Genomic DNA, 71688 nt, shown 5'->3' with positions numbered 1-71688 from the left:
AAAGTCCCAGCAGCTTAGCTTCCCAGCATGACAAGCTTTTTGATTTTCTTCCTTGAGATCTTTTCCAGGTTAGTCTGCGTATATCCTCCCTCTTTGTTCTGAAGAAAGTGATAAGGCAACTTTTTTTGGTTTCTCTTACTGCCTAGGTTTAGTTGCAAAGAGCTCTGCAGCAGTGTAGGAAGGAGGTGAAGTACTGACCACCTTCCAGGGGATTGTCAGGAGGGCTGCTCTATAGGAGCTGCTCTTGGCTTTTTACATGTATATTTGTGGATCTAAGATGAAACACTTTGCTGCAAATTCAGCTGTTGCTTCCCATTTTGCTGAAGCCAGGATTTCTGTAAGCAGAGTGTTGTTCTTTGCCTAACCCTTGAAAAAGCGCTTCTCAAAAGAGAAAAGGGAAAGAAAGTCAATATGAAAGTATGAACATCCAAAACTTGTATGTGTGAAATCATCTATAGGACTAACCAGAGCCTGGATCCTGTACTCACAGGCATGTACAGCTTAGTGTGCAGGCACAGCTCCCTCGCAGGGTTACTCACGTGCCATCTGCCTGTTCTCACATGGAAAACGTTCGCCGGATCCTCTCGCTCACTGACATCAGAAGGCAGCCTGCGATAGCCCACAAGCTCACCGTGACCATTTGTTTCCACCCTGCGGTGTTGCTCTCTGTTCGCCGGCACTGGCATCCTCACCAGAGCATCTGACTCCTGGTTGTAGGCTTGTCTGGAAGGAAAACATTGGCAAAGGCAGCATAAACCGCAAACCCTTCTCTGTAGCCAGCCGCAAAATGCTTTCTCTATCGTTGCTGGTTTGTCTTAATTTTGTGATTTATCAGGCCTGCTGGAGATTTTTAAGTTGTCACCACCAACCAGATCACATCCAGCAGTAAAGGTAACGTTTATTAACTTTGATGATGTGTGTGGAACAGACCCAAGTTGCTTTTCAAATTACGCACAGCTGTTTTAGCAATGGATAATTCCTCTGGTTTGTACAGTACCTTGTAGTGACACCAGTGCTTTGGAGCAGCTTGCTGGGGCAGAATTGTGCCACCCCATATTGGTGATATTTTTATTTACACCTATGTGTAGGAATCCTTTCCTGTGTTTGGGAAGAAATGCTGAATGGAAGATGCGTATGATTGTATAGGATGTACCCAGGGCAGGATGAAAAGAAAACGGGACAGCTTTCATGTAGCTGTGCCTTGTCTCTCTCACCACCATGCCAGGATATAAGGAAGAAATTTTTTACATTGAGGGTGGTGAGGCACTGGAACAGGTTGCCCAGAGAAGTTGTGGATGGAGATGTTCAAGGCCAGGTTAGATGAGGCTTTGGGCAACCTGGTGTAGTGGAGGGTGTCCCTGCCCATGGCAGGGGGGTTGGAACTAGATGATCTTTAAGGTCCCTTCCAACCCAAACCATTCTATGATTCTATGATTCTATGATTCTATGATTCTATGATTCTATGATTCTATGATTCTATGATTCTATGATTCTATGACTCTATGATTCTATGTTTGTGGTGTGGATGTAGGGTTCAGTTATTTCTCAAGTGAATTTCTCAATACTTACCTGAGCCGTAAAGAGCTGAGAGATTTACACGATAAGCTCTACGTAACATTTTTCTGGGTTTTGTGAATGGTCATTTCCACATCACATTTGACCTGTTTTGGGTTGGATTGCTTCTCAGTAATCAGCTGCCTCAATTATTATGTCTTTTAATTTGCTTGGCATTCGTTCAAAAGAAGCACATCCCCTTTTCCTTATTGTACAAATGTATTGTACTTTTCCTTAAGTACAAATGTCCCGCTTACCTTCAGGAGACACCACAATACATTCAGAGTGTATGCATAGGAAATACAAACCCTAAAAGACAAAAGAAAAATTTCACTTGATAAACAAGTGATAAGAGGGATTTTATGAATCTTGTTGCCATCTGTGTATCATACTCAGTCTCATTCTGCTGTTCCTGTGACTTCTCTTATGTCTACTGAACTTGCCACTTCATTGGAGAAGTGAAGGAAGTCTTAATGCTGAGACCAGTTTAGAGCACCCTCACCCTGCCGTGTCATGGGGAGAGAAGGGTTGGTGGGTACAGCTCATCACATGAGCTCTTTGTCCTATGTCCTCTGCAGTGCTTTTCCTGCATGGCCAAGTGTTATAACCAACAGGTGTTTGACTGACACTCTGTCACGAAGCTGTTGACCTGTGTGTCAGTCTGGACCTAGGTAAAACAGAGGTAAAACCTCCATGTTCTGCATAAAGATGATGGAGAAGGTAGCTCTGAACTGCCTGGGAGGTGCTTGCAGACAAAAAGAGGCATCTCAGCCACCAGAACAATGTGAAAAACCTCAAGATATCATCTACAAACCAGGCCATGAACTTCACTGAGCAGTGTTACCCAGGCTGCATGTAGACTTCAAACAAATAAAGCAGAAGAGATCATTCTGCCCCATTCTGTCACCCAAGGCCAGGGCATTCTTGCTCTTCCATCAGGAGATGACACATTCTCCAGAAGCAGAAGAGACTCTTTATGGAGAAACTGTATCTTTCGTGGCATCATTTTTTAATTTGCATCTCGTCAGTAATGCCTGCTGAATACCTGAGTATAGAAAAAGAAAAAGCCCTGCATCTTATCCCCACTGATTACCAACTAGAAAACCACAAAAAGCAATTACAAGAAGTGTCATTTTTTTTTTCATGACAAATACGTGTGAGTTTACCAAAGTATTGCTGCATTGAAATCATCTCCTAGCACAGGCAAGGCACCTACAATGATGAAAAATTCAGGCAGTTTTCATCCAGGGTTGCCAGACCATGAACAGTTAAAAGAAAGCATTTATTGTGACATCAAAAAGAGGTGCCTATAGGAGGTGGTTGGAACATCTTCTGTGATACCTAAAGGAGTTCAAAGGTGGCAATAAAAACCTTTCTGTACTTAGCACGTTATAATTATCAGCAAACATGACAGTAGCAGGACTGTCTCCATAATTACTACTGCCCTGACCACGAGCTGAAGATGAGATAGTGCATGAACTCATAAAAAAAGTTGATCCTAAGGAGTTTACCATGTACGTAGGAAGGAATTATAGCAAAGGTAGCAAAAGAATGGTACATATGGGAGTAGAAATGGTGAAAGAAGGAGATGGAAGGAAGGAAGAAGTCTTGCAGCCTTGTGTGTTGCAAGATTATAGCTCCTCATGGGCATAGTGACATGGTCCCAGGTGAGGTGTTAAAAGAGCAGAGTCTAAGCTGGAAGCTTCAGGGTTACAGATTCAGTTGGGTTTAGAGGACAAGAGAAATAAAAGTGTTTTCCTTTCCAAAACACAGAAAATGTTCAGATTTTTTTTTTAGTTCTTCAGTGGAAATATTTTGGTCCCCAGCAAAAATGTTTTGTTTCCAAATGCTGTTATCGTGTTTCAAAGGAATTTAGGTAGAGATGGTACTTTTCCAGTCAGTTGATTTTCGGGAGCTTCCAAGATGCACCATGACCTCTTTATGTGGTGCAGAAAGGTGTTGGCTCCATCCCCAGTGTCCCTGGCAATAGTGTTCATGGAAGACATTAGCCTGAGGATAAACCTTGTTGACAGAAAGAATGAGGGTATAAGGGAACCTTATCTATACTTTCCATGAGGCATTATGATAGGTTGACTGAATCAAAACATTTCAGACTTTGCACCTCGGTTTCCTAGAGCAAAAGCCCAAATTTCCTTCAGAAATTATTATTTCTTTTTCAGTTGAAAAAGTGGTTCTGTATCAAATATGTTTGACAGAATTTTCTATGGCAACAGAAACCACCAGCTTACCACCTGCTGCTCATGGAGGGTTTTATCATTTAAAAAGACAGGAAAATGACCTTTGAAAAGGTCGTTCCAGGTGCTGGAGCTAGCATGGGAGAAGATGTGGGCATGCCTGCAGAAGTGGATCACTGAGTGGAGGAGGTAGGGTAGACCTCAGACTCATCGTGACAGCAATCTGGGGCAGGAAAAACCCTGTGTAGACAGACAGCCTGAAAAGAAGGTGCTGGTTACAGTGAGGTGGGTAGTAGATAGATAGGTATAAGATAGGTTTAAGCTAGAGGTTCATCTGTGTTTAGGTCTAGCACATTGTATGGAAGTGCTCTTCAGTCTTCTTGAAGCTTTGACTCTGTCCTTGGCTTTGTTAGCCTCATACACAGGCATGACAATTCATGCTTACACGCCTCACCAGAACAGCTAAGACAAGAGCATCCTTGTTCCTTGCTTCTTGTAAGAAAGAGAGAGACACCTCCAAAAAACGTGCTTGGGACAAACTGAGCTAATTATCTCCTGTTAGGTGTTATAAAAGGCATAAAACCTTTCTGCTTGTTGCTTCTTTAGGGAAGAAGGCCATGTAGCCCCAGAAACAGAGTGGACTCACTTGGACTCTGCAATAATGCAAGTGTGCCTTTTCCTCAAACTCCCATCTTATGGGCAACATGGAGCCATTGTTTACTTTCAAGGTGGAAGGTGAGGTCTCAAGAGATCCAGGTCAACATAGTGAACCCAAATGTTCATCTTACGTAGCCCAAAACAAGCCCCAGTCCAAACTAAAGCAACAATGCCTGGTCGCGTCCCCGCAGTGATGTTTCTTTTCCTTGCTGGCACATCTTTGGTGTTAAGCAAAGGATTGGGACCTGCACGTGCTTCTGAGGGCAAGCGTGTCCTGTTCTTTATTGCGTGTCTGGAGTTAGTGGCTATGCTAATAAAATAACAGCGCTGAGCACTGTGCTGCTGTCAGCAAGACCGTTGAAGTGTCAGCACAGTGTCACGTCTGGTTGTGGCCCGTTTGAGCAGGGCTCTGGCCAGCACACTTTGAGTGATAGTGTATGATATGGACTGTCCCCCGCAGGCAGGATGGATGAGGATCTTTCAAGGAAGGGAGATATACCTAAGGGTTGGACATGCTTTTGCTCATGGGACCAGAGAAGATATCTTGGGCCACTTGGTGTCGGACATGTGTGTCCATGCATTTTGAGCAGCCTGGTCTAGGGGAAGGTATCTCTGCCCGTGGCAGGGGATCTGGGACTCGATGATCTTTAAGGTCCCTTCCAACCCAAACCATTCTATGACTCTATGATCCCAACAGTATTGGCTTCACTTCAGAAGATCAAAATGCCTAGTTTGGATTTAGTAGCATCTTCATGACCTAGAATCACTTATAGCATATGTGCTGGTCACAGGACAGAAAGGAGATATTCCCTTGTCCTCACGAAGGGATGTAGCCAAAAAAGAGTAATGAGCCTAACAAATTGTCCTTGCACGCTGCATATAGCAAGTTTTGGACCTCAGCAGAGAAGGTGAGAAGAAATGGCTCTCCCTGGTCACCAGCATAGACCTGCTCCTCACTGCTATGTCTGGGCCAAGTGTTCTGGACTAAATCACAGCCCTACAAAGTAATCTACGACAAGATAGACTCCTCTGGACTCCTCTGTTTCTTACCTTGATAACTAAGATGCATTTGAAAGATCCAGTAACAGTACAGCAGACAGCTTAAAACCCAAACAATAGCTCTAAGCCAAACACGGATTCTTCTTCTGTTGTCACATCTGGATATTTTACTGCAGAGCAGCCACCCCCTACCAGGCCAGGAAGTGCAATTCCTCCCTCGCATGTCATTGCACCACGTGTTTTCTGGAAAAGCAAATAAACTTGTTCCATCCCAACAAGCAGAAGAGCTGTTGCACCGCTACCAATGCACGCGTTTGCTGAGAGCGTGGATGTAACGGAGCTCATCTGGAGGATGCAGGGATCAAAGGTGGAAGAGGATGTGTTCTCAAAGCAGACTGGCTGTAGGGCTTTGGCTGACTCATTGTTTTGTGAAGTTATTCTGGTGTTTTCTGGGAGAAGAACCCCTCTAACAAATATACTCATAAATTTGGACTGACAATGAGGTTTTCTTGGGTTTGATAAGTGTTTATTTTGTCCCTGTCTGTCCTCAGTGATGCAGTAACTCAACACTTTGGACCCACTTCTGTCCTTGGGACCAAACGTGCAGCAGCAGTAGCCTCACTGTGAGCTAAATGTCTCTGTCTGAGAGGCCGAATTTAACCTGTAACCTAAATAAACTGCTCAGGTATGTGGCCTTAATTTTATTTTTTAATTAAAAAAAAAAAAAAAAGAAAGATAAATACTAGTGGCAGCAGGATTATCTGCAAACACACATGTGTAAGGCTGGAGTAACTTTCCTAAAGCACGCAGCCTTTGCCTCGGCACAGTGAAGTACTAATTCAACTCGGTCTTTTAATGACCGAGTAATTACCGATGTAATTAATTTAATTACCGATGATTTTGTAAGTAGCAGATAACAATGTACGGGGATACTCAGGGACACCACAGCCTGCAACAGATGGTGGTCACATCAAGGAAGAGGCCAAACTTTGGGGTCATCTAGCACCATAAATCCCCAGGAACCTTGCTCCGGACTTTCGCAAGGCATTGGGAGTAGAAAGTTAACTTCTATTTTGTTTCAAAATTAAACTCGAGTATGTTTGATTTGTCACTTGGATTCAAGGCTTTTCTTCTGAGGAGGTTTTTCGATGTGGTCGTTTGAATTTGCTGTGAAGTTTCTATGTGCCGGTGATCCTGATCCTCTTGTGATGTAAATCAGCAGAACGGGTCGGGAATAGCTGCGGTGGGGGAAGAATAGGTTGCCCAGAGAGGTGGTGGATGCTCCATCCCTGGAGACGTTCAAGGCCAGGTTGGACGAGGCCCTGAGCAACCTGATCTAGTTGGAGATATCCCTGTTCCTTGCAGGGGGTTGGGCTAGATGACCTTTGAAGGTCCCTTCCAGCCCTAACCATTCTATGATTCTATGATCTGTTGGAGCGAAAGAGGAGGCGTTGTGGGCCTGATGTGTTGGGAACAGAAAGAGCAGCTGAGGCTTATGGAGATTTGTTCTGGCTTGTGAACGGGATTTAGACAAGGTCGTACCCTACTTATCCACGGAAACCAGAGCGACAAATGCTGATGTGGGAGTCACTGTTCTTTGTCTTGAAGGACTGTGCCCATGTTGAGAGCCGAATTTACCCAGGTTTTCCCCTCCCACCCTTGCAGTAACACTTGCTATTTATGTTTTGATTCATAACATTGGTGAAATAGTAAAGAACATGCATCCCCCAGCTTCCATTTTCAGCTGCTCTCCCCTCCTCCCCCTCGTACAAGGGGAGGATGTTTTTCAAGGCAACTACAGACATGGTTGTTAAAACATTCGAGCAAATTAGAGAATGTCTCTTGAAAACAGCTCTGTTTCTTCCTGTCCCCCCCTCATCAAAGCAAGGTGGTTCTTTGTATTGTATTTTCTGGAGAAATTGGAAAGCATGGTGCTTTTACCAAATCTCATCATTAGAAAATTCAGTTATACAGCTTATGTCGTTTTTTCCAGTTCCTAGTTATTAGCATTGTCCTTCTTCCTTGTTTATAGATTAGATTCAAATCCCATAGAAAATTAAAGTTTTCAGTGAGTTTTAGTTCAGAGTCTGTTGCACTTAGGCAAAGCTGTAGAGCATCATTGTGCCCTCAGCTTATTTATCTCTCTGCACTACATGTGCTAGTTCATTTGGGTTTCGATGCAGACCAACACCCATGAGCTGATCTGGTGGGTGAGACACCAGGGCTGGGAGCCAGCTCCTCTCATCTCAGAAACCTAAATGCCAGACAGACATCTCCACCTGAACTAGCTGTCTGGTCTGTGCTTGTTGGCTGTGGGGACAAAGAGGCATTTGAGGTCACCAGGCATTTGACCCATTTTAGTCAGCTACATGGAGATAATGGAAATTGAAAACCCAGCAGGTCTCTTTCTGTCATTTATGAAGGGAGCCTGGGGTGAATAGTCCATACGTGGATGTATATGGATTAGGTCGTAGAGAGAATTCTGAAGTTGGGTGTCAGGAATCCCAGCCCTATATTGGTTGGTTTGGGCAAAGAAGGGAGAGAGGGGACCTCCAGGGTGTCAGGGTCAAGAGAAAGACCCATATCTCTGTGGGAGAAGTGGCCACAGACTGACTCCTGGGGACTGTGGGTCCTTTTGGGCAGAGGACCTCAGTAGTAGAAGCATCACCAGCTACAGCCCCATCTGCTCATGAACCGCTCTTGCTAGTCACACAGAAGGAAGCTGTGGTGGTGGATGAGAAGTGAGCAGAGGGCAGTGGCGTGAGTTTTGGACCGTGGTAATGACGTGACCCGCTGATTTCAATGCTTTCACGGAATGCCAAATGTGCTTGCTGAAGTCCTAGTAGCCACCAATTTACCTTTTCATGTTACAGCCCCTGCTTTCACAGCCCCTCTGAACAATCCGTCTCTGCAGTTCTACATTACAGGTTGCCCAGAGAAGTTGTGGATGCCCCATCCCTGGAGATGTTCAAGGCCAGGTTGGATGAGGCTTTGGGCAACCTGGTGTAGTGGAGGATTTCCCTGCCCATGGCAGGGGGGTTGGAACTGGATGATCTTCGAGGTCCCTTCCAACCCAAACCATTCTATGATTCTATGATTCTATGATTCTATGATTCTATGATTCTATGATTCTATGATTCTATGATTCTACATTAGACAACAGCTATGGTATCACCTCAGAAAAAGGGACTTTCTTCCTTTTGAGAGTGGTGAGGATGGGGTGGTAACTGATTATAACATTTGTCATCTCTAGAGCAAAGCACCAACTTGATTTCTTTGGTCAATCCTTTCTTTTCTGATCGTAGTAAAAGGGACCTGTTGCGTCTTTGCAAATGCTGCCACAGCTGTAACTCATTGCATCAAACAGGGGTGACACAGCTTTTGAGCTAAGAAGTTTAACAAGGCCTAGTGCGAGGTCCTGCACATGGGTTGGGGCAATCCCAAGCACAAGTACAGGCTGGGCGGAGAATGGATTGAGAGCAGCCTGGAGGAGAAGGACTTGGGAGTCCTGGTGGATGAGAAGCTCAACATGAGCCGGCGCCGTGCGCTGGCAGCCCAGAAAGCCAACCGTGTCCTGGGCTGTATCAAAAGCAGCTTGGCCAGCAAGTCAAGGGAGGGGATTCTGCCCCTCTACTCTGCTCTCGTGAGACCCCACCTGGAGTGGGGTTCAGCTCCTGGGATCCTCAGTGCAGGAAAGACATGAACCTGTTGGAGCGGGTCCAGAGGAGGACCACGAAGATGATCCGAGGGCTGGAGCACCTCTGCTATGAAGACAGGCTGAGAGAGTTGGGATTTTTCTGCCTGGAGAGGAGAAGGCTGTGAGGAGACCTTCTAGCAGCCTTTCTCTACCTAAAGGGGCTACAGGAAAGTTGGAGAGGGACTTTTTACAAGAGCAGGTAGCAATAGGACAAGGGGAAATGGCTTTAAACTGAAAGAGGAGAGATTTCGATTAGAGGGGAGATTTCAATTAGGAAGAAATTTTTTACATTGAGGGTGGTGAAACACTGAAACAGGTTTCCCAGAGAAGCTGTGGCTGCCCCATCCCTGGAAGTGTTCAAGGCCAGGTTGGATGAGGCTTTGAGCAACCTGATCTAGTGGAAGGCATCCCTGCCCGAGGCAGGGGGTTTGGAACTAGATGATCTTTAAGGTCTCTTTCAGCCCAACCATTCTATGATTCTAATCCCAGTTTAGGATTTTGTGATTATCTGCACTATCGCACCTGGATATCTGAGTGTGTACCTGAGCTTTTCTCTGGCCAGTGGTGTGTGCAGGTGGCACAGGCACCTTCTTTGCACCCTGTGTTGCTTAGCTGAGTTGGGACAGTGATGCTGAGGTGAACCTTTCACGATTCCTGGGGATCATGAGCCACAGTAATACCAAGATAGGTAGTGTAGGATGGACTGAATGTTTGTTTCATTTGTGTGAGGCTCTGTGCTACCTCCTGAGCTCAGGGGACAGCATGAGCCAGGGCTAGTTAGCAGGGAAAACAGTGTGAGTTTTGCGTAGAAGGGAGGCAGATGTCGTCTGCATGATCACAATTTAGCTCTTCACAGTGTGAAGATGAACCCATGAAGATTCATGGAGGTGATATGGAAAAAAAAAAACAACAAACCACAAACAAAATCAAGCAATGAACCCAAAACAAAACAAAAAAAAACCCTGATTCTTTGGGCTAAAATGAATTTTGATTGTGTTTTGTATTACATTCTTCCTCTCACTGTGTCCTCTATATCCATCTAGTTGGGGAGATAACTAAGGGCAGAAGCACAGAAAGAAGCTGGTGGACAAATGACCTCTAAGAGAGTTGGTGTGAGCTCAATGGTAAGTGGGGTTGAAAGATGTGAAGAGATGGAGATGGATGGTCTCTCAGGAACCCACCTGAGGCTCTGATGCTGAGAGTAGGACAGCAAGCTCTAAGTGAGAAGAGGGCTTTCAGCCTAGCTGGAGTCAGAGCTTTCTGATTTAAATAGAAGTGGAGTTTTAAGTTGAGCTCTGGTCTGACTGAGGAAGAGGGAATGATATGTCAGAGTTTATTTAAGAAGGTGGCTGGAGAAGGCAGCTGAGGGCCGAGGGATAATTATTTTAAAAACATTCCTTTTGAGTTTGTGTGGCCCAAATGTTGCAGAACTGGAGTGATACAGGAAATGAAATTAACCAGAGCTTGGCTCATGCTGTCGATGTGTCTGAAATGAAGATATCTGGCAGTCAGACATATTTTTGCAGTTCTTATCTGCTGAGCCTGATATTAAATGTCCAGTGCTGCAGGAGAGTGGGGAGAAAACACTAATTGTCCTTAAATAATAGTGCAAGCTCTGGAGAAACTTTAGACAATCCTAGATCAAAATTAATTTCTTAAAATACGTCTCCAAAGTCCTCTGTGTCAAGTAGAGGTGAGGTGAGGATGTCCAATATGGACTACAGTTACAATCTGAGGCTCCTCTGTGACAAATTTGGCCACTTTTTTGAGAAGTATATGGTAACAACAAGCACATGAGAAGCTTCATTCCTGACAGATGGCTAGACACCTACGTCAAGGATGATGTAGACATAGTCTGCCAGGAGGCAGAGGGATGAGCCAAACGCTCTTTTCCAGCCCAACATTTCTGTGATTCTGGGTCCAAATATCTTTAGCAAATTTCCAGATTAAATGAAGCCATTAAATAGCTCTGCTGCAGAACAATGTTGACTGCAGGCATGAAACTGTGCCTGCAGAAGGAAGGATGTTAATATGTCCCATTATGGTCCTGCCCAACTCCTTGGGACTTTTTCTTTAAGGGAAATAAAATAAAAAATAGATGCAAGTGCTGGCACTGGCAGGAGGTTCAGTGCAGTAACGACTATCCTAATACAAGATGGTGAAGTATTTGAGGCAAACTCCACCTGTGTAATTTAAAAATAAAAAGCACCAAAAAACAACAAACCAAAAAGCAACAAACCAGAAAAAAATACAGCAAGAAGTCTGTGAACCAGTGCCAAAATCTTACAGAAATACGGGAACTTCTGGGCTAATGAACAAGAGGCCAAAGAAAAGGAGATATTGAGCTACATCTCGATTCAAGACATTTTAAATTCCCTCATTGAATTGAAAAGCTCTTTGACAGCATTTTATGAGCAGTGTTTGAAAAAAACAGGCGCTGTGGCTTCAAGTTTGGCCTGTATTTGTTAAAAAGCAACTAAAACCTGAAAAGATGAGTTAGTCTTAAATTTATAAATAAGTACAATAGGGATAATTATTTTTAAAACATTCCTTTTGAGTTTGTGTGGCCCAAATGTTGCAGAACTGGAGTGATACAGGAAATTAAATTAATCAGTAGCTCCCTAGGTAAATAAGAAAGCAAAACTGAAAAGTTGCTTCTAATAATCTGGATCCAAAAAAGAAAAGATTTACAAAGGAGAGCAACTGAACAATTGTGCGTCAAAGGGTTGTCAGCCACTGGAATAGGCTGCCCAGGGAGGTGGTTGAGTCCCCATCCCTGGATGTGTTTAAGAATAGGGTGGATGAATTACTTAGGGATATGGTTTAATGGGGATTAGGGACGGCTGGACTGGATGATCTCTAAGGTCTTTTCCAACCTAGAAATTCTACGATTCTATGATTTTGCTGGGGCAGGTGAGGGTGCAAGTTTGCTTTGTTTCAGGACCACACATGACAAATGTTCATTAAAGGTGAGGAAAAAAAAAAGGTTATGACGTAGCTTCAGGGACAGGACCTGGAGGAGCTTATTCCCTGTAGAGATTTGGTGGTTCTGCCCTGCTTCTCTTTCCAGTTTGCAGAAATAACGAGGGGTTTAATTTTCAAAATTTTGCCTCTCCAGAGGGAGGTAAGTTCACATTGTCTACTGGAAAACAAAAGGCATATCTGAAAGATTCTTCTTTTAATGTGGGACTTTGACTCCTTCTATACGAGCAAATCAAGAAATGTCAAGGAGTGTCCCCAGGCACTAGACCCACTTTCCATTTCTAATGGGACTTTCAGATGGCCCTGGACAGGCAGGACGTGTGGGGATCCCACCCAGCTGTATTTCACTGTTGTTTCAAGCTGTTGTAACTTAGATGTGAATGCATCTGCTCCCAGAACAAACCTGTCAATCTGGGTCCTTTTCACTGGACATCAGAACGTCAGTGGTAGAACTTACCTGATTTTGGCCATCTTTGGGGTACACGTAATCACAGTGGGGAAATAGCAACTCCAGGATGGGATTGACTTAACCTATTTTAGATGTCTTCTTCCAGATGGGGTGATGCACCCCTATGAGTACTTATATCACTTTATTGGATATGATGGGATCTGGGGTGATAGCCCATATGTGCGCTGCAGTTGTCTGCCTATATTCATGTGAATCCACCCTTAATCTCTTCACCGACAGTGAGGCTGTGATTCCCCAGTCTCTTTATCCCAACTAAAATGCAGTTGCTGCAGACCATCCCCTTGTCATCATTCCTGATTCGTGCAGGTCCCTGCATCCGTGCAGGCCCCCACATCCGTGCCGTGTCGGTCAGATCAGGGAATGGATGCAGCTGTAAGCTCGCTTGTCAAGTAAAGAAAAGAAGAAGGGTTGCTTTTAGAGAAATCTCTTCCCTGATCTCCTACCATACACTGACACCAAACTCCTCGAAGAGATTGAGAACCTGCACTGTGAGATGGGGTAGAAAGCTGAACCGTGGCTTTGGACATAGCCTGTGTTTAGAACAGGTTAAAGCAATTGTTATTTGGAGAACTAAGGATAGCAAAGCATGATTCCCCTCTTTTTAAGACCCAGCTATACATAGATCTGCTAGAATGGTTGTAGATCCCATCCTAGAGTCTGTGGGTGCATGCAATGCCCAGTGGCATTCTCAGCAGCAATTTTCTGCGATTTCCCCAGCGGGACAAACACCAACCCTTTCACTGCTGTGGATCTGTTCACCTGCCTTAACTCCACTGTAGCTACCTCACGTATAAGATCTGAAAATAGACCTGAGGCTCCAGTCTTGCCTTGTGCACAACAAATGCAACAGGAAGAAACCACGTGAACTCAGCAAAGTCCAAACAGCTGTGTTTGTAGGCTATAAATAAGAGACGAGGTCCTGTTACTGATACACGCGACTTGCTCTGAACGCAGCATCACAAGGTGGCCCAGAGACTTTTAAAGAGAAATGCCCATTCCTGTGCCCGCCATGGGCCCCAGAGAAGTCTGCAAGACTCACTTCCACATGACAGAAGAAACACTTTGCCTGGCTCCACTGTGTCTGCAAGCAGTGGGGAAGGGTTTGCATGGAGAGCATCACCTATGTTGCAATCAAGTTGTTCTGTGAGGTTTTGGGAGGCTTTTTAGCTGTATGGAGCCTGGTATTGTACCAATCCCATCAGATACTGCTGGTCCTGCCTTTCCTTGCCCTCTCCCTCCACTGCCTTTGCGAGATGCTGCAGATGGGGTGACAGACTACGGAGGGAAAATAAAACAGCTATGCAAATTCCCTTCCTTTTCCTCCTCCTCCTCCTTTGATCCACACCCTTGTAAGACAAAAATGTGAGAAATGTTGGGTGGCACCCCGGGGGTTTCTGAACTTCCTCCTTTATGAAGAGGCTGGTTTGATCTCCATTGAAATAACAGGTGATACGGGCACTCAAAATGAGAGTAATTCAAGACTTATTTAGATCCCTGTTCCCTACTGTATGGTCTGTGGGATACGAGTTGTCAGGGGCAGAGACAGGGACCCCAGCCATCGCTGTTGGCATTCAGTGTCGCTCTTGAAATCTGCAGGAAGACCCTGAGGTATGTTCACTTAGGCTCATGCGCAGGTCTCCACCAGCTACATAAACAGATATTTGCAGGGTCAGGACCTGCCTTTTTGGCTGGGAGATGGCTTGCAGGAGGTGAAGGAAAGTTCATACCCTTCAGCTATAACTCCTGGTTCCTTTCCCTCTTGGTGACGCTGATCCTCAGATGTTGAACTCATTTTGCATGCACAGTTTTGCCTCAAAAAGGGGAGAGAGCTGGAAATATTCCCTCTGACCTCTAGAAGACGAGAGTTTGATGACATTAGGAAAGCAGCATCTCAAATACCTCCCCTCCCCTCTCAGCTGGCCCTCGTTCAGTAAATTGCCATCTTTACTGCATCATGCATGCGTCCATTTTCGTTCGGCAAAACACAAAAGCATAAATCCCACTAAATCCAGCTGTCCTCAATGCAGTTCTTCCGCTGACTAGGAGCAGGAGCTCATTTCTTCCTCTTTCCTTAACCACAATTGATTAAGGATATTAAGGAGTTTATTACTTCCTAATGTCATCCGGGAATGATTTCCATATGTTGCGTTATTCTCCGGAGTGGGCAGAGCTCCCACGTGCCTGCAAAGCAGGGTGCAGTGTTGCTGAACCCCAATTACACCGCGTTCGGGGCTTTGTTGGAAGAGATGTTGCAGGTGGCCCTTTATCAAAAGATGCATTTCATCTTTAGTTTTCAGGTACCTTCTAGGATCCTTTCCACTGGGAAATTAAGCAGACACTCTCCATATCCATTGCAGCTGCTTCTCGTGTTAAACTAAACTGCTGCTATTACAGTGAGCCGTTGCTGGAGCTGAGTCGTGTCGTTCCTTAATTGTTTATGGCTGTGGATTCGAGCCAAGTGAGCAGTCCTGTAGTGGCAAACGCTGGAGATATGACCTGGAAAACAGATGTTTGGGCCAAAGCCAAGGTGGTTTCAGGAAAGAGAGTGAGAGAGAAGCAGGAAACCAGTTATCTGTCTGATTTATTGGACAGGGTGAAGAAATTCACCCCAGGGCGGAGCGCTCACACAAGGCTGGTACAACAGTAAACTCTGATTTTAGCTGGCTTTTAGCAAGCTTTTGCAAGGCTTATATGGGCAGCTGTTGGTTTGCTAGTGCTAACACTGGATTTGCCAAACCTACATGCTTTGCAGCTGGGTAGAAAATTCTCTCGTTTGCTGGAGTCTGCAGAACGGCTCATTCAATAAACTAGTTTATTTGAAGTTCCAGCGTAAGTCTTTTAGATCTGATTGGAGTTTTTTGAAAGTTAATGGCTTGGGAAATGGGAACAGAAGTAGATCTCTACAGTGAAGGTGCTCCATGTGAACAGATCATCCTTAGGCATCCTCCTTTTCTCTCTCAAAGGAGAAAAATGGGTTCGCTGCATGCTAATGGAAGGATCTAAACCAGGTTCAGTTCATGATCTGAGGGTGCCAGTTCCTCTCTGTTCCTCTCTCAGGAGCTCAGGTAACTACCTCACATGGGGACGCTGATGCTATAGACATCAAGAATTACATGAGATCTGTCCCACTCAGATTTTCACAGAATCACAGGCTAGTTGAGGTTGGAAGGGATCTCTGAAGGTCATCTTGCCCAACTCTTCTGCTGAAGCAGGGCAACATGGAGCCGGTTGCCCAGGATCATGTCCAGACAGTTTTTGAATATTTCTGGTGGTGGAGACTCCACAACCTCTCTGGGAAGCCTGTTCATGAAATGCTTGATTGCAGAGAGCCAAAATGGAATATCGCACTGAGGGGGAGGGCGGGGGGGGTCCAGCTTAGTTTTTCTTCATCTTAAATGCCATTGTTTAGGGAGCGGATCCACAGATCTGAACAGGTATCTTGCAGCACATCAAACCAGAGGTTTTTGGAGCAGTAATATTAGTATTTAGCAGGACAAGATGCTTTCACAATTTTGACTATGTTGTAACTACATTGATTTCATTGAAATGTGATGAATGTCAGGCTCAAACTTTTAGCCCTAATTTTGTTTCTTTAGACCTTGAGCCAATAGTATTAATACATTTTAATGCTCAGGAGTCATCAAAAAACCTTTGGCTTCCTTTAGTGACACTCGTGTTCTTAGATGCTCAACATGTTGACTAGTAATTCTGGCTAGCACCCGGAGTTTTTCAAAGTGAGTTTTGAAAGTCTCGGTGAGGGAGTGCCTACAGCTCTCCCTGCACATCCTCCTCCTCCTGTCCATGGAACAATAGGCTCTTAAAGCCAAGGGTATGGGAACTAGAGATTGAGGAGACATAATCTCTTGCCCAGCAGTCACCAGAAGTATTAGTGGAATATGGTAGAGGAAGAGAGAATGCATCTCCTTTCACATAAAAGGGCCCAATGAGATGTTTTGGCTGTTGGCCTTAGCATTTGGGTTGTGTTAGCTTTCCATATAGATGCTGCATTGCACAGGCAGAACATGCAACTGCTTGGGTTTCCCTTCTGCTGGCAGAAACTCTTTGATTTGTTTTTTTCTTTTGTCTTTAGACTAAGTAGGCTTCTTATTTTTTTTAAACAAAGCAAATGTCTAAACAAACAAAGGGAGGAAATATATATACATATACTTAGAATCATAGAATCATAGAATCATAGAATCATAGAATGGTTAGGGTTGGAAGGGACCTCAAAGATCATCTAGTTTCAATCCTCCTGCCATGGGCAGGGAAACCCTCTACTACACCAGGTTGCCCAAAGCCTCATCCAACCTGGCCTTGAACACTTCCAGGGATGGGGCAGCCATAACTTCTCTGGGCAACCTGTTCCACTGCCTCACCACCCTATGGGTGAAGAATTTCTTCCTTAGATCTATTCTAAATCTCCCCTCTTTCAGTTTAAATCCATTGCCCCTTGTCCTGTCACTACATGCTCTTGTAAAAAGTCCCTCTCCAGCTTTCCTGTAGGCCCTCTTTAAGTACTGGAAGGCTGCAATAAGATCATCCCGGAGCCTTCTCTTCTCCAGGCTGAACAGCCCCAACTCTGTCAGCCTGTCTTCATAGCAGAGGCGCTCCAGCCCTCGGATCATCTTCATAGCCCTCCTTTGAACCCGTTGCAGCAGCTCCATGTCCTTCTTGTGCTGGGGACTCCAGAGCTGAACACAGTATTCCAGGTGGGGTCTCACGAGAGCAGAGCAGAGGGGCAGAATCACCTCCCTCAACCTGCTGGCCATGCTTCTTTTGATGCAGCCCAGGATACAGTTGGCGTTCTGGGCTGCCAGCGCACGGTGCTGGCTCATGTTGAGCTTCTTATCCACCAGCACTCTTTCTTCCCATTAAAGAGATATTTCCTACTGTTGTGGTTTGAAGTGGGGGGGGAGGTCCGGGTGGCAGAAGCTGCCCATCAGACCGCACTCCCGTCCCCCTCGGGGCTTGAGCCAATCGGCGCCTCTGCGAATCGCCCTATTTACGTCGGACAAAGGAACCGGAAAGGTGTGCCGGTGCCCAGGAGCAAGGAGATGGGAGGGGGGCACGGCCCCCGCTCCCGGCTCCCGGCCGGGCCGGCGGCCTGGGCGGGCCGGGCCGGGCCCGCTCCGTCGAGGATGGCGGCGGCGGAGCCGCTTGGGGAACTCGGGCAGAGCCCCGCTGCCGGGGTGCCCACCGGGCCGAGTTCACCCAGACAGGACTGAAATCTAAGGGAAACGGCCACGCACAGATAAGAGGTCAGTGAAGATGGGACGGAACAACGTGTGCCGCGGCTGAGTCCCCCTTGCCAGCAGCCCCTTTGCTAACAAGTCCTCGGTGGAGCAAGCAGAGACCCACTCGCAACCAGTGGATGACCCACGTCGGGAAGAGATGCCTGAGCCGGAGACTATTGTGAATCATGGGCACAGGTAGAGACACATTTACGCATTTTACGCATTTTACGCATTCAGAGTCTGTACGGAGACGCATTTAAGGTCGGCATCACGCCCCACGCCGGAGCACATTTAAAGTTTGTTGATGACCCACGCCAGAGCGAGTGGCTGCAGCTCCTTAAAAGCCCAGGACTGGTAAAGCCGCACTTGGGGCAAATCCGATGGGGTAAGGATTTGCCCCCCAGCAGGCAGGATTCACGCTTTCGCCGTGAGTAGGGGATCCACTGGAGCAAGGGACAATGGTGTAAGGACTCCTTTTCCTTTAAGAGAAGCGGCAGTAACAACTTGGAATGAACTGACCTGCACTCCCCCATTCCCTGCCCCCTGCGCCGCTGGGGGGAGGAGGTAGAGCCGGGAAGAAGAGGCAAAGGGGGCGGAGTGGTGGTGTTTTTAAGACCTGGCCTTGTTTTCTCGTTATTCTCTTAAGTAACCGTTTTTGTGTGCTTTTCTCTTTCTAGGTAGCTGTTAATAAATAGTTTTGCATTAAGAAAAAGCCTCTTTTGCCCGGGACCGTGGTTGGTGGGTGCTCCTCTGTTCCTGTCTCGATCCTCAGCTCTTTTATTACATTTTTCTCTCCTCTCCATTTTACTGGACTGGGAGAGCTGCGTGGGTTTGGTTGCCGGACTCAGCCTAACCCACGACACCTACCTAGTTTGATCAGATTTCTCTGTTTCTGTCAGTCCAGACAGATATTTTAGCCTTTTTGTGCTGCAGACCACTCATAAACCATTCACTGTACTATTGTGCAGTGACATAAATGTCCCTCCTCACAGAAGGGCTTGAATATCTAAATGCAAGTGGCTTTCCAGAGCAAGTTCATCAGGCACTTGGCTATCGTCTGTCTGAAACACCCTTGAGAGAGATGCTGCTTTCACCCAGAGGAGAACAGGACTGTCCTCATCTCCTGCATCCAGCCCCAGGTTGTGCTTTGTCTTTCCCACTAGCTTCTGCAAAAATGCAAAAGTGCTGATGTTTTCCCAGTTGAGGGCAATGCCACATGCAGAGATCCTTGGATAGTCTTCAGAGGAGATCCGATAGCTGCTGGTGGCCCATGATCTGTGCATTCCTAGGGATACACAGTAGACATTGATCGCAGGATGTTTTTCTCTCTTTCTGTCCTATCCTGTCTGCCCCAGAAACCTGATGGTTTTCTTCTCCTTTAAGCACAGTATCCAAGCGAGTTTATGAGTCCTTGCTGCTTTCCTGAAAACTCAGCCCTGTTGTTAACTAACCTACACAGGAGCCCAAACAAGAAGGAGAGTCTTCCCGTGCTGTCCATTGCATGGATTTGCCTTATGTAGAGTAACAAGCTTAGGGGAACCTCCTGGGAAATCTCTGCTGCTGATACCTCTGTCAGAGAATAGCTGCAGTTTGCTGCATGGACCATCTGTTTGCAAAAGTATCAGGAAGTGTTGCAGTGTGAGTGCTCCGTACTTGTGAATATTCGGGCCAGGATAGTTGGTGTTTCAGTCCCAGCACTAACTGTAGCTGTTTGTCTTCGTTTTCTAAAACAGGAAGAAGTCAAAGATCTCACCATATCCAGCACACGAGCAAAACAACAAACTGCTGTGACCTGGCCATGCGCTAACGGAAAGTTGTTCTGAGTTTTACAGTCGCCCTAGACGTTCGCAGAAGGGGCTGATGGAAACTCATCGCTCCACACTGCTGGGTAAGAGAGAAGGCGCTCAAGCAAGGGGCTGCGTCTTGGTTTCTCAAGTTTTCCTCTCTCCTTGATGGTCTCGTCTCCTGTCTCCTTGAACAGAGAGTCCAAGTTTTAAAGTCAGCCCACCCAGACGAGCAGTTATCTTCATTCTTTCAGCTGAGAAAATCCTTTCCATGTTGTCCACACCTGTGATGAAAAGAGAAGCCCGTCTTGCCTGAGACTGAACTTGTCTGCCAGGAAAATACCATTTACAGGTAAGAAAATGCCATTCCCAGCAAAGAATCTGGATCTTCTTCTGCATGAGGCAAGAGAAGCTGCCCTTGGGATAGAGCATTTTATATGTAAAAAGGAGAAGAGACTTGGTCTGCATCCCACACCACAAGTCATTCAACTTTTTACTGTGGTAGTTGAACAATTTATTGTTTTCAATAGATTGACAGGTAACAGCTGGTGGTAGGACTCATGTCTTTTAACTTTGGAGCTCCAAGACATAGACATCTACAACCGAGTTCGTAGTGCATCTTGCACCCCACTGACTACAAGGGGAGCCAGGAATGACAAGCTTAGAAGTTGACACAAAAGTTGGGTGGTAAATCCCAGTCCTTGTGCCCAGATGGCACAGTGACAGGCACCAGCTACAGCAGTTAATAATTTCTGGCTTCACTAAATCTCTCTGGAAGGTCTGAAAGAGCCTACAGAGAAGACCAACCCAAAGGCTTTGTTGTGTTTCCTGGCATCTTGCTTTTATATGTTTCTGTTTTTAGCTGCGTAAAATTATCCCAAGATCCTTTTTTTTTATTTTTTTGCTCCACTCTCTGCACAGCGTGGTTTGTACGAGCTGAATATTCTCTTAATAGCTTCATGTATGAATATGGGTCAGCACCCATGCAACTGAATGCCGGAGATCATTTCCATGCTGTATATAAATAGCACGCAGTTATTTCACAGTTTCATGTTCAGCTTGCCGGTTTCCAACAGCCTTGTATTCCCAAAACCCTTTCTATACTCGTAGCATTTGGGTTCGTGGACGCATGACTCAATATAAATTACAGTTATCCCAGCCAAGAAAGTCCTGATTTGGCTTCTGTGTATTGTCGTTCTCGCTCCCGACGGCTGGCGTTGAGTCACCAGGACTCGGAGCTGCTGTTGCGGGTCTTTCCAGCCCGGAGATGAGTTCAGCTCCGTGGTTAATCCGACAGCTGAGTGAAGTTACGCTACGCACTCGGTCGGTCCGTCGTCTTGCCAGACAGTGGAGGAAGTCAGAGAGTCTCCAGTGGGATGGATAACTAACGGCCGGCGTACCCCTGTCCGGCGGAGATAAGAGGCTGGTTAAAACCGAGGGAGTTTTTAGACTCTTCCCAAATATCGCCTGTCTTTTGTTTGGCACAGGACTTGTCATGTCTCCCTTTCTGCGTATTGGCTTGTCCAACTACGACAGTGGCCCTTACCTGCCGTCTCAGGGGGAGGTAATTAACCCTTACTGTGCCGTGATGGTTAAAGAAGCCGTGGAGTCAGGTAAGTGGGGAGGTGTTCGATATGCATGTGAGCTTTTGTGAGACGTGTGTGCCTGACTGTGTCATAGAATCATAGAATCATCTGCTTGGAAGAGACCCTCAAGATCATCGAGTCCAACCATTCACCCTGCACTGTCAGGGTCCCTAAACCATGTTCCTCAACACCAAATCCACACGGTTTTTAAACACCTCCAGGGATGGGGACTCCACCACCGCCCTGGGCAGCCTGTTCCAATATTTCACAACCCTCTCTGTAAAGAAATTTTTCCTGATGTTTGACCTAAATTTCCCCTGGCGTAACTTGAGGTCATTACTGATGAGGAGGAAGCGCATTAGCAAATCTTTATGAGGGTTTGTGAAGGGTCTTTCGTGTCTCAGCACAGTGCAAGTTTGGGTTTGGCATGGCTTGCAAGACAATCGGATTTTAAGATGATGCCTAACAAGTCCGTGTCTTTGATTTGAGGTTATTATCAACTGAATCACGGGTCCCAGCAGGTGACAGAGCAGATGAGCTGAGCTGTATTTAGTTTCACTTTTATATGAGCAGTTGTTTGTTTGTCAGTGGAACTCCAGACAGATGAAATCTGAGTGTCCTAGAAATATCCTAGGAGAGCTGTCTTTGTTTATCACATTTCTTTGAGGAGCTGAGAGGTCCAGTAACTTCTATCATTTAAAAAAAAAATAGCTCTCAAGCAGCCTCAGTCTTTGCAGAGTTAATTTCTCAGCATAATTACTATACTATGTGAAATGTTTGAAAGTGAAACCTCCTGCTAAGCTGTTTTCTGTGTCTGGATACATGGATTGTTGCACACTTTTTGTGATTAAACAACACTGATGAGTCCCTCACTGGGAAAACGTTTCTTATATGTCTTTCGCATGAAAATAGTCCCAGTGAGAGGATGAAAAGTTCTTCAGTTTTGCTTTTCAAGAATCGTAAAGATCAAGACCTTCAGTGCTAGGGAATTCCTTATATTGGCTGTTATTTGCCTTAAATCTTTGATAAGTTCCTGACTTAACTGCTGTGATTCTTTTAAAAATGAAAGCAACTAAAAAATCCCTTTTTATACCTTGACAAATCCCATTATTCTACCCTCTAGAGGATGTTAAAGTAGTTTTTAAAAAAAGATATTTTAGAATTTTAAAACAATCATTATTTCATTTTTTGTTTGTCTGTTTGGTTTTAAAAAAAGAGTCAGCATTTATCACATTAAACTTTGTCTTGGCTTAAATTATACTTCAAATTATTCTGGAAGATGTGGTGACTGGTAAATTCAAAAGGAAAGAAAATACTGCATTACAAGATACCCCTAAAATCTCACTTTTTACTGAAAATATGCCCTATTTCAGCTCTGTGCAGGCTTGGCTATTTGGTTTTATGAGGCCTTTGAAAGCCATAACTCAAATTGAAGTCTGTTGTCAGTTGAAAAGTGAATAAAATCAATTTGGTCAGCACAGACCTATATTTATTTGTCTTACACAGAGCTGAAAGCCTTTTTTGGCATCTAGCAAACAAAAATGTACTAGCTAAGGGATATAATTTTTGTGCTCATTGGAGTCAATAATAATAATAATGATGATGATGCTAAAAATAGTAATACCTCTACCAAGAAGAAATAAAACGGTGTGTTTAGGGAAACTTTTCTCCATTAGCGAGGACTAGATATAAGAAAAATTATGTCCTTCTATTAGAAGATATCTGTTTGCTGGAGTGTAATTGCAGTCATGGAATCATAGAATCATAGAATGGTTAGGGCTGGAAGGGACCTTCAAAGGCCATCTAGTCCAACCCCCCTGCAACAAACACGGATATCTCCAACTAGATCAGGTTGCTCAGGGCCTCATCCAACCGGGCCTTGAACGTCTCCAGGGATGGAGCATCCACCACCTCTCCGGGCAACCTGTTCCAGTGTTCTACAACTCTCATGGTAAAAAATTTTTTCCTAATATCCAACCTGAATCTACCTCCCTCTATTTTAAAACCATTACCCCTTGTCCTATCACAACAGGCATCTATTAGTCATCTAACCATTGCTCGGATGATGGTGGAGCAGCCAGAGGGGCTCCTCATCATGTCAGTGATAGCAGGCACTTCATCTCAGACTCCCTTCTTGGAGTAGGTTGAATCACCCTTGGGAGATGTCAATCTGCTGCTGGTGGAGGGTTTCTAGATGTGTAGATGGCTAACCTTACCTCAAGGTGACTAAGACAAGATGAGGCCATGGTGGGATACATCTCCCCTATAATTCCAGTCTTCTGCAAGGATATTGATAGCTGAGCAAGTCAGCTACCTTTGCATTATGGCCCAGAGGAACAAATAGAATTTCTGTGGTGGGATTCATCTCATCGTGAGCAAGATTTCCATAATGGTTCTGATGAATCACACCCTAGAAAAGCCCAGTGCTCTCTGCTGACTCTGGAGGCAGTTTAGACAGTCTACTCAGAAGCACACATCTGATGTTCAGTGAGGTGAGCCTGACTCTAAATGCCAGAAATGCTCTCAACATGAACGTCCCGAGGAGCTGTCACGCTCAAACAGGCTTAGGAAGGCAAAAGGCAATGAAGGTCTCAGGACAAACATTAGCGGAGTATATTAGAAATAGCTGCATCTCTGCTTTGTGATTTTTCTGATCGTAGTTTGCTCTCTGGCTCCCTGGTTTCACAAACCACTTGCTACTCAATGGTAACAAGATTAAAAAGAAAAAATTGATACCCTGATATGCAAATTTTGGCTAAAGTGGTGTGTCCAAGAAGCAGGAGTCAATCAGCAGCAAAGCTGGTAAGAGGTGAGAACAATCCTGACTCCCAGCCTTGTGCTCTGACACATGGCCATGAAGATTTCTCCAGGGCAAATGATTGCTCTATAACAGTGAGTGCAGAATGCAGGGCAGGATGTGTCTAAACCCAGAGCTGAATCCAGGATAGAGCCAGTCCCAAATCCCTGTAAGATCTGTGCTGGAACCGTTTTGGTAGATGACTCTGCTCCAACTTTTGCAATGTCCTGTTAGGGATCAGATATATACCACGTGTAGCATTAGCAAAGCATGAGAAGGTGGTTTGTTGGTTTTTTTGGAGGGGAGGTGGGTTCTTTTTTTTGCAAATGGAGCATTGATAGATGATAGATATATTTAGTTTCCCCAAAAAGGGAGCTCGAGTCTGCCTTTGGGTTCATGCCAAAGGCTGTGCCTTGTCGACCAGTCATGATGAATTAGTCTTTGAGACAGAGGACCCCAAGAGTCTGGGAGTAATACACATCCTCTGTGGACACAAGAATGTCACAACAAGGGCACTCTAAGAAATTTCAGAAGCTCAGAAAAGATACTGGGCAGCCTTTATTTTCCCCACTTTTTCATTTTGTAACAGGAATCTAACGATATTTTATGATATAGTCTTTAAAAAAACCACGAGACAAATTTCTCCATGTAGTTTGAAGTGTTACAGCAATTTGTTACTAAAGACAAACCATTTCAGAGATCATAGTTGCCTCTGAGGTATAAAAAAATCTGCCCTTTAAAAATGGCTTCTGCCTTCATGAGCCACCCGGCCCGGTGCCATTTCACCACCTGTCTTGGTGACATTTGCTTTGTGAAAGATCCTGCTCCGTGTTTGAACTCGGCAAACCTTCAGGAAAAGTGCTCCCAGCTCCAGTGGAAGCTGCTGCCTGGGAAAGACAGATGCTATTTCGTTTTTCAGGAACCCAGGGTTAGATTAATCCCTGGCAGAATTCCACAGACGTCAGCGGCGATGCGCCGGAGGTGACCGTCTGATCCCATATATTGACCAGTTCATTCACATTCCAGGATTTGTTTATTTAAGCCGTATGTTTCGGAGCGCAATGCCAACCAAAGCACTTGTTTAGCACGTGCTGTGTTTCACACCCGTGGAGTTTCACTGATGTGGCAAAGAAATAACGGTCCTTACTGAGATTTCTGTTCTCCGTGATGCTGGGAATCATAGAATCGTAGGATTCACGGGTGCTGGGAAGTTTATGTCTCATTTTTATGTCTCATTTTGTCAGCTTTTATTGAAAGAGTGCATTGAGTATATATTTGCAAGCTTGATAGGAATGAATTAAGCCTGCAGACAAAGAACTTGGTATATGATTGCCTAAATCTGCATATATGAAAAGTCAACCCCATTTAACTGATAAAGGCAGATTCACCGTAGTTTGAGATCATAGAATCATAGAATCATAGAATGGTTAGGGCTGGAAGGAACCTTCAAAGGTCATCTAGTCCAACCCCCCTGCAAGGAACAGGGATATCTCCAACTAGATCAGGTTGCTCAGGGCCTCGTCCAACCTGGCCTTGAACATCTCCAGGGATGGAGCATCCACCACCTCTCTGGGCAACCTGTTCCAGTGTTCTACAACTCTCTAAACTTTGGGGAAACTAAATTTGAACCTAAGATTTAGCTGAAAACCGCTCGTCATATGGGGCAAGACAAGGGTGATAAGTGATTTTAAGCTGTGGGGATGGTCTCCCCTCACTTTTGCAACGCAGACCAGTGCTGATGGTCAGAGCGGACTGCGTCTCGACTCAAGTTTATGTGATGGAACCAAGAGCAAAATGGCTTTGTGAGAGCCAGGTGTTGGGTTGTGGAATGAAATTTCAGCAAGTCGATATTGGTTGCAGGATCCCACCTGCCTCTCCTCAGTTAGCCACCTTCTCAACCTAAATTTATCCAATGAGTATAGTCTACATCAGTGGCTCTGGCAGTTGTTTCCACTTTTGTAGAAAACCAGTTTACAGGGTGGTGAAGGGAGATTTTTGTTTTTATCTCACAGCCCTGATATTTATTCTCTCCCCAATAAACATTCTCTCATTTCCTGAGATGAATATTACACAATCAGGAATCACTGGTTCCTTTTTTTCTCCTTCTCCTTTGCCTCCAATAATTTTGGAGGCTTAAGTAGCTAAAACTTACCTTTAAAATCAACTTGTTTACTGATTTTAATCCATCCTGAATGTGTGGTGCAAACCTCAGAAATCCTGGGGTTCCTGCTTGTGTAAATCAAAGCTGAGCAAAGGACAGAAACCTGAATTAGTCTTCCCATCTAGGGAAAAATTTTCTCCAGCACATGTGACGTTCCAGGCTATCAGCTGCATGTGGTTTTCCACCTGGGTGGGATGAGGGAAAGGCTGGAATTATTGGAAACAGGAGCAGAATCTTGAGGAGACTGGAGTCACAGGTCTGCTGCTCACTCGACTGCTTTTTATTCTCTTATTCCACCAACTTCAGCATTTGATGGGTTGAAAATTTGCAGAGCATAACTGTGAAATAGAATTTACCTTGAGTGAGCATCCAAGCCTTTTACAGGGCTATATGAAATAAAATAGGCTGAAATAAAGCTGGCTGAGACTCTTTTCAGAGAGAGCTAAGAGATAACTCTGCCAGCTAGTGCTATGTCTCAGAGATACCCTTCACCATTCCTTCTTATGATGGAAGAGGAATTAATGTGTGCAGAAATGGTGCAGGAAGAGTTTCCTAGGTTGAAAATTATATGTTCATGTGTTAACATCCCTGAGTTAGCTGAGATGTATCAACTGACTGGACATGTGCTCCAGCTGAACCTAATGCACACAAGTGCATCCAGCTTTCGGGGGAGATTGAAGCAAACCTGTTTGATTTTCCGCTGCCATGAGGCATATCCTAGAATCATAGAATGGTTTGGGTTGGAAAAGACCTTAAATATCATCTAGTTCCAACCTCCTGCCGTGGGCAGGGACACCCTCCACTGGACCAGGTTGCTCTAAGCCCTGTCTAACCTGGCCTTGAACACTTCCAGGGATGGGGCATTGATGATACATGTAGCTGGTTATCTGTGATGGGATTCAGCTGATCAAGTGTTCAAGGCCAGGTTGGATGAGGCTTTGGGCAACCTGGTGTAGTGGAGGGTTTCCCTGCCCATGGCAGGGGGGTTGGAACTAGATGATCTTTGAGGTCCCTTCCAACCCTAACCATTCTGTGATTCTGTGATTAGAAGTGAGTATCTGTGGTGTCAGAGTCTATATTTGAGTTCTGATCTAAATAGAGTTTAGAGGTGGAAATTATCTTTTCTAAGGTACGTATCTGTATTGGATCAAATGAACACACCCTGACTCCCTTGATTTATATCGATTATATTCTTTTCACTGACTCTGAATGGAGCCAATATTCAGACAGCTCAGATATGGGCGTGCACATTTTAGACACTTAAAATAAGTGAGATGAATCCCATCCCAGGTTTCACTTCACACAGTAACCTCCTAAGACACTCTAACATGATCCATTACACACCCTGCATGGAGAGAGACCCTGAACTGGGTAAATAGAATCATAGAATCATGGAATGGTTTGGGTTGGAAGGGACCTCAAAGATCATCTAGTTCCAACCCCTCTGCCATGGGCAGGGAAACCCTCCACTACACCAGGTTGCTCTGTCTCAGGGACTGTAGAGTGGTGGCCTTAGTGCAGATGAGCATCAAGTCCAGTCAATCCAAACCACTTCTTGTTGACAGAAAATGGTCAAGTGTACGTGCAGAAGAAGCCCACCATGTACCCACCCTGGAACAGCACTTTCGATGCCCACATCAACAACGGCAGGGTCATGCATATCGTCGTCAAGGACAAAAGTGCTGAAATGGTTTCAGAGACCACGGTAGAACTCAAGGTGCTGGCGGAGAGGTGCAAAAAGAGCAATGGGAAGACAGAGATATGGGTGAGCATTGTTACCTTCTCTTGCAGGATGTGATGGGGAGCTGCTGTGGGGTAGTGGAACGCCCTGTGTCCATGCCAGGCTGTGACTGTAACGAGCAGGACAGCAGGGTCTGTCTGCCATCCAGAGAATAATGTTTTGAATCTAGATGGGTATGACTTGAAGGAAAGACTTCCATGCATATCAGGAAAAAAAACGAAGAGCATGGCACATTTATGCTACCTTCTGCTGTTATATTGAAACATATAGCAAGGATTAGCAAGGATTAGCAAGGATCTGTTAGCAAGGATTCTAGTTCATGTGAGCCATGCCTACATATTAATCTTCACTTAGGAAACTCATTGGGGACAAATGGTAATATGAGTGGCTAAATGTGAATTATTTTATGTGCTCTGGGGAAACAGCTTCGGAAATTTAATCTAATATCAAGTACCTGATTCACGGCTGCCTGACTTGAGAGTTATGCCAGAGGAACTCCTTTAAAATCACTGGAGTTATAGTGGAGTAAATTTGAAGTAACAGTCTTCATAAGGATGCTAACTGTAAGGTTGTGTTCCCTGGTACTCCAAGCAAGAAAGTACTTGATAATGGTCTTTAACATATAGTATTCTGTAGCCATGTCATGAATAACAGTAAAGTGGAAAGACGTTTGGAGAGAAGCTGATTTCCTGGATTATTTTGTTTTGTTTTGTTTTGTTTCTCATGCCAGTTGCTAAGTTTCTCAGGATAAGCTTCTTGGGTGAAGCAGAGAGTAGAAAAGTCAAAAAGGCCTTGGTCACTTAACAGACCTAAGAGCAAGATTTGGTAGAGATTTGCACATTTAACACATAACTGAGAAGGAATCAAAAAACAAAAGGCTCTGCTCAGCATCACTCCAACCCTAAGATTCAAAGCCATGGGAGTCAGTAGCCTGGTGAGGAGGAGAGGGGGCAGGTAGGCTGGGGTGCTGCTTGCTTGCAGCAAGACTAACAGACCAGAGGTCAAGTGGATTTGGGTGACCTGGTCTTATAGTGTCTCAGCCTGGTAGCAGCTCCTGAGATCTTCTCTCCACTCACTCCCAAATACAAGTCACGACCTAGGGAAGGTAGTCCCAGATATCCCATACCACAAGGGTCATGAGGGGAGAGAATAATGTTTTTCTCACTTTTCTGTGCAAGGGCACTGTTTCACCTGGAAGGTAGAGAGGTAAACTCGTTCAGACTGCTGGAAGTGGGTGGAGAGGGCACTGTTGTGGTTCCCAGGCTGAAGAAATCCTTGAATGTAGGTCTTCTTATTCCTAGGCAAGTGGATCCAGATTTACAAAGGCATCTGTGGACAGAGGTTCAGATAGGTGGGAATTTCCACGTCCAGTGGGAAAAAATGCCTGAGAAACCTTGTGGCATCACTCACATTAACTGTAATGGAAGTTAGACTTGCAGAACTAAATTTCTAAAAGATTTCAGATTCTTTTAAGTACCTGAATGAAGCTGGCTGATTGTTTTAGAGATGCTTCCACTTCCCCTTGTAAAATCGGCTGGGAATGACGAGTTGTTTCTACAGATAATACTGGTCCTGAGCTGGTGTCTGAAAATCTGCGTACAGCTTCTGTGGTTTAGTCACATTTCTCTCTTCTATCATGCCACTCTGAGAGTTTGATAAGAGGTGATCTAGTCTCCTCTCCCTACAGTTGCTCCCGCTCCGCCTTGTTGCCCCACATGGGTATGAGCAACCCAAAAATTAGCCTTCATTGGCATTCACCAGTTCCCACTGGGACAAGGAGACAGCTTGAGTCATCTGAAATGATTGTTGCTTCTTTGAATGAGTGTTTAATGATTACATTGGTCTTTTTTTCTTGTTTTTCACTTTTCTCAACCAGCTAGAACTGAAACCTCAAGGGCGAATGCTGATGAATGCAAGATACTTCCTGGAAATAAGTGGCAAGTGATTTTGTTTGTTAATTGATAGATGATATTTCTGGTTATGTGGGGCAGACATGGTGTCTTCACTGAAAGCAGTGCCTAAGTTATTACTGATTTATTCTTAGGAACTATCATAACAGTTTGAAATGAACACTCCAGAAAAGCAGGTTTTATTGTATGGTGAGGATGAAGATTGACTGTTCCTCTGTGATTTGCATGGCAGATTTTTGGCTGTTTTACCACTAAAGTGATAGATTTTCTCAATACACCAAGCAAGACAGAATAGACACATAAGGAGCCAGCTCCCTCTGAAATCATTGTACCTGTATGTATGCATGTAAGAAGTGTCGTGGTTTGCATTATGGTGAAGATGTAAAGGTTGGGATACAATTTACGGTTGACAACACCTAAGTATACTTGTTAGCTGGGCTTTTAAGATCAAGAGCAATCTAAGCAAAACAGGAAAAGAACCTAAAGAGTGATTCATCTCATTAAATGCAAATTTCTGCTGCAAGATGAACTGAGTCATTGACCGGGCTCCATTGCCTGCTCCAGCTAGACCTCCAAGGATGTGGCAGCAGCTTAGTCACCCTGGACAGGAGACACACCATCATTTACGTGTCTTCACTGGGAACTGAATCCCACCTGCACAGTTCAATGTCTATGTGAAATGCATTTGGCTTTGTTGAAGAAAATGAGTTGCAATCCAAATGCTCAGTCTTATTCTGCTGTCTTTGATGCCAAAATTCTCACACCCTCAGACGTGGGGTGAAATTGCAAGGTGTAGATGTCTAGAAGGACCTTCCATTTATAGAAACACAAAAGTACTGAAAACAGCTAATAGCATGTCCATACTGATATCTTCTTCACCCATTCCTACCTTTAACATCAAATAGATGATTGTTGCCTCCTTGTATGTTATATCAGAGTCCAAAGCATCCATAATGCAAGCTGTGTTTGCATTACAAATTAGATCACAGAGGGGACCAGTTTCCACAGAATACCTGTGTAACTTGCTGAGTAATGCATGAGTAAAACAAAACAGAGATCGAGAGCGAGGTAGCGTGTGCGTACCCAGATTTGTAGACACAAGCACATATATAAGTGCACATGTGTACATGCATGTGTAGCCTGAATTGTTTTGTCTGCTGTTCTAAAAAGTTTAAATGTGAAGTGTGAATAATGGCACGGACACAGCAAACAGCAGAGCAATTGTTGGCATGGAAAATTAACAGGAAAAAGAATATCCTAGGAACATACACACGTACTTACTCACACACACGTACATGCACACGTAAAGGATTCAGTTAAACACCCACATATATACATATATATATATTTATGATGTGTGTTTGTGTGCATACATAGATAATTTTTAATTTTTATGTAATTTCGTCTTTTTTAGGGCATGGTTCTTCAGTGCTGTACAAATTTATTTTTTTTTTTAACTGCAAATTATCTCACCTTGGAAAATTTCTGGTCTACATTTCAAAAGCAGCATGGTGAATATTCAAGGGAGCACAGAGTCCCACATTTAAAGTCATTTTCGTGTCCCTGTAGGAATGATAGATAAAAAAACCATCCAAACAAGCCTTGTGTGAGTTTCAGAAAACCATATTTCTTAAAAATATTAATTCCCATGAGTGAATCATCAGCTTCAGTCACTTAGTACTTTGGCAGCTGCATTTCCTCAAGGTGCCTGATCAGGACAGGCTACCCTAATAAATCTTCTATTTCCTTTTCCCCCAGATGCCAAGGATCTGGCTGACTGTGAGACTGAAGGCTTTTTCTCCTTGCACCAGCGCAGGGGAGCCATCAAACAGGCCAAAATCCATAACGTCAAGTGTCACGAGTTCACGGCCACTTTCTTCCCACAACCCACCTTCTGCTCTGTCTGTCATGAGTTTGTATGGTAAATGGACACAGATCTATGCATTTTTTCCTTTTAACACTAGGGATTTTCTCCAGTGAATATCTGTGCTCCTGCTGTCAGTAAAGGCAGCAGGACTGGCCCCTTGGCATCTTACATGCAGAGTTATTGCTTCACTCCAAGGATGTGGTTCACAGTTGTAATTCCAACTGTGAAAATTCCCTTCATTTTTTTTTAGTTTATTTTTTATAAATATTTTTGTCTTTGGCCAAATGCTCAGACATTTCTCATCAGCCCAGTTCGCTCTTTGGATATTGTGAAATTCAGAATGGGGATATGTGCTGAAAAGGCTGTGAAAACCACAGAGAATCACTCCACAGTTAGACTGAATGAAGGTATTTAGATAAGAGAAGCTCTGTAAAAACTGATAAAAAGCAAAGCTGGTTTATTCTGTTTCTTTCATAACTATTGCTCTCCTTTCTTCTCTGGAAGCTTTCAGAAATTTCAGAATTAACCATTTCTCTGTTTATTTCAGGGGTCTGAATAAACAAGGCTATCAATGCAGACGTAAGGAACTTTATTTATTTGCTTTTTGGTTACTATCATTTTTCACTTGATCTTTTCTTAAGGCATTTTTTATTAACATACTTGTTCTTTCAGAATGTAATGCTGCCATTCATAAGAAGTGCATTGATAAAGTAATAGCCAAATGTACAGGATCAGCAATCAACAGCAGAGAAACAATGGTATGTATTATTATTAAGCTGCTTTTTAAAAACTTGGGCGTCATTCAAATCTCTCCTGCATCGCTGTAAAACAACTTCTGATGAAGCAAAAAGTGCTGCTGAACTAAAAGCTGTGTGATCTGATCTGTGCCCTTTGTATTTTACGTTCCCAGTGGTTTCATTACCTCCTACTTGTGATTTACTCAAATGCAGCCGCTGAATAAGCAGCTGCTGAATCAGGACTGACGTTTCTCTAATGTATGAAGTATAGCTCAGAGGCAAGTCATGGACGTGAGGTGGAGATTTACTAGAGGAAATTCTTCACTATCCAATGTCAGGCAGGACATCACACTGAATTTTCAGAGCAGTACTTCAACATCCCACTCTGTGTTGTCTGAGATCTGCAAACAGTCAGTGGAAGATCTAGCATCTTCACTAGTAGTTACTTTTATTTTTCTCGTATCAGTTTATAATAAACCTTCTTTTTTGGTGGGCAAAAGTGGAACTTTAACTCTTGATAGGACTATTCCCTTTTTCTTAATCGTGTCCCACAGCTTTGGTTTGCTTCCAGTCCCACCCTGGCTCCTGTTCTCCTTTTACAGTCTTTAGAGATGAGATTCATCTCACCAGTTTTCTGACATCTGCAGGGTAGATGTATCCAACTTTGTAATCACCTTTGGCTCCCTATATATTAAAAGAAGGAAAAATAAATTCTTCTGAATGACAACAAAAGTTAACATCCATTTCAGACTGGGATGAATAATTTTTAGAAGTACCCCTGGTTTTCCATTGAGCATTAAGGGAGGCTGGGTGTGTAGCTGAGATGCAAGCAGCTATCTGGTCAGATAAATCAAGCCCAGGGATTAAATTACTCAATTCCCACTGAATTACACTGATATTATGTATCAATATTTGGCTTCATGTATCTGAATTATAGTTATAGATAGTTTTTTCTTGGTGGTCACACCCAAGGGTGAAAGGGCAGTAGACATTCCATCTTCCCTGGTACAAGCCTGAGGGCTGTTGGGTTTCCATGGAGAGCTGAGGCAGAGAGGGATTGGAATTTGGAATTGCCAAAATTACTTTTGTCTTGCAGTTCCATAAAGAGCGGTTCAAGATCGACATGCCTCACCGCTTCAAAGTCTACAACTACAAGAGCCCGACTTTCTGTGAGCACTGCGGCACGCTCCTCTGGGGCCTGGCACGGCAAGGGTTGAAGTGTGATGGTGAGCTCATGGCATATGTGGCACGAGCGGGATGTTGTCTTGAGAGAGTTGCAACCTAAAGAGACAAATCTCATCACGTTTCTCTACGAGACCTGTATGAGATGGCATCTGGCGTGGTGAAGGAGTTGGTAAAGGGGACCATTCTTCAAAGGGAATCATTCTTCAAAGAGGAGGACCACTGTCAACGTAGAGAAAGATATATGGTCCTCCTCCAGACTGAAGAGTCACATCAAGAAAGGCAAAGAATGTCTCAGTGCCCACCTTTGATCTTCCAGAATCACTCCTAGTATCAACTTTCATGCTCTATTTCCACTATCAGGCAGACTCAAGACATTTCACCATCTTCATAATCCTTTACCAATAGGGGGATCCTGTTCTGTGATTATGGTTTATCTATGAGCTGATAGACTGTCGAGTTTTGGTAGCCTGTAGCTGCAAAGCCTGATGGATGTGGAAATACAATCTTTTGCCCAGAAGAAGATATAAAAAAGATAGAGAACGAAAAAATGACCTTAGTGCCATCTCATGAGACATAAATGGTACCCAGGCTTTGAGCTGTTTACGTGGCTGATCTCTGCCCTTGGCCAACAGCAGCCCATGTTTCTGCCCAGCCCAATGTCAAACCCTTTACGTCCTGGCTATCCCCTGTTATCCTGACACCTCTTGTTCTTTCTTTCAGCATGTGGCATGAATGTCCATCACAAGTGTCAGACAAAAGTAGCAAACCTTTGTGGAGTTAACCAGAAACTAATGGCCGAAGCTCTGGCAATGATAGAGAGCACTCAGCAGGTAAATACTTTTAAGCTGTGAGTGACCTGGGGAAAGATGGAGTGTTCATTGTTTGTTTCAGTTTGAGAGATAAGGGCATTGAGTGGAGCACTGTGGGTAACAAGTTCAAAGCAAAGAGTAGGAAATGAGTCCTTCCTGGAATAGGTAGTTAAACTCCTCGCAGCAATTTCTGGAGACCAAAAGTTTTCATGGGTTCCAGTGACAATCTCCAGTGTCGATGGAAAAGAAATCCATTCAGGATTAATAGAATAATTAATTCTGTTAGTAGAAATGTATTGCCTTTGAATCAAGAAATCTCTGAAGATAGGCAGAATATTCTGAAGAGATGACTTTTCGTGTCTGCACTCTTCTTGTATCTTTACCTGCTATCTACTTGACCTCCATTGCAGACAGGACAGGACCTGGATGGACTCTTGCCCTGATTCAGTACGGTTGTAGTTACGTTACATTCATAACGAAAGTTGTGTAACAGGGTCCAAGGCAGAGTGAGAGGAGCTTGGTTTGGTCCTTTTGCTGTCACTACCTTGCTCCATGGTTGTCACTTAGCAATCTTTCCTGTGACTCTCTGATCTGTTTGGAATGAAACTCCCAGAGCAGGGACTCTCATGAAGAGACATGGGCCCTGGGTAGAGGATCTAGATACTACTGTCACATAAACAGTGTATAAACACGGAAAATTGAATTAAAAACAAGGAAAAATAGCTTGTCACAAGCCCAAACCCATAAGACATTTTAGAGATATTAGTTTAGAATCAGGATTGTTAGGACACCTTCAGCTCTTGAGTAACCTTAGAGAGGGACAAAATCCATAGGTACCCAGTCCTCAATATTTAGGTTCCTCAAGTATCCCAAGGCAACATTATAATCCACATAGCAGATGTTTTTCCATCTATACCTTCCTGAGGGGCTGTCTACCAGGTTTAGCTCTGTATATTTCTCACCTTTATGTGATAGATAGTTCTGCCATACCTCCAAAGAGGAGTTTTTTTCTGCTCTTACTTCTCTATTTCCTACCTACTGTCTCTACAGCTCTTTGCACTGTGTATGTTGAGTCAACATTGAGAGGTAGAATCATAGAATCATAGAATGGTTAGGGCTGGAAGGGACCTTCAAAGGTCATCTAGTCCAACCCCCCTGCAAGGAACAGGGATATCTCCAACTAGATCAGGTTGCTCAGGGCCTTGTCCAACCTGGCCTTGAACGTCTCCAGGGATGGAGCATCCACCACCTCTCTGGGCAACCTGTTCCAGTGTTCTACCACTCTCATAGTAAAAAATTTTTTCCTAATATCCAACCTGAACCTACCTCCCTCTATTTTAAAACCATTACCCCTTGTCCTATCATAACTGGCCCTCCTGAACAGCCTCTCCCCATCTTTCCTGTAGGCCCCCTTGAGGTACTGGAAGACCGCTATAAGGTCACCCCGGAGCCTCCTCTTCTCCAGGCTGAACAGCCCCAACTCTTTCAGCCTGTCCTCATAGGAAAGGTGCTCCAGCCCTCTTATCATCTTCGTGGCCCTCCTCTGGACCCTCTCCAACTGGTCCATGTCCTTCTTATGTTGGGGGCTCCAGAACTGGACGCAGTACTCCAAGTGAGGTCTCACAAGGGCAGAGTAGAGGGGGAGAATCACCTCCCTCGACCTGCTGGCCACACTCCTCTTGATGCAGCCCAGGACGCGGTTGGCCTTCTGGGCCGCAAGAGCACATTGCCGGCTCATATTGAGCTTCTCGTCCACCAGTACTCCCAAGTCCTTCTCCTCAGGGCTGCTCTCGATCCAATCACCACCCAGTCTGTATTTATGCCTGGGATTGCCACGACCCAGATGTAGGACCTTGCATTTGGCCTGGTTAAACTTCATGAGGTTGGTACGGGCCCACCTCTCCAGCCTGTCAAGGTCCCTCTGGATGGCATCCCTCCCTTCCAGCGTGTCAACGGCACCACACAGCTTGGTGTCATCGGCGAACTTGCTGAGGGTGCACTCCATGCCACTGTCCACGTCACCGACAAAGATGTTGAAGAGGGTCGGGCCCAACACGGACCCCTGAGGGACGCCACTCGTGACCGGTCTCCACTTGGACATTGAGCCGTTGACCACTACTCTCTGAGTGCGGCCATTGAGCCAATTCCTTATCCACCGAGTGGTCCATCCATCAAACCCATGACTCTCTAATGAGAATGTCGTGCGGGACAGTGTCAAAAGCTTTGCACAAGTCCAGGTAGATGACATCCATTGGTCGACCCTTGTCCACCGATGCTGTCACCCCATTGACCCTTGTCCACCGATGCTGTCACCCCAGAGGTAGAGGGCAAACACTAGATAATTCCCCCAAAATAGAACCATAGGCTCATAGATGGCATAGACTGGAAGGGACCTCAGAGATCATCTAATCCAACCTCCCTGTCATGGGCAGGAACGCCTCTCAACTAGACCAGGCTACTCAAGGCTCCGTCCAACCTGGCCTTGAACACCTCCAGGAAGGGGGCATCCACAACCTCTCTGGGCAATTTATTCCAAAGTCTCACCACGCTCGTACTGAAGAATTTCTTCCTAAGATTTAATCTAAATCTGTTCTCCTTCAACTTAAACCCATTTCCCCTTGTCCTATCGGTGGACACTCTTGTAAAAAGTCCCTCCCCAGCCTTCCTGTAAGTTCCCTTCAGGTATTGGAAGGCAGCTATTAGGTCCCCCCAAAGTCTTCTCTTTCCAAGGCTGAACAATCTCAGCTCCCGCAATCTGTCCTCGTAGCAGAGGTGCTTCAGCCCCTGGATCATCTTTGTGGCCCTCCTCTGAACACGCTCCAACAAATCTGTGTCTCTCTTATGGTGGGGACACCAGAACTGGACACAGTATTCGAGGTGGGGTCTCACAAGAGCAGAGTAAAGGGGCAAAATCACCTCTCTTGACCTGCTGACCACGCTTCTCTTGATACATCCCAGGATGTGGTTGGCCTTCTGGACCTCATGAGCGCACTGCCGGCTCATGTTGAGCTTCTCATCTATAAACACCCCCAAATCCTTCTCTTCAGGGCTACTCTCAACCCACTGTGTGCCCAGTTTGTATTTGTGCCTAGAATACTCTTCTGATCTCCCAAAATTTAGGCTTTGAGGACTTTTTGAGACATAGCTGGAGTCCTAGTGTTTAGTAGCCCTCAGAGGATTTATCTTTCATGTTTTTGTCTCACAGAATCATAGAATCATTTAGGTTGGAAAAGACCCTTAAGATCATCAAGTCCAACCATTGACTTAACACTGTCAAGTCCACCCCTAAAACATGTTCCGAAGCGCCGCATCTAGACATCTTTTAAATACTCCCAGGGATGGTGACTCAACTACTTCCCTGGGCAGCCTGTTCCAATGCTTGACAACCTTTTCAGTAAAGAAATTTTTCCTAATATCCAATGTAAACCTCCCCTGGCACAACATGAGACCATTTCCTCTCGTCCTATCACTTGTTAATTGGGAGAAGAGACCGACCCCCACCTCGCTACAACCTCCTTTCAGGGAGTTGCAGAGAGCGATAAGGTCTCCCCTCAGCCTCCTTTTCTCCAGGCTAAACAAACACAGTTCCCTTAGCTGCTCCTCATAAGACTTGTGCTCTAGACCCTTCACCAGCTTCGTTGCTGTTTTTTGGATGTACTCTAGCACCTCAATGTCTTTCTTGTGTTGAGGGGCTCAAAACTGACCTAGCATTCGAGGTGGGGTCTCACCAGTGCCAAGTACAGGGGGACAATCACTTCCCTAATCCTGCTGACCACACGATTTCTGATATAAGCCAGGATGCTCTTGGCCACCTGAGCACACTGCTGGCTCATATTCAGCTGGCCAATACACCCAGATCCTTTTCTGCTGGGTAGCTTTTCAGCCACTCTTCCCCATGCCTATAGCATTGCATGGATTTGTTATGATTCAAAGGTGTCTCATAACCCTTGAATCCAGACGAATTCTTACCTTCTGCAACATCCTGGTACAAGGAGTTCTTCAGAGTGACATCCAGACACTGTACAGGGGTGAGGCTGCAACATGTTCCAACCTCTAGTATTTTTCCAGATTTCTCTTCAAAGAAGACTGTTTGGAAGGAGTTAGTTAATTAAAATGCCCTTTGTGTGGACAGCCAAGGACTCAGACCCCTGTGCAAAATAGAAGATCTCTATATTGACAGTACAAACACCTATCAACACCCACACACATCTCACAGAATGTTGTGGGTTCCTCCAGGTTAACCAAACCCCTAAACGTTAGGTACAGCGATGTTCTTCTCATAAGCAAAGACCTTTTCTAGATCTTGGCTTGTGTGGCAGTCACTCTCAAGAAGCAGCCATGTGCATAAGCTCAGAACATTTGGCTCAAAAGTCATTTGTTGTTTTCTGTAATACAGGCTCGCTGTCAGCGTGACACTGAACAGATCTCCAGGGATGGACCTCTTGAAATTGGCTTCCCAGTTCCTGTGAAGGAGGTAACACCACTTCAGGCATTGCCAGCGTCTACGACAGGAAAAAAAGGTAGTTTCCCCTAGGAATATGGAACAGCAGGCTTTGACAATTTTTTGGTTTGTACATGGTTAGGTGGAGGTGACAAGGATGAGGAATTTATTAGCCAGTGAATCTTTCATGTGTCTTTCCAGCCTAGAGCAAGACATACCCTTGTACATCCCAGGATATCAACAAATTTTCCCAGCCACATCACTCTGGCATGGCAGGATACCCTGGTTCCAACCTGGTTCTTTCTTCTCTATAAACCTGCAACTCCCCCATGCCATCTCAACCTCCGGTGACATGAGACCCCAACCACCACTCATTGAGCTAACCCCTAGACTCGCTTTCTGACCCGGTACTTCAGTGCACCTGGTACCTACACTGGCAATAATGTGATTATTCCCTTCCTGGGACTCACAGACTGTAATATCTGGGAGATTTAAAGAGAAATCAAGCTCTGAACAGGAGGTTGGGAGTCCTGCTGATCACCATGGCCAACTCTTCTGATTTCAAATGTTTTGCATAGGAGTTGACATCCAGTACCTTCGAAAATCATTGACAGATCCCCACTTCATTCGATCAGGATGTGATCTAGGTGGCATAGCCCTCTGTGCTACAGGAGCAGACATTTAGGAGGGTGAATGAGAAATTGGGGAAGAATGTTGATTAACAGACCTTGAACAAAACTACTGAGGGCTCAGGGGCTTGAAAGGAAAATAACACTCTCCTGGGCAGATCCATTGTTTGTCTGCTTTGTGTTTGGGTCAGAGGACTCTGAATATTAGGAGCAAAAATGCCACTATCTGTCATTAGACTTGTGTGGCCCATGTAAAAGGTCATTTCTAGACCCTACCAGCTTCATGGTGCCCCTCTAAGAACTGTACTGTCACTGCAGCAGACCTATGATGGCACTGACAATGTTCTTCTGCCTCCCACAAACTTTAAAATGCATCTAGCAGAAAGGGGAAGGAAAAACGAAGAGTACAAGTCAATCAATACTTAAACCTAGCAAGGACTGGGACAGCGGGTCCTCACCTCCATCCCTAACCAAGGGTCAAGCTGCAAGTTCAGGCCCCACCATCATCTACTTTCTCAATGGAAGTTAATACTGCCCCATGTGGAGATAATATCCTGGAAACTGAACCTGGAGCAAAATGTCAGACAGCACTGGCTAAAGCATGGCAGAGCGACGTTACACCAGCGCTCCAGGTTTGATACTGTGCAGCATCAGGCTATCAAGTCTCAGAGGTTGGTTTCAGTACCATCTGAGCTAAGACGACAGTGTCCTTTGGCCCCAAAGGGGAAAAAATCCAGTGTCCCCATCTGTGATTATTTTTTTTTCTTTCCTGCAAATAGAACTGATTGTGCTGATGTGAATCAGTAAAGCCCCAAATGGTTTCACATCTGGTTTACGTGTGGGTCTGTATGTCTGCTGAGTAGTGTTCTTGCAGTTCAGCAACTTAGGACAGTACAGCAAATGTGCATTTGAGTCCAAGGGATAAATCCAGTAAGGGACAGGATTTCTTAGATCATGTACACCCAAGTGAATGGAGTACTGAAGAAATTCTGAGTAGTTTTACTCCAGGACAGCTGGAGTACCTGATCACAGCTTCACATTCAGAGTAGGGACCCAATGTGAAAATGCTGTCCCATCTGTTTCACATGCTAGATTTGCCAAGAGGCTGGAAAAGGCCTTGAAAAAATGAGACCACATCATAACAGCGACCAGCAAGAAGGAACAAAGAACACGCACGGTCAGAAATGAAGGGTTTGGTCATGTTTTGCTGCCATGAAACAGAAAGACAGATGAAGGAGTTTGTAAAGTGAAAGTAATGCCACTGAAGAAAGTGGAGTTACACTGGAGTAAAGCGTCTTCTGGAAAGAAAGCAATGTGGGAGCAGAGCCACTTAGTAGATTTGGCCACCACGTTTCTGTTTATTTGAAATACCCTTTAAAAACTCTAAACGTAACACCTGTAAGTTTTCTGGGGATTTCCTGCTCATTTCCAGGGGTTTATTTGAATGCTTTGATGTGTGTTGCAGAGCCACAAGGCATCTCCTGGGAGACTCCGGTGGAGGGCACAATGAAGGGGGAGTCTCTAATAGAGTCAGACTTGGAAGGAGAACAGCCCCAGGAGCAGCAGGAGCACCAAGTGCAGCTAAAACTAACCATCGAAGATTTTGTCCTGCACAAGATGCTGGGGAAGGGCAGTTTTGGCAAGGTAAGCATCGGGGGACTGAGACACCACCGCACAGATCTGTGTATGGCTTATTATGGCACTAAATAGCCTGTGGTTTGAAGGCCACGTAGGAGAGAACATCTCCAAGCCTTCAAAGAACCCTTGCTCTGCCATGGCTGAGTCTTGAACCTGGTCTTCTCCTTGCTTAAGACAAAGATCCTCCTTGCCCTTGCCATGGCTGAGTCTTGAACCTGGTCTTCTCCTTGCTTAAGACAAAGATCCTCCTTGCCCTTCCCTCTGCCCCATTAGTTGCTGTCTCATGAGTGCCCATAACAGGAGAGGAAAACAGCTGAGTAATGCTGCAACTTCTCCTTCCCTGCAGGTTGATAGGAGCCTGGGCATCCATAGAGAGCTGGTGGGAAAGATCTCTGTGCTGTCTCCCTTCATGCAGTTACTCCTGCCAGCTTAGCTGAGCAAGCTTGGAGGGAGGCAGAAGCACTAGCTGAAAAGTTGAGCGTGGATCACCTCTCCTCTCCAGAGCAGCAGGTCCCCAGCTGGGAATGCTAACTGCTCTTTCCCAGCTCCGGTCTGTGCTGGAGCGTAAAGCAAATTTTGCAAGAGCCAAGAATTTGTGCTTCTGAAACAAGAGCCACCTGTTTTCAGTGGATTCATTAATCTTGATGAATTGTGGATTGTTCCTCCTTCTTGCAGATGTCCCCTGGAAGGGGACTCGTGTTATTCAGTGCCAGCACGGAGCTGCGTGAAGCAATTTCAGAGGAGCTCACCATTGTGTTTTCACAGCCAGTGAGGAGAATGAGTATCATTATGTATCACATTGCTCAGATCCCACATCTTTCCAACGTGGAAACTGTGCCTTAAAGAAGGGCTGCTTTTTGCCTAAGTGAGCTGGAGCAATTGCCGCAGCCAATTCTTAAACTGGTGAAATATTTGCTGTGTTGCCTTTCCATGCTTGAAAATACTTGGCATGCCCACACTTTGCCTGGAAGGAGAGCTGAGACATCTGAGTTAGCGCTAAGCCAAAATACTCCAAACTCCACAGCCCAGACTAAGCTGGACTCAAGAGCATAGATATATCATAGAATCGTTTACTTTGGAAGGAAGGGACCTTTGGAGGTCATGTAATCCAACCTGCTACTCAAAACAGGTCTAATCAGATGAGGTTGCTCAGGGGCTTGTCTAGTAAAGTCTTGAACACCTCCATGGAAGCAGATTCCATACCTTGCTTCAGCCCCCTGTGCTAACGTGGACTCTCCAAGCTTGCAAACATCTGCATCTCTCTGCAGTGCAACCATGTGGGTGGGGAGAGGATGGGCTATTTCATGCCCTTCTGCAACAAACATCACCCACAAGTTTCCTGTGTAGGTGTTGCTCCTGGTGCCTTTATTTCTTCGGAGTGAGATTCACTCCCCCATAGAAGAGATAGGGCGTGCAGGTCTCAGTGCCTGAGGGGTCTCTCCAGCTCTGCATGGACCAGGGAGGTTGAGGGCCAGACCCATGAGGAAGCCCCCTCTGCATGAGGTCTAGCATTGCCTCCCTGCACCTCGCAAGTCACAGCACAAGTCACAAATATACCGCGGTCCCCAGTTTCCCCAGGAGAGCAGTGCCCTGCACAAAAATGGGAGTAAAAAGGGTGCCTGCAGCATCAGCACTGTTAGCATTTCTGGTCATTGACTGCAGAGACAGAGGCAGGCTCTAGGCTCTACTCTCTGTCTAGTGCTACAAAGTGAAATGCAGCAGTAGCCAAAAGGGTAAATAAAACTTTTGTCAGGGCTAAAATGTGTCTGAGCTTACCCAGTAAATAGTGTCTAGTAGAGAACTTCAAAGACCTCTTTGATGAATCTTACATATTTATTCAGTCTATGGGAAACAGTGTTGACAGCCTGTTAGCATGAAGATCAGGGCTGGCACTGCCTTCCAGTGGAGACTTCTTTGCTCAACGGTCTCTGGAAAACCCTTCTCTGCTGCTCCGTGTCTCGATTTTCCTGCCCGTAAAAAAATGATAGAGGTCCTTACTCCTCTGGGATGTGTTTTGCTCCTGTCAGAGAAGAAGTCCTGCAGAACCATGGGGGACCCAGCCTGTCTGCTCAGGCCTCCTGCTAACTGAGAGGAAGGGGAGAAAGTCACATCTGATGTAGCTCAGCCTAACTACTGGTAGCCATCGGTTTGCACCTGCTGAGGATCTGGTGCAGGACATTTGCATTTCACATGTTGACAAAGCAATGTTCTATGTTTTGTTATTTAAAGTCAGAAAACAGGAAATGTATCTCATGGAATTTGCATAAAGATGGTTTCTGTTACCAGAAGTGTTTGGTGCTCTGACATGTCCTGTCCGTATGGGCATGCAGCCCCTGCTCTTGTCATCACCAAGACCTTTTCATCCTTCCCCAGGGTTCAGCTTCATAAGACTATTCTGGGTGTGGGGAACAAACTCAAAGTCTACAAAGTCTTAAGGGCAGAACTTGACCTTAAACATCAATTTTTTTAAGATCTACCCTAGTGAATTCTCCAGAGCTCAGCTTCCATCCTCACATGTCTGTGTTGCCAGCTCTGAGAGAAGAGCATTGCTCTTTCTGAGCAGCTGTTTCCACCCTAGGTGTTTCTTGCCGAGCTGAAGAGCACAGACCAGTATTTTGCAGTGAAAGCCCTGAAGAAGGATGTGGTGCTGATGGATGATGATGTTGAATGTACAATGGTGGAGAAGAGAGTCCTCTCCTTAGCTTGGGAGCACCCATTCCTGACTCATGTCTTCTGTACGTTCCAGACCAAGGTAAGACAAAGATCTGTCACCTTCCTGCATAGTCTGAGGATGCTTCTTTGCTGCTATAAGGATACTTGGTGAAGTGTTTAAGTCTGCTAGATGTTAGGGAATAGCTTGGACACGAGATGATGTTAAGGAAAGGGATCTTCAGGTTAACAAAATGGCTCCAGAAATTTCATCTACATTCCCAATGTTAACCTGGGGATGTGTTTGAGAATTATGCCATCTAAGACTGATTGAGGTGGCTATGTGGAGACACACTACTAAAATCTGTGGCCTGGTACCCTGGGCTGAGGATATACAAAGGCTACATCCAGAGCCAGGGTGCAGATGTGCCCACACTGGTGTTATCTGAACCTCTTGGACCATGAAGTGATACCTTCATGCTGCAGTGACTAGCCTGGGTCAGAGCTGACACAAGAAATTCTGATTATGAAGAATAAACATGTCATTCACTTTAGGAATCTTCTTTTCTCCCAGTTAGTGTTGAATTGCATCAGTCTTTTCCTAATTCATGCAGGACCACTGGTGGTGAAGGCTGCAGTTCAGAGGGGCATCACAAAGCATCTTCACCTGAAATACTGTTTAGGTCTCAAAACTAAAACTGAAGTGACATTTAAGTAATATATACGTCTTCATGGCCCTACATGGCAACAAACCACCATCCGATTCGCTTTCCAGAGCCTTTTGCACAGCCACAACCGATCATCTTAACACTGAAGCACACACAAGGCATAGAAAAAAATGATGGAAGGAAATTTGAGAGACTGTCTTGTCTGCCAAACCGACCCAAACCGCTCCTGAGCGACGTCCGCTATCCCAATGCTCAAATTCAGAGCAACATCACTCTCTCAAGGCTGCTTTTCCAGGGCTTTGTTAGGATGCTCCCAGTCCCTGCTCAGTCCCAGGATTTCATGGTATAAAATACCGTCATCGGGTGGATGAACTACTTAGGGACATGGTTTAATGGGGGATTAGGAACGGTTGGACTGGATGATCTCTAAGGTCTTTTCCAACCTAGAAATCTATGAAATCTATGAAAATACTACCTGGTATGAGGTTCGGACCTGCTCAGCAAGAGGCTTGCTGCTTTTGCAGGGTCAGGAGAAACAAATATAACCTCTGTGGGATGCAGCACCTGTTTAAAGACAGATTAAATTTATAACAGGGAATCTGGGAACTGCCGTAGGCGACGTGACACCAAGCCCAGGCATTCCTGTTTAACCCTTTGGGACTGTCAGTGAAGACAGCATGTCCTAGGAATGGATCCTTGCCTAGAGAGGAAAGCAATTAATTCCCTTTTTTAGGGGCTAGATTTCAGAGGAAAATATAAATGACCCAACTCCAAAAGCAAGGAAAATCAAGACTTAATTAAAAAGACAAAATATCGACAACAGTCACAGCTCTACAAGGGAGCTTATACATCAGGGAGAGCTGCTTGTGCCCAAGGGGATGTTGACTGGTGCCAGTGACTGACTTGCATGCAGCAGCAGAACCTTCTTGTCTGTGGTCCAACCCTAGTCTGGAAGCTGGAGGTCAGGTTTGGGATGGATGCGGCAGTGGCAGCCCATGGCTCTGGTTTCAGGCAGTGTCCATTTCCCTTAGGAGATCACGACAAGAAGATGATAGATGAGATGGAGTCATGCCAGGAGCCACATGGGATTTACTGGCCATTTAGGGTGGGATTGTTCTTCCAGCTGTGACTGAGGCAAGGAAAACCTGCAGAGTGGAAAAGCAATGAGTGCCTGAAAAGAACGTGGGTACCACACTCAAAAGTCCAAGCGATCCTTTCCTACACTGTCTTATGGGCAGCATCACAGTATTGCCCTCCTGATGCAAAGAAAGCATCTCCATCCATCCCATCCCAAGTCAACATCAACACTTTAAAGTTATTTGATCTCTCTGGTTTGCCCTGCAGTGCACAGATACAGAAGCTGGAATGTGGCTGCACAGGCCAAATCCACCCTGGGCTGCGACTGATTTCTAGCTTGGGTTTTTCTCCTCTGGCCTTTGCAAGCCAAGCAGCGATCACTCAACATGTGAAAGTCATTCAGAGCAGGACAGCAATGACAAGCAATGACAAGTCTTTCACAGCTCAAAGGACAGTGTGGTCCAGTCGTAATATCTTTTAGAACAATCATTTTAGAAGCCAAGGCACTGCTGTGTAGTCCTTTTCTGGACTTTCATATTGAAAATCAGAATTTTCAAATGAAAAAATTGATTTTTTTTTTTTTTTTTCAAGACATCACTGGACAGATAAGTAGTTTCAAACAGAAATGCATGTGCTGCGTCCAGTTCTGGAGTCCCCAACATAAGAAGGACATGGACCAGTTGGAGAGGGTCCAGAGGAGGGCCACGAAGATGATAAGAGGGCTGGAGCACCTTTCCTATGAGGACAGGCTGAAAGAGTTGGGGCTGTTCAGCCTGGAGAAGAGGAGGCTCCGGGGTGACCTTATAGTGGTCTTCCAGTACCTCAAGGGGGCCTACAGGAAAGATGGGGAGAGGCTGTTCAGGAGGGCCAGTTATGATAGGACAAGGGGTAATGGTTTTAAAATAGAGGGAGGTAGGTTCAGGTTGGATATTAGGAAAAAATTTTTTACTATGAGAGTGGTAGAACACTGGAACAGGTTGCCCAGAGAGGTGGTGGATGCTCCATCCCTGGAGACGTTCAAGGCCAGGTTGGACAAGGCCCTGAGCAACCTGATCTAGTTGGAGATATCCCTGTTCCTTGCAGGGGGGTTGGACTAGATGACCTTTGAAGGTCCCTTCCAGCCCTAACCATTCTATGATTCTATGATTCTATGTCAATGCCTGCCTGAATCTGTAATGCTTTGGCTTGCAAAGTTTCTGAGCTGCTTCTGCAGCTTCTGAGTGCCTCTGCAAAGGACAGTAAAACCAGGAATATTTCTACACTACACTGAAACAAGGACGTCAGTAGTCCCCATGTCTCCAGAGGGGGGGGAAAAAAAAGTCATATAGTCTGTTGACAGTTCTCTGAGCTCTGGGATGAGTTTCTTCCTGGCCACAACCCAGGTAATCAGTGAATGCTGAAATACATAAAGCTTGACAGCCCTTCAGACAGGTTTGTGTAGGCACCAGGCACCTTTTTATTCCGGCGGAGGCTGAACGATCAGTGCTTTCGAAACTCGGAATACTTGTCGTGTTTTGCTACACGGGAATAAATTCAAATGCATTGGAGTTTTTTTTTCCCAATCTGTTTTTGAACTTGACTGTTTTATTTTACTGCAGAAATCTTTGTATCCAGATATTCAGCTGACATAATTATATGGTGTGAATTTTAGCAGCAAGCTCGGGGAGCTGTTCTGTTTTATTAAAGGGACACTGTTATGTTAAAGAGGAGGAAAAACATGTTTATAGTTCTGTGAAATCCCAAAATTAGTAATGCCAAAACAGTGACTAACATTCCAGTGCTTACGTTTTATTCTTCTTTTTGCATTTCACTGATCTTCTGTGATAAAAATAGGCTTTCCTTTTTTGAAAGTCGCTTTTGTTTCTGTTTCTTTACTTCAGTGGCCAAGTTTTTATTCACACCTTTTACCTAAATGCAAATTAAGTCTTCAGGCATTTTGGCTTGGAGCACGAAACAGGAACAGAATAGCAACTATCTCAACCCAAAAGGGAAGAAATTTTTATTGCAGTGTAAAAGCAAGTGTTACAGAAACATTCCTTTTCAGCTTTTCGGATGTATTATATCTTTTCAAAGTCCCAGTGGTGAGCCGTTTTCCCTTGCTCCGGGTTTTTAATGTGCTTAATACTGACTCTAAAATCTCTTACATTGGCAAGAAGGAGAAAAGGATTGTAAATAAGGAGTGTGATCCCAATTTAAAAATTCTTAGGCTTTGGAGTGTTTTCCATGAGTATTTTGAGGAGATTCCTAATTAAAACATCTCCTTGGAGGAAATTGCAATTCCTGCAAAATTTTCCAAGCCAATTTCAGTTTTCTTCTATCTTTATCTTGCCATTAGAGGTACAGGGCTGAATTATTTGACCTGAATCAGAGCGTGTGGGTTGGTACATGTGTGTTTCACACCTGTTCAATGTTCAGCTCCGTTGCCTGGCTGTGTTACAGACCCTGTGAGCAGCCCCGGATCAGGCCCACATGAACTTCTCAGGCAATGCAGGATCTTCTCCGACCACAGCACAGCTGCAGGATGCTGATGCATTGCAGGAGAAGTCATCCTGCAGGGGCTTGAGGTTCAGCACTGCTGAAGAACAACAAAATATTGAACAGACTAAAATAAAAGTGCCAGAAAAATCTTGGTCACAAGATGAGTTGTCCTATGAGGTCAGACCAGGGGCAATGGCTTTAAACTCAAAGAGGATAGATTTGGATTAGATATAAGGAGAAATTCTTTACATTGAGGATGGTGAGGCACTGGAACAGGTTGCCCAGAGAAGTTGTGGCTGCCCCATCCCTGGAATTGTTCAAGGCCAGGTTGGATGAGGCTTTGGGCAACCTGGTGTAGTGGAAGGTGTCCCTGCCCATGGCAGGGGAGTTGGAACTAGATGATCTTTGAGGTCCCTTCCAACCCAAACCATTCTGTGATTCTATGATTCTATGATCTTTGTAGCCAACATCTTGTCTTTGGCGTTGACCAGGACGGAAAGCTAAGGAAGGGAGTACAGAGCAATGCAGAGTTTTTTCCTTTGTACAAACCATCTCATGCCTTGGTGTTCAGCCATTTGGGAGACACCATCTTGAAGCTACAAGATTTCTATGTCTCCATCCTCCTAGTATTTTAGGAGGGAAAAGTCAGATTGGAAACATCTGATTCAAGGCTAGTTGGCCAATTTTGAACCAGTTGATGGGAAAGTTGGGGAAGAATTGGGAAGTTTAGGAAGGCTTTGAGGATTTTGCCTCTTGCAATCAGGAGGCTGGAAAACTGGCAAGGTCCCATTCAGTCCTGGCCCAAATTTTAACATAGCTCAGTAGAAATGGCAGCATGTTGGCACAGCTTTGGGATTTCAGCAAGCTTCTACCAGAGAAGGTGTGAGCAGCTGTAATTGTAACATCAAAAATATGAAGTATTTACAAGACACTTCTAGGTGGTGTCAGCCTGTGTGGTGTGAACAGGTGGAGCGTACTGGCAAGGAAAAGAGGGGGCCAGCTCATAAGCATTGTTTTTTTAAGTGATAGACGACTGGGCTTTGGGCAACCTGGTGTAGTGGAGGGTTTCCCTGCCCATGGCAGGGGGGTTGGAACTAGATGATCTTTGAGGTCCCTTGCAACCCAAACCATTCTATGATTCTAGATTGACATATTAAATACACGTATTCTAATTGACATCCTGATGTCCAGCTCTGAGGAAAATTGGCCTAAAATTATTTCAGCTTTGCCTGGGATTTCTAAAAGTCTGCGATGTATCTGCTAAGTTCTTTGTTCTGAAAAAAAAAAAAAAAAGATGACTTCTTAAAATAATAACATGCCTTTTTCCCCCCATTTTTCAACAGATAAAATATTTATGTTTCATAAATTTGACTACTTTTTGTTTAGTTTTTGGTCTGGTGGTTTTTTGATCTCCAAATTTTCACGGAAATTTTTATCCAGCCTTGAGAAAATTAGTCTTTTTCCAAGGTCCCACCCAATACTGATAGGGAAAGCCACTTTCACTTGTACAACAGGGCTGATAGTAACCCAGCTTACCACTGTGAGTGATGTACTCTGCCTGCTGTGAGCTGTGAAGAAAGGTCCTGGGATCCCAGAACTCAGGTGAAAGGAGCTGTTGACAGTCATGTCTGCACCTTTGTGTATACATATGTATTTTTATATATGTGTATAAATATATTCATATGTTTTGTACCAAGTAGATGGGCACACAAAGCTAAGCATCTCAAATGAGCAGTTTAACGTGCCGTCAAAAATGCTGACAGTGCAAAGATTAGAACAAAAAAATAAATCATGAGATCGGGGACCAGACTGAATTATTTGACAGCTGTAAGAAATGCTGCCATCTCCAGAAAATAGACTGATATTACACAAGAGAGAGAGAAAAAAAAAAAAAAGTATTTAGACCAGAGAGCAAAATTAAACCTGGGGTTTAAGAATTTGGCTTTGCTAGTCCCCAGATGGTGCAAATAGCAACGTTAATATCTCCTATGGTCACCTACTAGCAAGGAGTGACCATGAGTTAGCTGTTCCTCATGGGAGCAGAAATAGTGAGGGGCGTGTGCATTGCTTTCTTTCCCACTGGATGGGATGCTGTGATGGGACTGCAACACTTGGTGGGTGATGTGGTGGAGAAGGGCTGAAAGGCCTTTGGCTCCCATCTATCCCATGAAATAAAATAGATCCAAAGCATGAATGAGCACCCAGACTGAGCTAGGCTCAGCTGCAGGAACATGAGAGACAAGAATCAGCTGCAAGAATTGCATGGTGTCAAACCTTTTTCTTGGCCAGAGATGACCTGACTCAATGGGCATGCAGTGGGGTTAGGTCAATTAATATACGTTGAGGAGCCTTCTCCACATGGAGCCATTTGCTAGGGTAACTGCCTGAAATAGGGGTAAAGCCACACTGTCCTGCGGCATTAATTATTCCGACATTCATCCTCCTGGAAGCCCTGGGAAGAAGAATTTTTGCTTTTCAGTAAATGGTGTTAAATTGTGTATTTGTATGTATGCAAGTGCTTTCAAATGCAAAGAAAACAAAATCTGAAAACCTCTGCAGAAAAGTGCTCTGGAGGGCTTCCAGCTGGTTTGAGGATTTTAAGAGCCTGTTATAAGATGTACCTTCAAAAGATCAATTTAAATGCTGCCTGCTTTATACTCATTGTTTATAAAGTTGAAAGCATCTCTGATCGTGACTATTCATTCTCACAGCAGTTGCATGCAGAGCAGAAGCAGGTTGGTTTAACCCCATCCCTGCCATGTTCTGGAGAGGCAGAGTGAGCAGGTGGCTGTGCAGAGAGGAGCTCAGCTCAGCACAGGCACTGAGGGACTGGTGGGGCAAGAAGTTGAGTTCTTGGATTAATCAAGTCTTTCAGCACCTGGCAGGATGAGTCCACTAGGGAACTACATTGTTTTGTGTGCAGGAGACACACCTGTATGTGTCTAACCGTGTGTTGTATAACATCAAGTTGCACAGTTCTGTCTGCTGTGGGAGCATCATCTTGTCATCCTGCAGAGGGGTTTGCCATGTTCCCTCTATTAAAATGGAGAAGGCCCCTGGAAGATGACCTAGAACTAAGGGATGGCTGACATGGATGTCCTCAGGACAACTAGTGCCAACTATCCTGGGGCAGCGTCCATCGCTGAGTGCAGGAAATGCCTTTACAGTCCTCCTTGAGCTCTGTGGTTGTAAAAGATGGCCCCAAACTCTGCCATAAGACCAGGTTCATTCTGTTCTGTTGTGCGAGTCTGGAACCGTGACCCAACGTTTGGCTTGAACGTTTGCTGCCTAAGGATGCTCTCACGGGTGGTCAGCAAGTCGTTTGTTATCTGTCTGCAAGGCAGGCAGGGTGAAGGTGAGGGGCTCTTCCCAGCCTCCTTCAGAGCTGTGTAGGTCTCAGCACTGAGGAACAGCATTCCTGTTTGTTTGCTTAGCATCCCCGAGCTAGGACCATCGCAGAGGATAATGGCATGATGAAGTCATGCCATCTCAGCTGCCACATCTTGAGAAATACCCACTTAACCCCCTCTCGCCTGCTCCGGGTGCTGACGGATTTCAGAGCCTGGCAGTAACAGACAGGAGCCATTAAGTAAGTCTCCCAGGACAAGAGGAAGTGTAGATCATAGCCTGTCTGCAAACACGTCCTCTGTGCTGCTCTAACCCTTTAACCTCCAGCACACTGTTGAATTTTTGGTGGTTTTGAGCATGGGTTTCAGCGCTTCCCATTTTTAACATGTTGTACAGCTCTGTAGATCTCAAGCTTAGGAAGCTGTCTCAAATAATTTGTTGCAACTTACAGTACTTGGTTATATCTTGCTACTCATAATGACGTACTTAGGGCTGATCTCAAGCAACTTTTCTCCATGGACCATTCCAGACAACTGACCTTTGTAAGAAGCAAGGGGAACTTCCAAGTCTCAGAGCAGAAAAGTCAGAGTGATGCCATCTTTCTTTTCAATAGTGTTTACGTACCACTCTATAGCCCCTGTGTGATAAGGTGCAGCCAACCTCTACAAACTTTCCAGGGAAACCCAGGGGTTTTCTCCTTCTCAGTCCACTGAAGCTGAATCTGGCCCATTTGAGAACCCATGAAGTTTCTTCTGTCCCCGTGTGACACATTTGGCTGCTGGTCTGTTGTTGGCTAAATCTCATCATCTCCTGTTCAAGTGTGTTCCTGAAGGGGGTCCTGAGCTAACCTTGCTTCCAAGATAAATGCATTTCTATACTAAATCATAGAATCATAGAATGGTTAGGGTTGGAAGAGACCTCAAAGATCATCTAGTTCCAACCCCCCTGCCATGGGCAGGGAAATCCTCCACTACACCAGGTTGCCCAAAGCCTCATCCAGCCTGGCCTTGAACACCTCTAGGGATGGGGCATCCACAACTTCTCTGGGCAACCTGTTCCAGTACCTCACCACCCTCAATGTAAAAAATTTCTTTCTTATATCTAACCTAAATCTCTCCTCTTTCAGTTTAAATCCGTTGCCCCTTGTCCTATCACTACACACCCTTGTAAAAAGTCCCTCTCCAGCTTTCCTGTAGCCCCTTTAGGTACTGGAAAGCTGCTATAAGATCACCCCAGAGCCTTCTCTTCTCCAGGCTGAACAGCCCCGACTCTCTCAGCCTGTCTTGATAGCAGAGGTGCTCCAGCCCTCGGATCATCTTCATGGCCCTCCTCTGGACTCGTTCCAGTAGCTCCATGTCCTTCTTGTGTTGGGGACTCCAGAGCTGAACACAATATTCCAGGTGGGGTCTCACGAGAGCTGAGTAGAGGGTCAGAATCCCCTCCCTCGACCTGCTGGCCACACTGCTCTGGATGCAGCCCAGGACACGGTTGGCTTTCTGGGCTGCCAGCGCACGGTGCCAGCTCATGTTGAGCTTCTCATCCACCAGCACTCCCAAGTCCTTTTCCTCAGGGCTGCTCTCAATCCATCGCCCATCGCCATTTGGCCTTCTCACTTGCTTAAACTGACTTCTGTGCACAGACCTCTGCAGATGCAAGACCTTCAAACTGAAAACCTGCACCCATTTGGTTGATTGGCAAAAGATGTATTCGTTCCCTGGGAAGCCAGATCTGGCCCTGTGCTTGGTGGGGTTTCCAGCCAGACATCCATTTAAATGAGAGTACTGTAATTAAAAGGATCTGGCTAAAGAAATTGCACAAATTAGAGCAGACAGCTGTTATTTGAAAGGAACAAACACTTGGTTTTTCAAATAGCCAGCTCTTGGCTCGCTGCCAGAGATGCTTACATTAGATCTTATGGATAAAAACCTTCCTTTAACTGTTAAAAATATAAGTGAAAAGAACTCTATTTCCCCCTCCCCCAAAAAATTTGATGGGCTATATGCAACAAAGGGAAGATATTCATAAACTCTATCATAGCATGGAGATTACTAACCTCAGATATGTACAGAACAGAGAGGCTTTTGAGAAGAAAAAAAAACCAACAAACAAACCAACCTGCAGCCATTTTATTTTATTCATACATTTATGCACAAAAGCTGAGATTCCCAAAAGAAAAGTTTAAACTGGGTTTTTATCTGTTCATAACTTATTGAACAGATGCTCTTCTTCCAAAAAAAGGCACTCCTGCTGCTTTGTAGGTGCAATTCAGTGTGGAAGGGATCAGTCTGAATCAGGCTCGAGCTTCTGTGAGGACCTGTTGGTGAAGTTACGGCTCATGAAGCAGCGAGGGGATCCATGTGGTGTACATCAGGGACTGGAAAAGAAACCTTGGTGATCGGTTCTGCTCTTTATTCAACACAGAGGTTCTCCTCATCCTTCCTATGTACCAGGAGGAGAGTTTTCTATGGCCCTGGTTGAATGGCTGATGATTGCATGCAATTGGAGACAAGGACTGGATCTTTTTCCAGGCTTCTCTGGTATTGCCTCATCCCTGGAAGTGTTCAAGGCCAGACTGGATGAGGCTTTGAGCAATCTGGTGTAGTGGAGGGTGTCCCTGCCCATGGCAGGGGGGTTGGAACTAGATGATCTTGAAGGTCCCTTCCAACCCAAACCATTCTATGATTCTATGCAAGCACTCCATGTGCATCCAGAAATGTGATTAATTCATTAATCTTCCCACTAGCAAGTTATGTCCTGCCTTGTTTAATAAAGCAACTTTCAGGCTTAAAATCAAATGTGTGCTTAAAACAGATTGCTGCATCTGGCCAGTGTCTCTCATAAGTTCAAAAAGTCAGACCCATGTGCCTCCACAGAAGATGTTCAGGAATGCAGGTAACACTAGCTTGAGATCATTCCACTGGATGGATATTGCACTGGGCTGGGAACCAGAGGAGACCTGGGATTTAATTCTGCCTCTTCCACTAGTGCCCCAGGAAACTTGTCCATCTGTCCTTCTGTTACACAGGCATGGTAGAGTTACTCATCCCCTTCTAGCAAGCCTTGAGGTCTACTGGTAAAAATCGATGTCACCAGCTGGTTGTTAAGTGGATTTGCAATGTTTGCTAATGCTGTTTGTACAAATCAGAGCAGAGAGGGTGAGTACAGGCTTAGAGAACAAAAAGGAGAAATGAGGAATCTGAAAAAGAAACTGCTTTCTTTACAAAACCCCCGCTGTAATCTTTTCCTTCCTCTTTTTGAGTGCTTTCTGAGTGTTTTTTGGGTTTTTTTTACTTTTATCTCGCTGTGCCCCATCCTTTATTGTGATTTTGTCTCGTTCTCTAGGAAAACCTCTTTTTTGTGATGGAATACCTCAATGGAGGAGACCTCATGTTCCATATCCAGAGTTGTCATAAGTTCGACCTCCCCAGAGCAACGTAAGATGTTATTATTACCTTTTGGCTTGCAGGTCGCATGCATGGTAGAAGCAAAGGCAGCAGCTGCAGACACCAGGGATCTTGGTTTTATTCCCAGCTCTGCTACCGTCCTGTGGAGGAAACCTTGGGCAAATCATTTGACCTTTCTGCACCTTACCCAGTTGCAAAGTGGGGATAATGCTTGTGCTGGAAACAGAATCACTCTCTATCCCAGCTCTCTCCAAACTGAACAAAACAGACATGGAGGTCATCACCCCGACTCAACGATGGACTTGGAGCAAGTCACTTCCTCTCCTTGTCCTCCTTCCGCTTCCACAGAAGGCTTTTTGGAGCCCATCCACACAGTTGATTTCAGTCAGACGTGACTTTGCTTTGCATTTTGGCCAACCAGGGAAGCTGTTTCTGTCTGGAAACATTACAGGCACTCCTACACCCCTGTCAGCATTGCATCTGCCTGCAGACTTATCCTTTAGCCTGCGAGCCAGTGACCTCCTTCTAGGCTGTGACCTGACTGCCGAATTTTGCGCTAACCTCAGCATAGTCCCACAAACATTTGTTCAGAGCCGAGAGCTGAGCTGGGTAGAAGTTGTCCCTTAGGCTGCCCTGCTTGCTGGATTAGTCTCCTTCCCAGAACTGCATCCCTCAAGCAGAGAGGAGCTCCAGAGGGACCATTCAACCTAGCTGAGACCTTACCTCTGGAAGTGTCTCCACGGTCTATAAAGAGCCCCAAGCATGCCTAAGATCTTATTTATATGGGCCATGGATGAGGGTCATTTTAAAGCAACCTACAGGTGACTGCTGTGAAGGACAGAGGCCCTGGGGTTGCCCTTTGTTGTACTTGTTGAGTTCTTGCTCAGCCCATAGTTGGAGGCCCCAAAAATGACATTGTGGATCCAGCCTCCACCCTACATTTACCATCATCAAAGAAATCCCATAGATGCATTTTCAGCCATCTGTGGAACCAAATATCTTGTTCTTTACAACACTGGGTGGCCTGTAGCTGAACTGCAGGACCTGCTTAAGCTGAGGTTCCCGGTCCAGTGATCAGAAGTGAAGCTATTGTTTGTCAGAAGTAATAGGATTTTCCTTTTTCCCCTTTAAGGTTCAAGGGGGGGAGGGGGAAAAAGAGTTAAAACCTCTCAAAAACGCAAACAGTAAATTTAAACAAAAAATTAATACACCAACAAAGAATTAAAAATTTATTTAGCTTTGATTAAAGTAAATAGAAGAATTAGAATAAATGAAAGGTGCTTTTAATCATTCTGCAAGCAAATGGTATTTTGAAAGTCAATATTGAAACCACTATAGGAATTAATTTTTATTTAATAATAATATAAAAAAAAAACAAAACCTCATTTAAATCAGTGTTTAATTTGATGATTTTTTCAAAAGCATTTGAATGTTCAGAATTAAAGGCTGATGCATTGAAGACTGAGGGAGCAGAGCCATACAGAACTGGAGGGGCGTATAATCTCGTGGTTAAATTCCCTTCTGGGAGAGCACTTGGATTGTGCGATGGAGTTTCAGACCTACTCTGCTTCTTTGCAGCAGGATGTGATGTTATCCTTCAGGCAGAAATGTGTTGAGAACAAAGATATCAAACTCGAAAACACTCCAGAGAAAGGCCACCAAGCTGCTAGCTAGTTCATATCTTGGATCAAATTCCAAAAGCAAGTCATAAATCTGAGCAGTGGAGAGGTCTGTTTGACAGACTACGGTCTCCAAACCCAGATGCCCACCCGCCTGTCCCATTGCATTGTCACTTGCAGTTTGCAGTCTGGTGCATCTCATTAATTTACTTGAAATAAGTAATTAAGGGAGAGGCACAGACACCACCCGCTCTGCCTTCCTTGCGACAGGGACCACATCTTGAGGCGAGGCAAGGTAGGCAGTAGGAGCTGGGTGGTGGCTTTTTGCTCCGCAGCTGATCCAGAGACATGTGGCATGCTTTTGGGAATCTCACATGATCCATCAGTTACCTGTAAAACCCAGTTACCCTAAGCCTTCTGGAGACACTCACAGCCTTCTGGGAACTTAATGAAATTTGGGCTCCCGTGGAGACAAAGTTTCCATCTTTTTGGGTCTAGTTGAAAGCACCTGTTGGGAAGCATCCATTCTAATTTGTGCCTTCCGTCACTCAGGTTTTATGCTGCTGAAATCATATGTGGGCTCCAGTTCCTCCATTCCAAGGGCATAATATACAGGTAATTTTACTCTTTAGTGTCTAACACACTAAGGTTTACTTCTCTGCCTTTCCCCGCTTTCCCCAGAGACTGTTGCTTGGGTCTATTTACTGGTGTTGCATTTCTATTCAGATTTTCTTTTTTACAGAGTCTGGTTGTTTTATTTTGAAAAGATAGTGTAAAAAAGGCAGTTTTGAGCCCTTTTTGAGAATCCAGTCCTATTGCAGTGAACATTAAAGCAAGCCCTTTCATGCAGTTACCCTGAGTCATTCATACAGAACCCAGCACAGGCACTCAGTTTAATCTTTCCGTGCATGAAGGTATATAAGGTCAAGCTAGCCATGAGAAATTTGATATATCTACTGTGCTGGTTACCCTGGGACAGTAGTGTGACAAGCTCAGCTCAAGTAACAACAGCAGAGAGACAGTGATATACCTTCATTCTCGGGGTTATTAATAGGTCTGCTGTGCACAGTTCCATGGGGAGATGGGATTCATCTCACCTATCATCACGAATCTGAGCTAGCTGCTCAAGTTCTTCTTGTAGTAAGCAAAGAGGAGTGGGTTTCTTAAGGTTCATCAAACCTGTGTTAGAATGTGTATGAGAGGTGTCTGTTTCTACCAATTGGCTCTAGGGGGGTGGATGGGGACTAGGTGGGACACTGCAGGCAGCTGCTTTCAGACAGAAGAGTCTTCTCCCAGAGTTACTGGTATGAACTTAGTCCATAACACATCAATCTGTCAAATTCCAAGAAGTCCTCTACTTCAGAATTGCCTGTTTCAGCTTCAGCGTGACTTCCCTGGGAGCTTCAAAGTTATGCACGGATGCTTTGATCTAATACACAAATGTTGTGCTTCTATATAAAAGGACAGAGACAAGATGGGAGCAAGAAGTGCTGCAGGAATCAGGCCACAGTCTGCTTTCCCATGGCTGAAAGGAGGAACTGAATTTCTGGAGGGCTCTAGTCCAGTTCATCTTCATGGCAAAAGTCAGTTACTGCATTGCAGCCTTCTGTAAAAGCAGGAAGCAAATAACATCACAAAAAAAAATGAGAGGACTCACTAAAGCAAATATGTTTGCTGAGACCAAAATGAGTTTATTTCAATGTTTGTCATGTGGTGTGAATAAATGCTAAAAGTGAATGGCTTGTTTACAATCCACTCTCCCATTAAAAGGCAAGCTTTGATGCGTATAAACTTGGTTTATTATTCATTATTAGGACTCATGTGGGAGCCATTTATAGTCTTTATTGACCAATGACGGTGATTGCGTAAACGTGAGATCGATATCAATGGCATTAAGCAAAGATGATCTCTGGGGTCTCAGCAAGTTTCTGGCTCTAATTTTTGTTCTGGATGACTGAAGGGAAACATTTTCTGAAGTGCTCAAATCACTTTAGCCATGTCTGTCATTTGTACTCAGACTTGTCAGAAAAGTTGATTAAAAATATCTTGCAGGACATTGCGAGTTTGCGGCAGGACTGTTAATGATGACGTTTTGTTTATAATTCATATTTTGATTTGGAATTGCCACACCAGTAGTATGTCAGGGCTTGAGACCCATTTTCTCATGAAAGGAGAGAGATGTTCAGAGTCTGGAGCCTTGGGAAGCGTGGGCAAATTGGGATAGCTGACATTGGGCAGCATGGTGATAGGAAGAAGCAGCTCATTCCCAGGAGTCAGTGTGGCATTGCTTTGGGTATCAAGCTTTGAGAGGAAAGATTTAAGCAGTCCAACTCCTTTTTCCTTCTTCCACTGAAGACAATGACAATGAGGTCAGTCGAGAACGCACAGCCATCAGTATCTCAGTCAGAGCTAACTAAGCACTTAGGAAAGTGAATGGAAATCATTTTTGAAACTGCATCACTTGTGATGTAGTGAGAATAATGAATCCAGCTGTTCTGCCTCATGCACCCACGTTTGGAGAAGTTGGCTTAAATTTTAATGAATGAGCCGAGGCATTTTTGGCAGGAACTCCAATCCCTGGAGCCAATGAGTTTGAGACTCATCAAAACAATGAAAGCGAGCTGTAGGTGATGGGTTTTCTGTTTTGCTTCGATCTACTAGATGAATAAAAGCAGTACTGGCAGTCAGAGATTGATCTCAATGGTGTAACTAAAATAAGTCATTCCAGCTGGAAATTGTGACAACATGAGTGCCTGCCACTTGGAAAGCAAGTGTCTCAGTTGTCTCTATATTTCTTTTTGATTAATGACTTCCATTTTTTCTTGGACCATGTTCCAGCAGCAATTAACAGTTGCCCCATGACAACAATTCAGTGTGTAGACACTACCAGGTCCCCCACCCTGATTGGGACTGGGCTGAAGCAAGCCGAGGAGCTTTGCACAGAGAGAGCCTGAACAGCCATCTTTCCTGCAATTGTAGGTGATCATCTCATGACCATTATGCATTAGAAATTGCCGCCTTTGAGGGAGTCAAAGGCATTTCTGAAAAAAATCCACATTCTAAAACAGTTGTCACCAAGAGGGTAGCTATGTAGTAGCCTCGTGGTTAGGACTCGTGCCTGAGATGTGGAAAATGTGTGTAGGCTGTGGATCAGCAGAGGTTGGAAAAGACCAATTGCATCCTCAGCTGCAGGCACAAGCAAATGTTGTGTCTAGGTGCTCTGGGAGCCCTGAGAAGGAGCAGTGATTGATAGCACAGGATAGGCAGTGCAGGAACATGGGTGCTCTGAGACCAGGTAACCCAAATTCTACCTACATCCCAGGTGAAGTGCAGCATCACTGATCCAAACATCTCTCTGAGTCATTATTTCAATGAAAAGCAAGACTTTTAGGTAAGATATACGAAATTTAACACAGAAGCCATGCTAGCCTTCCTTTCTTTCTGCCTTCTCTTTCTTTCTTTACATGCTTTCAGAGGTTGTTCCCACGTGAAGACCTCTTTGTTCTCTGCCAGTGGCCATGATTCATCAGCTCACTTGCTTTTATTTCCTTCTCTGTGCATTTTTTTTTTTTTTCTCTCTCTGGGCTCTTTGCTTCCCACAGTACCCAAGAGCCCGAAACCTCTGACAACAGCTTGGCAGCTGTGTGTGAAGGGCTTCGTAAATCCCCAGGGCTCAGATGGTGCAGCCCAGCAGTGAAGAGGTGGTGGATATTCTGCTGATGTCTGGGATTATTCTGACCCTCTGCAAGCCGCACAGGGCTTGCAGGTCCTTACCTCTTCCAACATTTGTAGATTTATAGCTCTCTCTGGAGCTTCAGAGAGAGTACTGAGACTCCCAGGGAAGGCGAAAATGAGCCATTAGCTGGTCCCTCTTGCTCACCTTCTCCAGGCTGTGTTAGGGCATAAGCACCAGCTGGCGCAAAGCCCTTTTTAGCTTCGCTATTCTGCATCCTCGAAGGAGGCAGCTTTTAGAAGATGTCTTGGGTAAAGTCTTCTCCAACAAATGAATCAATGCTGGGGCAGGAGAAACGAGGAAGAGGGATATAGGCTGCCCAGGGAGGTGGTTGAGTCCCCATCCCTGGATGTGTTTAAGAATAGAGTGGATGGTCTACTTAGCGATATGGTTTAATGGGGATTAGGGACAGTTGGACTCGATGATCTCTAAGGTCTTTTCCAACCTAGAAATCTATGAATCTGTGAATATTGAAGTCCAAGAGAGCAGGTCATCATTCAGCCCTCAGCCTTCCTTTGTAGTTGCAACATGTAGGCACCACATAGAGGCAGACAGCAAGTTAATAAGTGTAATCTGCTGAAATAAGTTGTGTGGCTCTGTAGCACTTTAAAGGAGGGGTTTTCTTCTCTTCCTCCACAGAGACTTGAAGCTAGACAACGTCCTCTTGGACAATGAGGGGCACATCAAAATTGCTGACTTTGGGATGTGCAAGGAGAACATGTTTGGAGATGCAAAGACAAGTACTTTCTGTGGGACTCCCGACTATATCGCTCCTGAGGTAGGTGTGGGGTCCAGGGACGTCGGCAAGCTGCTGTGGGACAGAGAATGTGTATTGAGACATGACTGTCAGCCATGTGGTGAAGGGTGCAGTGTAATAACCTGCTTTTGAGCAGTTACAGGCTAGAAACTGGATTTCAGTCTGATTCAGAGTCTGTGTTGCTTGTCTGGCATTGCATATTTTTGTGACTAATTCATTTGTTGTGCAAATGGGCCTGGGAATCAAGTGGTGCTTGGCTTAACCAAGAAATAGAATGCTTAATGGATATCCAGTTTGGGCCATGACAGAAGAAGCTCCAAGAGGTAGGTCCTGCAATTCAGGGACAGAAACAGCATAAGGAATGAGAAGAATGTTCCCTAGCTAGCTGCCAGTAGGCTTCCATGGCTGTTCAGGCTCCTTGATAGCTGGTAGGGAGCTATGGGAACTTCCAAGGAATGATGTTCATCACAGCCTAAGAGAGAAAATAGAGAAAGGTGGGATGAAACGCCCACCTGGAGCTGATTTTCCCCCCTCATTGATTAACCACCTTTTAGATAAAGAGAGGCTGGGTCCACAATAAAGTGGAGATTGGAGTTCACCTTCCCTTTGGAATATGTTCTGATGCTTGAATAGGGATGATACCCATAAGCTTGGACTTCTCTCTTACTCAGAGAGGTTCTTAGCTGGCTGAAAAACCAGCCTGCATCACGAGCATCCTCCCAGAGCTGAGTAAAGCACCATACGCTCTAAAAAGGCTCTGCATCAGAGGCATAATCTTAAAACTGAGCACAGGCTTGAAGATCTGTCTAGATAAAAAAACAACCAACAGCTGCTTGTAAAAGGGATGGAGATGCTTGGAGACATAAACATGAGAGTGGTCATACATCCTGACTTCTCCCCTCTAAATGCCAGCAGTCAGAGGAGAGGTGTTGCTGTCTAGAGGACAGCTGGGACCCGACCTGCTAACTCTGGTCTCTGGACTCTCTGCTTCTCTGCTTTGGCTGTGCATGGTGCCAGAGCACTTCACGTCACTGCATGAATCCGTCCCTGGAGGACATGCCTCCAGAAGTTGCTTCCTGGTGAAGGAGGCTCTAAACCTAGAGATGATGGAGTTGTATCAGGGCCAGGCTGTGCTCGAGCCAACAAGGGTAAGGCAGAGCTTGTAGCTTTCATTAGGCTCCTGTTCTGTCCCCTTGGCTCAGGAAGGCTGGGGCTTGCATGGAGATGATCTCCAAGCTCCATACAAAATCATACCAACAGATCGTCTTGTCCTTCTGCAGTTGGTATCTACTGATACTTGGTGGAGAAAAGCTAAACCTGGCCTCAGTGTGCCCATGCCTTGAAACTGGGTGGTCGCAGACGTCAGACCACCAGACTTCAGCTTGCCCATAGCAAGATCCTTTGTCCTTCCCCTTATTTCTTTCCATTCATTCCCAGACAGAAACTTGCTCTTTTTTTTTTCCCCCTAGTAAATTTAGATATTTTGGACTAAATCCTTCCAGCAAGGAGAAAAAGCTCCCTTAACCTGGTGACTTCACACAATGATAGATCTTACTATGGAGAAGCTTTGACTAATTAGGTGGCAAATTGTGGCCAAAGAAAACATTTTTCAGCTCAGAGAAGAATCCATGCATCATGTCTGACATCACTCTGAAATCCATTTATTTGCCTTTCAAGATCCCAGTTCTTGATTTTATCGTTTTCATGATGGATATTGGTACTTTCCAAACAGCTTTTAAAGCTTTTGGGTTTTTTCCTCTCCACTATAATTCATTGATCTTTTACTGTGCACCAAGGGCTCGGTTCTGATCTAGGTTGCACCACTGCTGACACAAGGGCTGATCTCTTCAAATCAATTGGATTTGTATTGCCTAAGAGCAGGTGTAAGTGTGCTCTGCAATCAAGCTGCAATTGAAAAAAAAAAAAAAGCTATTTTGTGATCCTAAAAAAAAAAGAGAGCTGAGCGATAATACATTACCTATGATTTTATTTCATGGAAGAGAGAGAGACTAAAATAGCTCAGAGTTTTATTTCTGCATCATCATTTATTCTAGAGATCCAACGAGTGCATATAAACATTTTACCTCTAAATTGAAAGCACGGCTGGAGTTTACGGATCATCTCTCCTGCCAGAGGCAGGAGCACTGGACTTTTTGTCGGTATTTCAATGCCACTGTAATTTGTTACAGACCCAGCACCTCGGCTACAGCCTGCAAATAAGGAGACTTTGAGTCAGTAGAAATTTTTTTCACTTCAAAAAGTATTTGACCAAAAAAACCCCAAAAACTTAACCTGAATTGAAATTACTGAGTTTATTTTTTCCAGAGAATTGAAAAGCTGATAAATCTTTCCTTTGACTGCCATAAAACATTTAATTTCAATTTCCAGATATTTTATACTTTAAAAGGTAAAGCCTTATAAAAACAACATGTCTTTTCAGAAGGAAAACTTGGGATGATTTTGTTTGTAAGTGATCCAGAAGAAATGTATTAGGGAATCTTGCTGATTCCTTTTCTTTAGGCTCTGAGTGAAACACTTTGTTTATATTGTGTCTTATATTCAAATAGCTTTTTTGTCATTTTTGTGTCTCCTCTTTTGGCATTTTTGGAGACAGATGTGTTAGTCATGAGCACTCTACATGAGCTTGGGTTTCGACTTCTGATATTAAAGTCCTGCTTTGCTGGATACCACAGCTATATCAGAGGGGATTGCTTCTCACCCAATGCGAGAAAATTTGTCTAAAAATGAAGCATTAGTTGGCACTTTATAGTGCTGTAGAAGGACAAGTATCCCAGAAACACGTCATCCCTTTCTGTTGTGTGTGAGTGAGTTAAATCATCATTTTCCCCCCACTGATTATGGAGACACTCTGGATAACTGAATTAATAAGACACATAACTTTTAGGTAATATGATGAATCTGGGCCCAAGTGGCAGTTGACAAGCAATGATGACAAGGTATGAAAACAGTCAAGAAATGACTCACCCACTTCCACTGTATCTCAGAGCCAGCGGTAAAGATCACCTCTTTAAATCATAATTTTTGAAGTATCAGTGGTTTCATAGATACTGATCTGGACAGTTGTTTTCACTGGTATTAAGCCATCTCCAGGGCTTTTCATTGATACCTACACCATAGCTATAGCATAGGGCATCACACTGCAACCAAGCTGTGGGCTCAAGAGTAAAGACTATGCCTTAAAATGAGCTATTCCCCTCTCCAGCTCTAAAATCCTGATAAGGATCCTAGACATCATAGTCATCACGTGTACCTTTAGACATCTGCAATGTAAATATCTGCATATCAGCAAGTTGTCTAGGCTCCTTGATAACCAAAGGAGACAAATAGAGCGTTGCATTTTACAGCAGGTAGACACTTAGCTGGATGTCTAAAATTGGACTAATTCTCTTCCTTGACTATAAAATGAGCTAATGATAACTGGTTCAGCTCTAGGTATCTCTGTAACAAATATCTAAAGGCAGATGAGATTAATTTTCCTTCCCCAGAGAGTGAGTTTGAGAACTTGGTAGTGTCTGGCCAAGTGTGTAGGGGAGGAAAATGCCACCTGCTGCCTTAGGAGACATCATCACTCCAGCTGAGCCTCTCTGGACCCCACATACTGGATGTAGACTTCACTTTGTAGCTGACACAGAAGGACATAAACCAGTGGACTGACTGAGGACAAATTCCCATTCCTCTACTTCTAACTCAGTTGGTCTCAAGAGGACAGATCAGCAACCACTTTCTCATGATTTTCGTGGTGCAGATTTTACTGGCGTAGATTCACACCATTTCTACTGACTGATAGTCCCAAAGTATCTTTACACTACCACACTTGTAAATTTAAAACGCAGCTTGTGTGAGTTAAATCAGCCCCAAAATGTTAATGCCTAACCATTTGTCTCCTTGGACTTCACAAGCCTGATTTGAACCCTTGGGATGACTTGGAGAACAGGCAAAAGATGGCTTGCCTCACTTTTTCTGTTTGAGATATCTCTGATAGCCAAGGATTTGTTCAAGTAACTTAAGAGTTACATGCAGCCTGTTATCTGTAGTGCGAAGGCCTGTTTTGGCACCCAAGGGTGGCTGTGACCTGGAGCTCCTTGAACCACAACCTCTGCACTATTGGCAGATGCTCTGGCTCATGCTGCAGGCAGGGGGAAGCACCTCTGCTATCCCACTTGGTGCAAAGTGGCTGTCGAAAGGTCAGGATCTGGCCACCCTTCTGAAGTTGAAACACTCATGTCAGATGTTTTGCATCTGTCTTTGTCGCTCCTCTCTTCGGGCAGATATTGCTGGGGCAGAAGTACAACACCTCCGTTGACTGGTGGTCCTTTGGTGTCCTCTTATATGAGATGCTTATTGGCCAGTCTCCTTTCCATGGCCAAGATGAAGAGGAGCTTTTCCAGTCTATCCGTATGGATAACCCGTTCTACCCTCGCTGGCTTGACAAGGATGCAAAGGACATTTTGGTGAAGGTAAGAATTACCACACGTCGAACAAAAGTCTTTTTTCCAGAACTGTCATCTTGATTTGTGCATCTTCTGCTATTGTTCGGAGAAAGAAATTTAGTGTGATAGGACTAGAAGGAGGCACTTTCTTGTCTGTGGACCTCAAAGCTCACCTGACCTAAGTCATAAGGCCATCTTTGTGTCTTCTTTCTCCTGAGTTGTGGTGATGGCTCCTCACATCCAGTAAGTAGAATCACAGAGTATCAGACACCAGCAGAGATCAGTTTCTTTGCAGAGAAATAATCCCTAAGGTGCAAGCGTGTTAACTCATGGAAAAGATACTCTGCTAGGCTTCAGACTAAGGGTTACAGTGACTTCCTTGATAATTATGGCTTCAAAGCTGCCATCGGAGATAAGAGGACATCTAGGGTAGATGGCTTTGGTGTTCATCTTGATTTTCAGTAGAGAATGTTTGACGACTTTGCACTGAGATAAAGAGCAGGAAAACAAAGCCTGAGCTGAGTCCTGAAGTGGTGGAACTACTCAAGCTAGTAGCACTATGTCGTCTGGATTTTTGGCCCTTTGAATCTCCTACGTAGCAATGCATAGTGTTCTTTCTGAGTGGAGCACTCTTCTGTTTCCCTGTAATGGGCATTCTCCTCATCTTTTAGGTTTCTTTCCATTAATACACCGATTTTTTTCATTGCCTCCTCCTCAGCCCCATGCCATTTGGCATTGTAGCCTTTCTGGCTTGGGATGCAAATTATTCTAGAGTTGCAAGGTAAAAATGCAATGAAGTCACAACTAATCTCACAAGTTACCTCCCCTCTGCTGGGCTTCGGACTGACCTTGAAAATGCTCTCAGCTAAGGCATTTTGACTCAAAATGGAGCATGGTGAGAGAGCATGTACAGAGGCTTGTAATGACTCAGCTGATGTGAGCTAACTTCTTCATCACAAGATTTTGGTCATATTTGACCTACAGTCCCTACCTTGACTTTTGCATTTACAAAGCGACAGGACAACATACAGCATTCCGCTACAAAAAGGTGGAGAACAGGAGATTATTTTCACACCTGTGCTGTGCGCAACAGGGCTCAGATGTTTAAGCATCACAATAAAATTATAATTATGAAAACAATCAAAATCAGTTGTTCAGGAACACGTACCGTAGCAGTCTGAGATTTTGAACATCTATATCTGGGACATACACTGCCATCTTTCTGCGCTAACAACCTGCACTTCTGTCAGATTAGAGATAGTAGTCATCTTTATACCAATCAATAAACTTTTTTGCTTAGGGAAAAAAAACACAACATTTTCTCCATTATAGGCTATTCTTATTGCCACTGACTCTGGATAATTACATATTCCACCCTGCTTAATGCCTATATTATCAGCGCATCATTTAAGCTATGGAATCTGCACTTCTGTGTAATCAGTTGTGTCTGGGACATTTCAGTTTTGGTTCACCAAAACCCAATGCCTGAGGTTTTTTCAAACAGGCCCTCAATGGTTCATCCATCAGATTCTTTTGCTGCCACTTTCAGCATTAGACATTTCTATTTGTTCTTTGCTGAGTGGTATCTATTGTGTGCTGACTGTTGGCCAAATAAAGCAGCAAGAAACTTCTGCCATATGCAACCCAAGTCCATTTTGAGATGACCTCCAACAGCAAAGTGCTTCTGAAAATTCGCCCATACTTCTGAAGTAGGACATATTGGCTGTATTCAGGTCACCTGCTATCAAGTGTTGCCACTGTTCCTCTCCATTGACTTTAGAGGGATCTGGGGTCTGGCGTGCCATGGGCCAGCTAGCCCGAAGGCCCCAGTCATTTCACTGCAGATGTAAAGATGAAATTTGAACTGTTCACACCTGCCATTACAGCAATATTTCAGCACTACATCCTGCTCACGAACGTTGAGAGGAGCTCTGAAGCTTTTAACACTCGTGAAACTCTCCCCCAGTAACACTTCGGGTGCTTCCAGAGCCAAATGGCTCCTGCACCACCGTAAAAACATCTATGACAAAACAGGCTATGTTTACACTAAACTGAAGAGTGGGCTCCCACCTGCACGTAGCTGATGGTGAAAAGATATGCCCCCACTTCTAGCTGTTCCCTATCTTCAGCAGAATGAGTCTTCCACAGGACTTGTAGCCTGCAGTGTGCAGCAAAACAAGCTTTTGACAAAGCAGACGGTTGTCAACATCTCAGCTGGTCAGTGGAGAGGAGCAAACACTTCCAGGGTGTCTTTTATCTCATTTTTAAGTATCTAAAAGAGGTCAGATCATTCTCACCTGAGATGTCAGGGTCAAGTACTGACACTCCAAGTGCCCGAAGTTATAGGACATGAATGTAACCCCAAATAAGCCAGACTAGTATTTTCAGAAATTATGCTTATATTTCAACTGTAAAAAATTTCCTGATAACAAGAAATTGCCCAGACAAAAGCTTGCAAGTGTGATCCAGATAGATAGTTCACCAGTGTAGTTGCATGCTCAGACACATATGTTGTTGCCACTGTAGCAAATTTGTCTCCTGCAAACGAGAAAATGGCCAAAGTCTCTCAGTTTTGACATATTAAGCTAAGAATCTGAAGTGGTTCCTCGATCAGAAATTTAGTAAGTTAGAAGAGTCTTCACATTCTCACCAACCATGCTTGAGTTTGAAGTCTGAGGTTACATCTGGTAAGACTGTCTTAATGAATATACTGTTATTGATAAAATGTTATTGTCTTTCTTCAACATTCTAGCTTTTTGTGAGAGAACCTGAGAGGAGACTGGGAGCAAGAGGGAACATCCGCCAGCATGCCTTTTTCCGGGAAATAAACTGGGAAGCTTTAGAAGAAAGAAGGATGGAACCTCCTTTCAAACCAAGAGTGGTAAGGATGAATCTTCTTTCAGTTACACCCATCACGTGTCTGTCTTTCTTGATAAAGGTGGATAAATGTCTGCTTCACACTGGAACTAACAGTTTTAGGGATCAAGTGTAGGCTTTCAAAAGGCCCTCAAACTTTCAGGGTTATCTTCTGGAGCTGCTCTGCACATGCAGTCTCTCTGTCTAAAAGTAGATGGAGGGCCTTGGTCTTGGGCAGTCAGAATGGAAAGTGTTGACTCTTACTTAAATGTCTGAAAGCAGATTAAAATGTTGACAGTTTTCTGGTATGTTGTGTACTTCAGATACAAGCAGCTGAAACCATCTACAGTTTGTTCTGCCACAGCGTCCAGTCATTGCAAAGATGATTGTGAACCATGTACCTCTATTGGTTGGTCTACCTGGCTTGGTAATCAGGACTACTCCTTTCTGATGGCTATAAACCCGAGTATGGCATGTCCAGATCTGAGAAATCATAAATTAGACATCACTTTCTCAGTTACCATAGCAAGGGGGCTGGATGGCGCTTAAAACACTTTCCCTTCCACACAAGTACAGCCTTTTCTGTAGGGATTATATTTCATTGCAGTGCAGAAGGTAAAGAAGGGAAAGCAGTTCAGGTAATGATGTGGTCAGCTAAGTCAGAATGGTCCTGGCTATCAGTAACAGTCCTATTGAACTATTAAAGTCCTATTAATAGCAATAATCTAATTTAATTTGACAAGTGCACCGTACTTTCATTTTACAGTCCTTCACAAATGTTATTTAATTGATGGGTCCAATCAGCTGTGTTACAAAGCTGTAACACCCCTACCTGGCAGAATTAATGGATCACAAGCTCAGTGCCTGCTATATAATACTTATTCCCATTACTACTTCAACAGGATGGTAATAAACAAGTGATTAGCACTGGCTACCGGGTATTAAGAGCTCAGACAGAAGTTCACCACAGTTTGACATGTTACTGTGCATCGTTTGGGCTGGAGTGACTAACCATTGTGCAAAAGGCCAAGAGCAAATGCATTGTGGGTTCCCTGGCTGAGCTGAGCTTGCTCCCAACTAGTTGAGCTGAGCCCATAGGAAGCAGTCCTATAGGGCCACGACCATTGCAATCAAGATCTGAGTATTAGTGGTCTGACATTAATTTTTTTTTTTCCTTTTCTTGAAGAAATCTCCGAGTGACTGTAGCAACTTCGACAAGGAATTTCTAAATGAGAAACCTAGACTGTCCTGTGCCGACAGAGCACTGATTAACAGCATGGACCAAAATATGTTCAGCAACTTTTCTTTTGTGAACCCTAAAATGGAGAAAATATTTTCGTGAGATCTGCCTTACTGAAGAGATTCTCTGTAATGGTTTGAGTAACACTTTGTCAACTGAAGACTATGCATGGTTATTTTTATCAACAACTCATCAAAAAAAAAACCCTCTGTGAAAGTCTGTACCATACCTGGAGGCTTCCAGCTTACTCCAGTCTGTGGCAGATGCCAGCCACTCTTCACTAACGATGAAGTTATTTCATGGTATCTTTTGGTCTCTCTTCTCTCTTTTCCCAATGTTCTTAAAGTTGAGAGCATCCGAAAATGAGGAAGTGCCAAAACCTGTTCCCCACTACTTGTGTACACAGCCAATGGATTTCTCTGTAAGAAAAAAACAAATACATTTGAGTTTCTGGTGATGTCAGAGCCCGTTTCTGCAACTCTCGCCTAGACCCACCTCATTCTGAAGGACAAGTGGTTTGCTCAAGGCCTGAGGGCATCTGGGAAGACTTCAGGCTGGGTGCTTTGGTAACCTCCACTTGTACATGTGTAGAATTGTACATGCTTGCGCAGGATATTTGAAGCAGCAGTTTAACTCCCTACACACTTTAAAAATAAAGTTCACAGGTGTTAGGACTCAATTTTGCCCCACTGGGACAAAGAGACTTTGAGGATGCCCATTCCAGCATTCGTACATCTCAATCAGAGGCCCTGGAGACAAGAACTCGACCCCAAAGGAAGATCATTGCCATGGCAAGTGTCCAGATCAATACAGAAAAACAGTGGTTTACACTTAGTGCTTGAGCAGGAAGGATGTGAAGTTGCAGTCCAGCAGAAAGCCTTTAGAACCCCTGTGCTAAAGCTTTAACTGTCTTCACATGCGCCAGACTCAGAGCAAAATCCGGACTGGGCTTTCTGGGGTTTTATAGAATCATAGAATGGTTTGGGTTGGAAGGGACCTCAAAGATCATTTAGTTCCAACCCCCCTGCCATGGGCAGGGAAACCCTCCACTACACCAGGTTGCCCAAAGCCTCATCCAACCTGGCCTTGAACACCTTCAGGGATGGGGCATCCACAACTTCAAACATCTACAACTTAATCCTTAAAGGTGGAAGAGGTTTCCTCTAACCATTTTTTAAGCGTTGCAAAGTGACCTTCCAGTCATTGCATTGTCATATTTTACTTGAAAGATGGTAATCAGTCCTTGCAAAGGCTGATATACTTTCTATTGCTCTAAAAGATGTCTCAGCTCTTTGGCATGTGTTGCAGATGTAGGTCAACAAGCTGCACCCAATGGCCACAGGGCAGGACAGCACATCATGTGAGGGTGGTACTCTCCTTCACCTCATGACATTTTGCTGTGTGTTCCATCCCTTTGCAGCCTGTGGAAATGTAGATGGGTTAAAAAAAAAATATCTTTTCTGTGATGCTTCCGTCATGGGATCCTTTTAAATAACCTTGCACGGTTTTCTGAGGTTGGAGAGATGTAGAACCACTCCATTACTGCTTGTCACTGAGACACCAGTTAAATATCAGGCCAAAATAAAGTCAAAGCCTGAACAGAGGATTCTGTAACAGCTGAGACTTAGGCAGTCACTGAAGTCGGTGTTAGGCTCTAATTGAATTGTATCCAGTCCGAGCTTCATTGCACCAACCCCTCCAGTCCATGGAGAAGAGAAGCTCTAGAAGGTGAGTCAGCCCAAAATCAGTTTCCTTCCAGAGGTGCCTTTCTGGCTCTGCTGGACCAGGCTGTCAACTTGGACCTCCCAACAGGACAACTGCAGCCTGGCAGGCAGTGCTGGAGTGCCGCTGGCAGTGACTGCAGGCACCGGGTCCTGCAGGACCGAGAGCCGAAGTGCCCAACATCAAGAAGAAAAGCAGAGCACCCTGAAAGGGGTTTCAGTCCAGTGACTCTCATGAAATCCTTGTTTGTGAAGTATGAAACGCGGGGGGCATCTGTGCTCACAGTTTGTGCAGCTGGCCATCATGTTTAATTAGAACGGTTAACAGGAATTTTTTAAATGCCAGTGCTGTTTGTACAGTTTAATAAAATGTTGTGTACAACTGGAAAGGGGACGGAAGTGATTAAATAGAGACGAAGAACAGAGGTGCTTAGAAAAGCCATTAAAATGCCTCTGTGCTTTCTGGGGGATGTCCCCCAGGGGAATTTCAACCCGTAAATACACAGGTTTGGGAAGCGTTTGAATGCCTTCAACTACTCCACAGATCGGTGTCTAAAACAAGGATTCGGTGCTGTGCAAAGGTATCCAAGAAAAGAGTAAAACGTTCCTTTTCAC

General features: G+C 44.6%; 1 protein-coding gene across 1 annotated transcript; it reads left to right on the top strand.

Annotated features, from left to right (window-relative positions):
- Window positions 1-19568: 19568 nt before the first annotated feature.
- PRKCQ (protein kinase C theta) lies at window positions 19569-69699 on the top strand. The gene is made up of 19 exons (XM_086610905.1): window positions 19569-19675; window positions 19769-19923; window positions 21059-21184; window positions 27681-27880; window positions 29733-29793; window positions 31525-31687; window positions 32181-32212; window positions 32306-32391; window positions 33467-33596; window positions 34276-34385; window positions 38761-38884; window positions 40900-41078; window positions 43651-43824; window positions 54635-54726; window positions 56868-56930; window positions 60688-60826; window positions 65095-65283; window positions 68009-68137; window positions 69299-69699. Exons 3-19 carry the CDS (start codon window positions 21067-21069, stop codon window positions 69452-69454), a joined length of 2145 nt encoding a protein of 714 aa, XP_086467031.1. The 5' UTR covers window positions 19569-19675; window positions 19769-19923; window positions 21059-21066; the 3' UTR covers window positions 69455-69699.
- The last annotated feature ends 1989 nt before the right edge of the window (window positions 69700-71688 follow it).

The sequence above is a fragment of the Tauraco erythrolophus genome, chromosome 4 (assembly GCF_009769465.1).
Source record: "Tauraco erythrolophus isolate bTauEry1 chromosome 4, bTauEry1.pri, whole genome shotgun sequence".
In the NCBI taxonomy this organism is placed as follows: Eukaryota; Metazoa; Chordata; class Aves; order Musophagiformes; family Musophagidae; genus Tauraco; species Tauraco erythrolophus.
The sequence above is the reverse complement of the archived record's forward strand: the minus strand, read 5'-3'. Positions and strand labels throughout refer to the sequence as shown.

Bases quoted from the DNA above. Each gene is read 5' to 3' on its own strand.
- PRKCQ (XM_086610905.1), top strand. From the start codon at position 21,067: ATGTCTCCCTTTCTGCGTATTGGCTTGTCCAACTACGACAGTGGCCCT. The intron at 32,213-32,305 runs GTAAGGAACTTT...TTGTTCTTTCAG, and splicing joins ACAAGGCTATCAATGCAGAC to AATGTAATGCTGCCATTCAT. The intron at 34,386-38,760 runs GTAAATACTTTT...TCTGTAATACAG, and splicing joins TGATAGAGAGCACTCAGCAG to GCTCGCTGTCAGCGTGACAC.